The sequence below is a fragment of the Chenopodium album genome, chromosome 27 (assembly GCF_948465745.1).
Source record: "Chenopodium album chromosome 27, dcCheAlbu1.1, whole genome shotgun sequence".
In the NCBI taxonomy this organism is placed as follows: domain Eukaryota; kingdom Viridiplantae; phylum Streptophyta; class Magnoliopsida; order Caryophyllales; family Amaranthaceae; genus Chenopodium; species Chenopodium album.
Window position 1 is genome coordinate 31,086,622 of NC_137860.1, and position 69,926 is coordinate 31,156,547.

Genomic DNA, 69,926 nt, shown 5'->3' on the forward strand with positions numbered 1-69,926 from the left:
AATTTGCATGATGATCACCTTGAGTGTCTTGGATCGCTTTAATTTTTATCAGTAATTAACGGTATTAATTATTATTCTATCCCATTTTACTTGTCTCATTTAATTATTGTGTATGAGAATTTTTTTTAACCAAATAAGATTTCTAAAATAAAATAGACCGAAGAGGTTACATAATAATTATTCAAAGTTGGTTACACAATAAACCTGCACATTTCCCTATTTATGATAAGAACTTGAAAGATGATAATCTTAGAACAGTATTATATAAAAAGTCAAAATACAAAAGTAATGACTAGTAAATCATTTGAACGAATTATATTAGGTACATTAAAAGTGGTACACAAATATTCTTCTCCTTGGCATAACAATATTGACAATCTAAAAAACCCTATTTAATCCACTAACTTCTTAGACTTCTTGCCCCAACAAAAGGAAAGTGGTCTGCTATTCCCTTTAGGCTTTATTATTTTCAAAATTTTTAAACTAAAAGGCTAACAGAATATATTAAAATTAATTCTTTTGCTTCATTATTAATATTAATTAATCATTCTGTTATCTTACTTTATCTAGCTAGAAATACCACTTCAAAGTAAAGTTTATGTCTTTTGCATCATACTAACAAGAAGCCACCATTTCTTGTACTTCCCTTGAATAAAAGAAAGACCAAAATTAAAATTAGAGAATTATAGAGAGAGAGAAGGAGTTGCTTGAACATGGGTTTCTTGCCACTAAGAAAACTCACCTTTCTTTTCCTCATCATTTATGCTCTACTTATATCAACTTCATATGCAGGTAATTAATGTATGTACCATGGCATGATTTCTTCGGGTTTAGGCCGAGTTTTTCAGCCCGGAGCTGTAACCAGCCTAGTTGAAAATGAGCAAGTTTTCTTCTTTTTTAGTTTTGGCACACGGCCGTGCCAAGGTGCACGGCCGGCCATGATGATCATAAGTTATTAGTTTATGCTGAAACAAGCTAAGTGAAACTTTCATGTCATGTCATGTTCATGATTAATAGCTTAATTTAAGTTGGTTTTTAATTTGTAGGTCGTCAATCCAAGTTCTTAATCTTGACTGAAAGCTCAGCTGAGGAATTTGTTGGAGCCTATGAGGTAAACTATTCATTAGACTATTATTATAAAAAATAAAACCTCTTTATTAATCTACATTAACGTTGTGTCATGTCTAAAATGAAAAAAATAGGAATATATGACAAAAGATATATATACTTGAAGAGAAGTGATCATAGGTTGCATGCAGATAACTAGATAAGCTAAGTTGTTACGAAGTATATAATTAAGTGAGTTTTTGTTACAATATCCTAATACTATTCCTAATTAAAGACCATAATTCTTTTGAAATGATCTTGAATCAAATTAGTAAAAAATTATAAGCTCACTTTGCTTTTGATTCATAATTATCACTCGCTATTAAAAAATTTTACGGCTCCATCATCATAAGTACTTCGTAGACTTTCTTTGGTATTCTTAGCTAAAACTATGCAAGTTATAAATCATCGGGAGAAAAGTTTCAAAGTTTAACTTGCAAAATCTATAATAAAGTGGCGTATTATGAGATGACCTAAAAATTGAAAAATGACATACTAGAATACAATTAAATTAAATTAAATCTGCCTTGGTTCGTTGAAGGCCAAAATTAGTTAACTTTATTTATAGTTCGTAATCCATTCCTAATTATTATTATTATTATTTTTTTGAAAGAGTAATCCATTCCCAATTATTGATGCTTAATTATTTGCTTGAATATGCAGGAAATGCCGTTGAAGGGAGATGATAATGAAGAGAGCACCGTTATCCATGAAAGGATGTTAAGGCATATGAACACACATGATTATGGAAGATACGATCCATCGCCATCTTTTCGAAGGCCTCGTCACAAACTCATTCCTAATTAATTAATTAAGTGCTTTAATTAATTAATTAAGTAGGCCATCTAAGATATTCAGCATGCATGCTAATTATCTAAGTGGCTTAGAAGGATGTTTAATTTTGCTTTAATTAAATAAAACTATAAGCTAAGTTAGCCAGCTAGCTAAGGGACACTATATATGTTCCTACCTATAAATTCTACAAATATATGTTTGTGTATATACTATATAAGTTTTTCCCTATAGTTTATATCATATACTCCAATATGTTTTGTGACATATACATAGTGAATTTTTCGTGTTAAGCCAGTGGGTTTTTTTTTCTCCTTAAAACATCTTATATTCATTGCTCGTAGGCTCGTAGCGCTGTTTAGACTGTACTGCAGTCCAAATTAAATCGCAAATCGGATCATTTTCTAGCCAATTAAGTAGTGTGTTTTGATGCAAACCAGTTTTTGGTTTAGAATTTTATTGTTAAAGTACCTACTTAACCAAAAGCTTACGAACAAAAAAAAAATGCATTTTAATGTGGTTTATGACTCAAATTGCAAACCATATTACACCATAAACCATTTCTCTGTAATTATTTATTATTTTATTATCATTAAAAATAAATTTATAATTGTGGATCAGTTTGTCACAAAAAAAAAAAAAAGAAATGCAAAGATTGATAACCGGCCAATAATTCACATGAATCCATTACATGCAAATTAAATTGCATACTAAGTAACATTCTTCTACTTGGTACTGTAGTCTAATTTCCCTATTAAAATTCTATCCATTAACTTCATTGATCCCTAAATGTTGATTAGAAGCAATGGACACTCACTATAATTACGCTTTACGCTCAAGAAATAAAAGCACCTTTTGTATTTTAGTACGATAAATATAATTACATTCTATATATGAATGTAATGTTACAAATTAACAAATGAATAGATATCCTTCATTTCTCCTATTTATTCTCACCTTCTCATATATTGAAAACATCCTAAATTAATCTCTTGTATTGAAAACAACCTAAATTAATCTCTTATATTTACATTTTTTTTAATATCATACCATTTCTTTTGCATCCCTTGAACAAAAAGAAGAAAACTTATAAAAAAAAAAGAGACCTCACCATGGATTTCTTGCCAATTAGAAAACTCAGCCTTGTTTTACTCATCATTTCTGCATTACTTATATCAACTTCATATGCAGGTAATGTACCATTCAGCCATCCTGATTTAATTATTCGTGTTTGGACAATTGGACCGACTATTTTTTCTCATGAAAATGTGACCATCTGGGCCAAAATGAGCAGAAATTTTTTGGCCACGGCCATGCCTATACAGGCGCGGCCATGATGAATTAATTCTAAAATAACCTCATTGAGTAAACCTTGCATGTTCTTGACTAATAGCTTATAGTTGCCTTTTAATTTTGTATGTAGGTCGTTATTCCAAGTCCTTGACTAAAAGCTATGCTGAGGATTTTGTTGGAGGCCTTGGAGCCTTTGAGGTAAACTAGCCACCATACATGAAACAATTGACACATACTTACAATCGTAACATCAAATCTAAAATATCAAAACAAATATCAACTTCTATATCCAATTTAAATAATGATTTCCATTTTGCATATCAGAAACAAAACATCTTTCACATATATGTAATATTTTATTATTTAGAGATGTAGAGAGTAAACCAAATGTTAAAAACAAACTCAAGATCGTCTTATATTATCTTTAAACAATAGTATAGTATAGCGATAAGTCATAGATGGTTTTTCATAGGTCGTATATCCATTTTATGTTACTCTGTATTATTTATGTTTGGTTGGACATGTAGGAAATGCCATTGGCGGAAGACGAAAATGTAGAAGTAACCATAGTTCAAGAAAGGATGCTAAGTACCCATGACTATGGATCATTCGAGTCATCAAGTCCACCTATTACAAAGCCTGGTCACAAACTCGTTCCTAGAGCATCTAATGGATTATAATCCATAAGTATGTAGGCCATGCAACATACTAATGACCTTAGTGGCTTATAAGCAGGATGTTTTGCTTCCATAAAATAAACATTAATAAGTTAGCCAGCTAGTTAGGGCACAATTATAACATTAATGTTCTCTACCTACAAATTAAATACATGTATGTTACGTACTATGATTATTTTTTCCCAATATATAATTTTTTAACATACACTCGTACAGTCGTGCACTCGTGCTCCAATGTGTTGTGAGTTGCTTTGTGACTTGCAATGAATTTTTGTGTTACACAGCTTGCTTTTTGTTGATGCTGAGTAGAATATTTCATTATTGGATGGTCTAATAATTAGAAGGATAGTGTAATATATAATCCTTATTCCTTAAGAATGTAATTCGACAATATTCATATACTCATTTTTATACCGAGTACCTATGACAAAATAATCGTATAGACTTTATTAGAATCGTCTCGATTGATAGTTTTAAGTTTCAAGTTAACTTGCGTGTCCAGTCAAAGATTTAAATCAACAACTCCGTTCTATTGCCAAAAGATTAGCAATAATAATTAGATGGACTAATTGACAGCTAGGAAATTGGGGAAATTGTCAAAAGTCCATTAGGCCGAGGAGGATAGTTTCCTAGTTGGGCTAGTTCGTAACCTTAGCCCAAAAAATGCTTCTGTTTTCAACTAATTCGTCATTTCTTCTTGTCTTCTCCCTTTTATAATGCCAAATTGCCTAATAATGGAGTAGTATAAGTATCATTTTTACCTTGTGAAAAGAGCGTGTTCTGATTTTCGTTTTATAACCTTGATTAAAAAATAGGAAAAATAGTGTTAGTTATGTTTTTCTCTTTATCTGATCTAAATAATTATCGATTTACTACGTACAAGTAGGTAGTGTTAAAGCCATTAAGATGCATGGTGTGTCAACTAACACCCTGTTAATAAAAATCTTATTATATACTCATTACCTTTGCTAGTATTTCCACCACATGACAAAATGAGTAAATGACCATACAATATTGCCACCTTGTTTTCAAAATCTTGGTTTGGCATTGATGTGGAGTAGAAAGAAAAATTTGTTAAAAAAATAAATATATTCACATATGAATTAATGGAATTTGGGGTGTACATCCATGCTATAAAAATAAAAAGAAATTAAATGAGTAAATGTAGCCCTAATTAAGAATTAATAAATTGGTAAAGTAGAAATATCAAACATTAATACTTCGTAACATTGAATGAATAGGTATTGTATTCAACCAATTTATTCTTTTGGAATGGAATGTCTCAACTACATACTCGTAGTATTCAGCAAGTATTGCATTTACTAGTCATGTCAAGTTAGAATTTGCAACAATCCACGTTGGAGGAGATTATGGCCACATTTTTCACATACAAATCTAGTACTTATGGTCCTTATTACTAAAGCTAATTAATAATACTTGTAGGTGGAGTATACCACTAAATATAATTGTTAGTTGTACTCTCTTTTTCAACGTTAAAAATTATATTAGTCCAAACTCGGGTTTTCTCTTCATTGATGCATTAAATGTATCAATTTGACAAGGTGAGGGTCTTAAATATCTGATCTGACTGGCCTTGATTCTTTATTTTGAGCTATTACATGCATGCTTTATATAAATAATGTTTTGCTTTACTAAATACGGAGCATCAATAGTTTTAACTAGAGGTTTAAAGATCAAATCTTTGCCTCCTTTACTTTTGGTCCAACATCTACCAAGAACGCCATTTGGCTTGTTTTGCTTCCCTTGAGTCTTTGACGAGACACTTTATGGTAATCAAAATTCAACAAGAAAAGAAAGTCCACTAATATTATGGCAACTTTTCGAACTACTTTAATCCATGTCAAAATAAGGTTTTAGAATTTGATCGAACTCTTCAAGTCCTATTTTATAAATATACTTTTATACAAAAGTATGCTGTCTATATGACTATCACAAAGTCTTATATGTGGCTGGCCACACCGTGTGGCAGGGGTTACTTTATTAGTGTAATAGGGGTTACTTGATCAGTGTTAAAGGGGTTACTTCGTCAGTGCTATAGGGTTACTCATTTAGTGTTATAGGGGTTACTCAATTAGTACTATAGGGGTTACTTGGTCATTTTTATATGGGTTACTTTGTTATTTTATAAGTGGTCACACGGTGTGGCTGGCCACACACAAGACGGGCTGTATGACTATATGTATTACATAGTTATATATAGTTGGATATGGTGATTAGTAGTTAATCTGAAATTGATTGGTGTGACAAAATCCAAAATAAACAAATATATCTATAAGTGGATAAAATTCGTGTGATCACTTGATACGCTACATTAGATTAATGACCTAAAGCAAACGCACCCTTTTATAAGAGGTCCACGTTTAAATTACTATATTACCCTTTAATTTTCTATTAAACCAACAAATAAGTTAAAGGGTAAAGATGTCATTTAATATAGTTTAAGGCAACTACTTGTCAACTTCCTTTGACTTTTAACTAGGTAACAAAGCTTACATAAATGATAAATGAAGTTGAACTAACGGTACGTAGCATCAACCAAATTGTATTTTTATCATTTTATGCGGAAATTTTGATTACATGGTCACTTCAATACTTGTCATTTGTCTTTTTAAATAAATTACGTGCACAAATTGTCCTTTTGATTTATTGTTTGGTGACGCTACACAAGAGTGAACCTCAATCCACGTAATAACAAACTTGGTTGTATACTACTACAACTTTATTATTATAGATCATGTAGTGAAGTTGAAATCTTATAAAAAATAATGGTTCATGATAGTTCGGGAATAAAGATGAATATGATTGTGATTGTAACGTAGATCAACCAACTGAATCAAGTGTAAACATTTAGATAATTGAGTTGGTTTTGTTAGTTTTTTCTAGTTAAATTTCGATCTTTGAGTTATAAGTTGTTCAAATGAAGTTATTTGGTTTCATATTTTTGCTTTTAGCTATAGTTCACACGCCATGAACGATATCCCATCATTTCTAATATCATGCTAGTATATAGTCAGTCAAATATTCTAATGATTTAGACAACTTTCATAACTTTACCAATGTAAAAAAAAAATGTTGTTTATTGCAATGTCAACCACAAAGGTACAAATCCGATCAATTATTGAAAAGTATAAATAATAAGATAAAGGATAGCTATTTCTACTATTAATGGATCCTTTATTTGTCCTAAGTTGGCATATGTGTCTCAACAATTTAGGTGTTACCCTCTACAAACTAGTTTAATCACATTGATTAGTAATATTTCCTTTTCATCAATCTAGTATATTCTAACTTTTTTTTTAAGGTGATCAATGAGCTGTACTAGAGTTAACATCATATTAATATAAATTATGTTTTGAATTAAGGGCCTATTCGATTTAATTTCAGTTCAGTTCAGCTCCTAATTTCCTTCTCTCATAAAATATTCATTTTAGTTCAGTTCAGTTCAGCTCAGCTCCAATAAATTCAGTTCAGCCCAATCATTTCAGTTCACCTCAGTTTAGTAAATGTGAACATGCCCTAAGTTTGTTTACTCTATTATAACAAACAAATTAAATAAACTAGATTAATTATCAAACAACACATATTACTTTCTTGAAAGGTGAATGAAAGCATGGAATGCGTTCCATGCACTCCGCGTACCATGCAAGACAGAAATTAAGTTGCTTTTTCACTAGCCTTTCAAAAATTCCACAACCCATCCTCAACAGTACAATTCAAGAGTTATTTACAAATGTTTTTTAAATTTTTTCTAGATAAGATACTCCTAGAACGAAAAACTCATTTCGTTTAATTTGTGATAAATCGCAATCAGCTTGAAACGTATATTGATTAAGTAAAAATGTATAGTCATTGAGAACTAATGAGGAGATTCTATAATATAAAGCAAGAGTATAGTTAGTGATGATATGTATATAACTAGTAGTTTGAGACATAAAACACTAAAAAATGATGCAAGTGGGATTAGTGAGATACTCGTAGATAATTGATGTAAAAAGGAGTAGTGCAGTGAGATTGGAAAGAGAGATGTACAATATGAATTGAATACTACGTTGTTTATCAAATTCTAATTTATTAAAAACTGATTAAAATAAAATACATGTATTCTTGTATATTTAAGACAGAGGAAGTATAAGAGTGAGGGATAACTCAAGTGCGTGGTTAGAGCTTCCTTTTCGATTTCAAAAGATCCCGGGATCGATTCTTACCCCTGTCCATTCTTACCCCTGTCCTTGTGGCTCTCTAAATACCAAAAAAAAAAAAAAAAAAAAAACGGAGAAAATATGAGTTAACTCTGCCTTGAATTGTTAATTGGGCGGAATAATTTTCTACTTCAACTCACATTCCCACCTAAACTTGTAGTGAAGATTGTAGAATATATGAATATCTGATTTTTCAAAAGTTAGTCAACTCGTGCATAGCTATTGAAATTTAGCCGTGGTATTGGACCAAGCATTTATTGATTATTGAATTCCCATTTGGGATTGAAATTATAGAAAAAACAAAGGGCTACATTCCACCGGCAAAAAACTAAATACAAAATAATTCAAATCACTCGGCTACTATATATTTTGATTTATTTTTCTTTATGATAATTGATGATAAAAAAATAATTATAAATTAAATTTAAAGTAAAGTCCGATTACAAATTCTTAAATGGACCTGGTTCACACTCATTTATTGTGGACCACTAACATTAGAGAAACTATGGTTGTTTTATTAATAAAAAAAAGTCACTATAATAAAATAAAGGTCACTATGTTGAAAATAAAAGTCATTTTGGTAATATATAGGTATAAGAGGTTAATTTTTTTAATAAAATATTTTATAAGGTCAATATTAATAATAAATGTCACGATGTTAAAATAAGGGTCATAACGTTGTACTTCAAGTTCACAATAGTATTAAACATTATGCAACTTTTAATAAAGATTACTATGTTAAAAATAAGGTTACTATGTTAAAAATAAAGGTCACTATGTTCAATATAATGTCAGTTGCGTGTGTATAAACCTCGGGTCCACAATAATATTATTGTGAACCAGGTCCACGCAAGTATTTCTGAAATCCGATAGTATAGATACAACTTAAATACAACTTGATGCATCATTGGATTTTTTTAGTCTACTCTATTGTCATGCTATAAACTCCATCAATGACAATTGACGAATTGAGTTACTCTCACCCCAACACTTAATCTTAATTTATTATAGAAAAAATTTTAAATTATTTTTCTAAGCTTATAGTTTTGTTACGCTATAGATGCATGAAGCATGACAATTATTTTGTTCTTCAATTGTTTAGCATATGTTTGTTCACCTTATTTTCACTTATTTCAGGTGTAATAAGTTCATTATAAGTTCAGATCAGATTTGATAAGTTTTGATAAGGGTTATTCAAGTACAAATTACAACTAAAATAAGTTTTTAATAAGGTCTAATAAGTTCAGATCAGTGAAAATCAGGTGAATAAAACACACCCTTAATTACTATTATACCTGCGATAAAATTTGCAATGACACCCAAAATTTTATAGTACTTAGTTTATACTTAGTTTAATGGTGAAAGTTGTAGAGAGAAAAAATTTTGACTTATCAAGTAATACTTAGCTTAATGGTGAAAATTGTGAGATCAATCTCCACTAATTAATACAAGTTGGGGATTCTAGGATTGAGATTCCTTAACATACTCTTTTGGTCTACTCTCAAGAAGTTTTAAAACATGACGAGTTTACACGTGAGAAGTTCTAGTTTGATAAGGTGCATACTTCGCATATAATACAAAAGTCAATACATACATTACTTTGTATTTTCAAAATAAAAAAATAATACTAATTCCGTTTTATATTATTTGCAAGAATTTGACATAAACTAAAGAGGAAAAATGTTAAATCATTGCAATAATATGATACAGGAGTAATATGTAATCAGTATATAATTCACAAAATAAAAGACTTTTAAAAAAGCAAGTTCCACATCCGCCAAACTCACCAAAAAGAAAGGGGAATGGGTGGTCGACATATTCTTAACGACGTTACACACACCCCTCACTGTACCAACTACAATCAATCACTGAGAGTGTAAAACAAGTTAACAATAAAAAGCATCATTTTAACTCCGTTTATTTTCAACCGTTAAAAACGACCTCTCTTTCTCTTATACCCAAAAACCATAAACCAGAATCAGAATCTCTCTCTTCTTCCTTTCTCTCTCTTCTGTCGCGCCTTCTCTCAGTTGCAGTTTCTTAAGGTAATTTCTCCATTTTATAAAATTAATTTTGATATATTTTTTGTTTGATTTTATTCTTAGTTTTGACAATTTAGTGTAAGAAAATTAATTATAAAAATGATATTGTTTGATTTGATGAGCGTGATTTTTGGTAACTAAATCTTGCGATTATTTAGTTTTATTATATATTTATATTGCTGGATTTTTTATTTTAATTTCTGGGTATTTAATCATCTGAATCGTGGAATTTTGAATAGATTTTTTCCTCTTCTGACTGTTCAATTTTTTTGCTTTTATGGTTAATCGCCATTATTTTCGGATCTTCTGACCTCTGTATATTTTTTTTCTGAATTTTCATGATTTTTCCCACTACTTTTTGGGGGGTTTAATGAATATTTAATTTAATTTAATAAAACTAATTCATTATTGATACTATTTATTTCTGACTATTCTCTTCATATTCATAACAACATTTGCTTTACTTGCTGCTTCACTCTTCAAGGTTATTTTAATCATTATTTTAACTTATTTTTAGTTTATTTTAGTATTAGGTTTGAGATTGTTGTATTGAATTTGATTAAATTTTGTAATTTTTTCGAGCTTCAATTGGGCATGTTTTATGTTCTTAGGTGTTGTTTTTAATGAGAGGAAACATTTGTTGAGTGTATGATTTGTTAAAACCTTTTGGTAATGGGTAGCCAGGAAAGGCATTTAGACGGGATTTGATCGGAGGTCTTAGAAATTATCGCGCAATACTTAAACCAACTAAACAAATTAGCATTGAGTTACATTTTGGATTTTGATTTTGGGGTTCCTCCTTTTTCGTATTCTTCTCTGAATCTGAGACTTATGATTATGAATTTATGATATTGAGATTTGGTTGTTGTTTTTGATGGCTGTGTTTTTTGTGTTTTGTGATTTTATAATGTATACTCGTATGAAATGTCACTTTATTATTCAGAACTTGCACATGTTTTTGCTACTATGGGAGTATCATTCTTTCTTATTAGCCTTGTTTATCATATTCATGATCTCAGGATTGTTGTGTGTTTGAGTTCAAACCAATTTGGAGTCTTATCGTAGTTTGAAGTTTGGGTATGAGCCAATTCTGGTTCAATTGCATTGCAGCAAATGGGTATTTGAGTGAAAATTTTGGTAGATTGAGATGTATCTTAGTTGAGTTAATTTATTTTTTCAATATGCTACAGATGGTTGCTTTGTTTATTCATTAGCGTGCCCCTCTTTTTCAGAAATTTTTTGGTCTTTTGGAATATGTGATTGGTTCTGTTGGCGCTATATGTGGTCAAGGGGCAAACAACTTTGATTGCTAGCAGCTGAGAATTAGAACTGGTATATAAACAAATATGGGAGCTGCTTGTTGCGTTGCTTCTAGAGACAAAGTCATACCACCAGGATCTAGTGGTGAATTTCTGCATAGAAACTTTAGGCATTCTCCAACATGGAGCTTTCGTTGGGATAGTCGAGTTGGGGTAGCTGGTGAAGATACTTCCGTAGGCTGGTTGTCTGATGTGGCTAGTAGGAATGATGCCTTGGATGTGAAATCTGCAACTGATGTATCAGCACAGGTGTCAGATGGAGGTAGTTCATTGGAGAGTTATCGAACAGGAGCATGGCGCAAGTCTCCAGTGAACCAGGATACGACTAAGAGCCTAAAATCATCTGCCTCAGGTAAAACCCTCTTGGTTTGCCTTGCATTATAATATTTCTTATTTGATTTGACTGTTCAATATTTATCCAGACTTGGTAAGATATTGGAATATCATGGTCTGTCTTTTCATTTTCTACTTTTGATGTGCCTATGCTAAGAACAATACATTTAGAAAGCATGGTTTCTGTTGCCAATTATCAGAATTATGCTCATCAATTCGGCCCCATCTCCTTTTTCCATTATAAATACAAAATACCTGTGAAGGGTTTGGCTTTTCGCATGGTAAAAGAGGAGTGCAGGAAAAGGTTATAGAAGATAAAAGAATAGCTTGATGGATAAACAAATTGGGTTATGCTTTTCAATCTTGATTGCATTTGGATTGTATACACTTGTCCTTTTAAGCACATTATAGCTTCATCTAGGCATAAAATGATGAGCTAAAGTACTGTAGCATGGTTGTGGTCAGTTTATTGTTGTTGCTGAAAAGAGTTTTTGCTCATTGCATTTCCTTTTGAGACGCAAATACCTGATTTAAAAGTCAAATAGGGGTTGCCAATTCATGTTTTTTGAACGTGGGGTAGTTTATTGCATCTTCACTCACTATGTTCACTACTCTCTATAGTTGTGCTTCTGGATCTCACTATAGTTATGCAGTTGACCTCTTTAGTGAAATGGCTGCTGCTGGCCTTTCTATATGTTGCTCTGGATTGCCTGTCTTGAATCTCTGTAAAGCAATTTGGTTTTTGTAGTCGAGTTTGAGAAAGGTATCATTTGGTTGTTTTGATTTTCTTTCATAGAATTCTTGTCATGATACTGGTAGCTTGCTTAGAGGATCAGAAGTAAGGCTAGTGCTACTATTAAAAAATGTTAGATTCACCCTGGGAAGTTATTGAGGTTATTCTTGTTGCTTAAATGGCTGTTTATGCTCTACCAACTAAAATGTGGATTGGTAGCTGGTTTTAGTGTCCCCTGTTAAGATCTAGAATTATTACTGCACTACATTTTTCAACATATTTGTTATCTTATAACTTCATAGTTGTCAATTATACTGGTTACTTTAATAATTGAAATTGTAAATCTAAGTGGAGTTTGCTTTCATATATGGCAGGTGAATCTGCTGGAAGGAATGCCTGTACTGAGGTATATAGGGAAAGTTTGGTGGTTTCTAGCTATATGCTTTTGTTTCTCACTATGCAATGCTCTAATAATTTGTCTTTCCAATATTTCGTAATTTGATGTATTTAGGTGAAACAATCTACAGAATCTCCACCATTATTAGACCCTGCTTCTGTCAAACAATCACCTTCAATTCATACAACATCTTCTGTATGCATGTCACCAGTTTCATCCCAAAGTCATCCTCCTCCACCGTCACCAACCCCATCCAGATGTGCCCGCGGCTCGCCAGCTCATGAGCTTTCCCATCAGGCATCCGATAGCCACAGTTCTGGGAGAAACTCACCAAGTATTAACTCTGTTTCTGAAGAAGGGCAGGTACCAATTGGGAACTCTGCTGTAAGCAATGTGTCAACTCGGGGATCCTATGGAAGGTCCTCTGATGGTTGGTCAGCTCATGCCTTCTCAGAACTTATGTCAGCCTCACAGAGAGAACGTTGGTCTTTTGACAGTGATTCCTGCAGCTTTCCTCATGATAAATTGTGTAAAACTAGTGGTTGTAATTCCCGGTCAATATCTATTGATTTTCAAACATGTGGTATTTGCTCCAAGCTCTTGTCTGAGAAGTCACCTTGGAGCACCCAAAAATTTATAGCGGGTAATGAATTATCTGTTGTTGCTGTTTTAATATGTGGGCATGTATACCATGCTGAGTGCTTGGAGACCATAACGCCCGAAGTCAATAAATATGATCCTGCCTGCCCGGTTTGTACATTTGGGGAGAAGCAAACTTTGAAACTAGCTGGGAAAATGCTGAAGGTGGAAAAGGATTTGAAAGCTAGGAGTAGCAAGAAGTCAAGGAACCGGGTTGTAGATACCAATGCCTCTTTTGATTTTGATTCTTGGAAGAGAAGTGCTGGTGCACATGAAGGGAAGAGTCCCAAGCTTGGAAACAGCTCTAGCTTGAAGATTTCTGCCGCAAAGCCTTTCCTAAAGCGGCATTTCTCCTTTGGATCAAAGGGTAACAAGTCTGCTTCTGAAAGCCCATCAATAAGGAAAAAGGGATTGTTTTGGGTTAAGTCTAGCAGAGAATAAGCAGTATAGCTTGGTCTGAAAGATTGGAGGTTAGTGTTCTTATTCATAACAAGTTATGTTTGCTTAAAGATTTGCAACTATGTCGGATGTAATGATACGTACATCTCAGAGATTGATGAAAACACTCTTAAGTCAAGAAACTTTAAAACACCTCTATGCATGCCAGAATTATGTATCAAATATCCGAGGTTGTGCCCATTTTGCCCTTTTTTTGAGATCAATATAAAGTTGGTACAGTCAGGTGTATGTAAGAAATTGTAATGACCTGTGTATCACTCTTTTAGTGGTGACTTGAGCTCCTTGTTCATGTGTGATGTTTTGTGGTTTAGTCTTGGAGGCATATTTAAAGCTTACGTTTAATTCACTTCCAAAATTGATCAAACTTTCTTTTGCAGGTTCTGGGAGTTTGTTATTTGCGTAACATGATTACAAACTCGGTGACACAAAATACACAGCAGAAGCTGAATGTGGCTCGTTTTAGGTCTTGATTGATTTGATATATCTTCTCTGATATAAAGGGTTTAGTATGGTGATATGACATTGTAAAGAAGGAAATATAGGATATAAAGTATGATAGGAAGTTATAGGTAGGGAAATCAAGTTGGTAAGTGATTTATGAGGGTTTTGATCATTATTCATGTTATGTACATTTAAATTTGTTTGAAACAAGAATTCAATTATGTTTCGAAAGAAACGTTCTCTTTTTTACTCCAATCATCTGATAGACTTTGTTGTTACTTGTTATAATTCTTATAAATCCCCTCTATGTGAACAAGGGAAGGCATATTTTTTTTTTCTCTCTTCATGGTTCGTCCATAATCGTTTTTTTTTAAGGTGGTTTGAGATTATATTAGCAATTTTTTTCTTCGAAGATCAAACATAATACGATAGTGAAAATAACCAAAAGTTGAACCACAAAGTATAAAAAAAGTGCCTAAGTAATTAATTTGGGTGTTACTTGTCTTGTTATTGATGTAACCTTAACAGTTGTAGTTTAGTTGGGAGATTCTACATCGCTACTCGTATACAAATGTACAGAAATGCATAAACGTGATGTTTGTGTGGTCAAAGTATGTATACCAACCTCAGAATCCTAAAGTTGATTGTTCACCGCTTGCATTTAAATTAATTTCTACCTTTGTCGACTTTTCGTCCGCCCACTACTTATTACCTATCTTTCTTAGAAAAAATAGCATGTGTGTTTTGGTGGTGTAGTTGCATAAATCAAACAAAAGCAACAACTGTATAAATCTCCATTGTTGCAAAAGTAAAATTAACAATCTCTTACTTAATTATTTTTATTTTTATTTTTTTTTTACGGAAACTTTATTAATTATACTATATCCGATTTTTTTTAGTTGTAACTTTGAAATATTTTATATCTCTTACATAATATCTCAAAGTTGCAACTTAAAAAATCGGAAGTAATATAAAAAAAAAAGTAGTAAAAGTTAAGAAAATATCTAAAATTTTAGTATAATAACTAAAAATATTTGATCAACGACCCAAGAACCTACAACTCATAACTGAAAATACGTACAATTTCAACATTAATAAATTTTAATTTTCAAAAGGCTTAGCTTAAATGACATGTTCTTGTCGCTTGAATTTTAATTTTTTTCATCTTATTTGATCTAAATTTATTATAATTTAAAACAAATAATAAAAGTTAAAGAAAGCATATTCTTTTACGAGTGAATCTTGTACATGATACATTTAGGTGTATCTCTCCGTCCCTAAATTACATTTCTATTTCGACAGAGCATGTACTCGTATAATTTATTAATGTGAAGCGGTAGAGCTTACCCGAAAACATCCCAAGTCCAAGAGTCATCAGCCAACAGAAAACATCCGTAGCACGTGTTAACCTCGCACTAAGACACTAATCACCCATTTTATTACAAACGTGGAGGCACCTCACAATGTCTATCAAACACGTGTTTACTCTCTTCTCTAAACCATACACAAAGCTCCACTACTCTATTTGTTCCATGCAATTTGTCTATATCTCTATCACCTCTTCATCATATTGTTATCCTCTTTCTAAATTAAAATCATATCATTATCCAAAGTTGGCACCAAGTAAAAAAAAAAAAAAAAAAATTACTTGGAAGAGTAAGAAAAATAGTGTGTTTGTTAGGAAAAGATGGCATATCAACAACAACATTTAAGGGATGAGCATGGTAATCCGGTTGAGCTAACGGATGAACATGGCCATCCGGTTAAGCTGACTGATGAACATGGCCATCCCATTCATCTCACTGGCGTCGCTTATACTGATGAACATGGTAACCCCGTGGACACTCGCGGGTTGCACTCTACTGCGACTCGTGGTGGTGTAGGACATGACGGTACCATGGGTACCCACGGGGGTAATCGTGGTGGCGTGGGACATGACAATCTCATGGGAAGTCTCATGGGCGGCCACGGGGCTGCGACTCATGGTGGTGGCGTGGGACATGACTTGGGTACCCATGGGACTACACACTCTACTACGACAACTCATGGTGGCGCGAGACATGATGATCCCATGGGTATCCATGGGATGCAGTCTACTAAGACTCATGGTGGCGTGGGACATGACAATCTCATGGGCACCCACGGCGTAGGGCTTGTAGGCACCCATGGGATGCAGTCATCTACGACTCATACTGGTGTGGGACATGACAGCCACACAGGCACCCACGGGTTGACTCATGGTGGCGTGGGACACGACAGCTCTACGGGCACCCATGGGACGCACTCCTCTGCCACTCGTGATGCCGTGTTACCAAAAAATCCCTTGACCACTGGGATGCAAACCTCGACTCTAGGTGGCGCGACACATGGAACTCATGGAGGTCCCATGACTAGCGGTATGCACGGTCATAATGAGCCTGGACATCGCGGCCCTGGGACGCTAGGAGATGTTTTGGGAGGCGGGCAGCACCAGCCGAGGAGAGATCAGCCAGGAGGGACTGCTGTTGGTATTGTTACTAAAGAGATTCGACGAAGTGGCACGAGCTCCGGTGAATCGGTTAGTTTATATTCTTAGTAACTTCATGCAATCTATCGTTTCATTTGATTTCATTAGTATTGCAAGAATATTTCTCTCCATGTTGATAAATAGCTGCACATTTTGTTTAAATACAATGTGTAAACTAACTTTTTTGTAACACATTTTACAATTAGTATCCTTTAATTACACTATGTAAAAATTTGATGTATCTAAAAGTACTTATGAAGATGAATCTAGTAGGATTTATATGATGATATTTCGATGTACATGTTTATAAGTGACAATATTTAGTCAAATTAAATTTTTTTAACTTTGACCTAAAATTAAGTAACCATTTTTCTAAGGCAGATAATAGTCATAGTACATCGTATCAAATTTTGTTTGTATTTTTTTATGTCAATTATACTATGTCACTATGAGCTCTTTAAAATTTCCCGGTTACCTAACGAGGCTTTATTTTCTAATCATTTATAATCCGTAAATAAAAATTAAAAAAAAAAAAAATAATAATATGAGCTCTAAAATTCTTTATACTTTAGTTTTTATATAGTGTTATATGGAATCTTTAAGCTCAACACACATTATATGATTAAAGTCTAAAAATTGATTGTAAAATAATATTCAGTCATTTGTTGAATTTCATTTAATTAATCTCAATGCAATATATAATCCTGTTTTTAGAATTTCATTTACTTTAGTCTCAATGCAATATATAATCCTCTTTGTTAAATTTGCTGTAGTCCGAGGAAGAAGGACATACACCCACGGGTGGGAGAAGGAAAAAGAAAGGATTAGGGGAGAAAATCAAGGATAAGTTAATGCCAGGTGGGAAGCACAAGGATCAGGACGTAGACCATACCGCGACAACCACCATGGCCACAACCACCACTACCACTATCCAGCACCACGAGGACGAGCCCGCTGAGAAGAAAGGTCTAATGGACAAGATTAAGGACAAGTTGCCTGGCCACCACTAGATAGCTATAGAGTTCGGTTTTTCATTTTCGTTATAGCTTTTGCCATTTTGTACCTTTGGGTGTGAACTCATGTACAGGCCGGAGTTAAAGGCTTTGTTGTATGCTGAATAATCTATGTGCATCTCTAGTATGCCAGGGTTAGTTTGTGCTTCTAGATGTTGAGATGTAATTTTCTTTTTGTTTGCTTTTAGGGTTTTCGAATGTGTGAAACTGTCCAGGCCATTTAAAGAGTGTTTTGAACTTTCAATTGTCTTAAGATGATGAATGTAACTTTGATTTCTTAAGCTATGTTTTACCTATTTTGTTGGTGTTTTTTTTTCCCATGATCGCATTTGTGCACTATTATTCAATGATTTTAGCAATCTTTGGTGGCGAATTTAGTGATGCTGGTTGATATACAGATCTATGTGTTTTTTAAAGATTGAGTTAATTTAAGGCGAGAGTAAAATTAAATGTATAGGAAGTATCCACGAAATAGACAATAGGGATGGATAGAGTACATATATTGAATTATTGACAGTGTAAAGCCAAGCTTGCAAAAACATTTTTCAAATACATTATGATTTTTTATTTTGAGTACATACAATACTTAGCTTAATTCGCTGATAGCTTGACACAAAATTGACACCGTACTACCATCACAAACTTGCATTTACAATTTTTTTTTTTTTTTTTTTTTTTTTTTTTTTTGTACAATTTTTTTTTTTTTTTTGAACTTGCATTTACATAAAAAAAAAGTTGCATTTACATAAAACTTGATCGCCTGTAACAAGGTTCTAATCATCCAAAAACAACGTTGTCCACTAATTTTTTTTTTTTTTTTTTTTTTAAAGAAGTTTCGTCCGATAATGCAGAACCTATTAGACTCCAACTAATTCTAGTTTGAGCTAAATCAGAATTCTCAATAAAACTTACTTTGTTTTTCATCACGTTAATCAAATTACGACAACAACTCTCTTAACAGCAGATCAACCTCCACGATTAATGAAGTGCATAGTCTAAACTAGTTCTCGAGTTCTCGCCTTCTCGGGACAAATATGGGGACTATGCTACTTAACAGAACAAACCCCTTCATTTACCTACTCACCACTTCAGATTCCCGCCCCTTTTCTCTCTCCTCAGCGCAAATGTACTCCCAAACTCACCTCCTCTCTCATTCTCCCCCTTTCCTTTCTCTCTCCTCAAATTCCTCCACATTCATCCCCAATCTTCATCCATTTCAATCGCTTCACTTCTCTTCCACTTCTTCTCTCTTCTCCTCAAGTTTTTCTCTCTCTTCTCGACCTCACCTCGCTCCGATTTCAATGGCGGCGTCGAATTCGGACCTCTTTAATCATCCGATTGAGGAAGTACAACTCGGCTTCGACAATGGTGATCTTGATCGATTCGCTGATGTTGCGAATGAGCTCGCTGATGCTTCCGGCGAAGTCATCCGCGGTTTCTTCCGGAAGAAATTCGAGATTCTTGATAAAGACGACTCGAGTGAGTTTCAATTTTCACGATTTCTGCTTTGAATTTGAAGTAATTTACTATGATTTTTTGTTAATTAGGTCAAATTTTAGTTGTTTGATTGTTTCAGTGTGTTTTGATTTATATTTGGAAATTCAATTTATCATGATGATTGTTTTTAACATCAGAAATTAGTTATGTGAGAATTCAAAATTGATTGAGAAAATGCGGTAACTGATATATTTTCCTATATTACTACATAATTTCTGGCTCAATTTGTTCAATTTTCAGTTGTGTAGCATTTACTACCGTTGATTAATTTGTAGCATTTTGCCGAAAACATGCAGATTCAGTATATACATATTTTGATGACTGATATAGTTTGAAATATGCATATTTCTCAATAGATAGTGTAACTACATGATAAATTCCTAATATATACATATTTTTATCAATTTTAGTACATTAATTTGGTTGTTTGGATCATCAGTGTCTCATGATTGCTTCTGTATGTCTGTAACTCTATATAACAATGACACTAGTTAGCTATTCCATGATTCGTTCATTGAAATTCAAGTTGTTTTGCTCTTTCTCATGGCTGCATAATTTGCTACTTCTAGTCAAGCTCTCAGTTAGGTTACAGGACTGATTTTAAAAAAATTGAGCCCTAATACTGCTTTTTGTTGCTTATTCATGTGTATTCAAGCATTGCTCAATTACTGTTTCGATTATTGAGAGATTTTCTTGATTTTGATTCTAAATTAGTAGTTTCATCACTCTTGGTTCACTGATTCTCTCCGTGACTCTGTGTGTTATGGTTGTTAACTTGTTTTAGTTAGTGCTGTTATTAAGGAAACGAGTTTGAAATTGTAGCTGAGTCATGGAACCCTAGGGCTGCTGGAAACTGCATTTTTCTGATAATTTTGTTCATTTATATAACGAAAAAGCTGATTGTTGATTTAAGGATGTTTATTGTTCTTCTGATTTTGTATAAATTAGAATAATGAAAAGGAATCATATTGTTTGTTTACCAATCTTGTTTGTTCTGATCAAGACTGACTAGTCATCCAAACTTATAACTTCAATAGGTGTTGGCTGTTGAACACTGAGGCAGATCTACGCTTAGGCTGATTCACTAAGCTTAGGTTACATCATACTCCTTTTTGTTTGTGGTTTTTGAGACTGTTTTGTCACCTTTTTGTATGTTACCTAATCTAATTGCCAAAATAATGAAAATCACTTGTTATATCAACAAAGCAATCGTTTTTTTAGCACATCATAAATCAATTCTGAAAGAACTTCAAATTTTTATGACAAAATATGGCGTGATCTTTTTTTTATTTATATTTCTACAATTTTGGCAAAATGTGCTATATTTTCAGCTGTTTGGTTACTTCGGCCAGTCAGTCCAGGAAGCTTTCTATCATCAATAAATGTGTACCGTTCTAGTTTAATTGTATTGACGACTGATATAGTTTGAAATTGATTTATGAAATTTGCATGTTTCTCAATGAAAAGTATAGTTTGTAATAAAAATCCTGATACATACTTATTCTATCAGTTTTAGTATTTATAATAAAAATCCTGATACATACTTATTCTATCAGTGTCTCATGCTTGTTGTTTCTGTATGTTCTGCAATTTTGTATAACAATGGCATTAGTAAAGCTCTGTAATTCGTTCTTTGACATTGAAGTAAATTACTCTTTTCTTTATGGCTGCAGAATTTGGTACTATTAGTCAAGCTCTCAGTTATTAGGTTACATAACTGATTTGACAATAGGCAAGTAATTTTGAGTTCTAATTCACCTTTAGTTGCATATATTATGAGTATTCAAGCACTGCTCAACTTCTCTTTTGATTTCTATATCAATATTTTTATTGATTTGCTTGTAGAAATTTAATTTTATCATGTTTAGTGTACGGATTCGCTGTGTCTCATGATTGTTTTAGTAAGCTCTGTAATTGTGGAAACAAGTTTGAAATTGTTGCTGTCATAGATTTCTGGAGCTGCTGGACACTGCAATATCTAAGACTATTGTTCACATGTATTATGTTTTTGCTGGCTGACTGTTGCATTCATAAAGAGTATTCTAACGATTTTGTATGCATTGATTTTGCATTAGAATAATGCAAGACTATATTAATGAATAGAAAAAAATGCTTCAAATCATTGTTTATTCTCATAGAGAATGACTAGTCATCCAAACTTCTAACTTCAATTTGTGTTGACTTTTAAACATTGAAGTATATTTATGCTGAATTGATTAACGCATCATAAGATTTTTCCATGAATTGATGTTCACAAATCGATACTTTTTTTGGTTCTTGAGGCCAAACATTTTGTATCTTATGTTGTCTGATTACCAACATTATGATATTTACTTGTTCTTATGTTCTATTAACATATGTGTTGAGGATCACCTCTTACGTCATCATAGTTTATAGATCATTTGGCCAAGGTTTACAAATTTGGACTTTTGACTCTTTTCACTTGACTTATTCGAGACAGTATTGTGAACTCACATATGTCTGACACTGCTTCACTTAGAAACTAATCCGATCAATTCATCATTAAAATGAATGCTGCTACTTTCTATTTTTCACTTTCTGTTTTTTTTTTCCTTCACTTTTTATGCCTTTGCATGCTGCTACAAAACAGTTGGCAGCTAGAATAATTGTGCCTCAAAATGAATATGTAGTAATTATAGCAGTGATCACTGAATATGTCTTAAAACTGCCAGATATACTTGATGTTTTGGCAAGATTTTATCTTTCACCGAATAGAGCATTTTTTTTTTTTTTTTTTTTTTTGGAGAAACACTTAGAGCATTTAACTAATGTACTAATGTTTATCTGGAACCTTTGTTTAATTTGGCATCTATGTACATGTACATTAAAAATCAGTACATTAAAAAATGAACGAACCTTGTGTGTGTGTGTGTGTGTGTGTGTGTGTGTGTTGTATACACAACAGTTTCCTTATATAATCTTTCCTATGGTACTTCCAAGGGATGAATTGGTTTATGCTTATATTATTGGATTGATCTTTTGCTGAAAATTTAATGATCAACAGATACTAATTTTCTTTTTTCTTTCTCTGAATGATACTGAACTGCTCCCAAGTTTTGATGAAACTAGATCATTCCCAGATTTTGACATTTTATAATATGAACTCTAGGTCCAGTTACCATTGCTGATCGAACCGCAGAGGAATCAATGGTTACCATTATCATGAAACATTTTCCGTCTCATGCAATGTAAGTTGAAGTTGTGAGCTTGTATCATCATACTGTCATTTGATGATCATGAGTGTGACTTTCCCTTCAAGACATGGGTTAGCCTTATTGCTGAAAGGAATTAGTAGTACAATGATGTTCAAGTACTGAACTCTGACATTGTTTTTATTTGCAGTTTTGGAGAAGAAAATGGTTGGAGGTGTAAAGAAAAACATTCAGATTACGTATGGGTTTTAGATCCTATTGATGGCACGAAGAGCTTTATAACTGGTAATTCCTGTCAATTTTCTTTCATATTTAAATGAAGTTTTGGTAATTTGATGCTAAGACTCACTTTCCTTGTACATATCTCCAGGAAAACCTGTATTTGGCACTCTTATAGCTCTTTTGTACAAGGGTAAGCCGGTATGACTCAATTGTAATTTGTGTGAATCTATGTAAATGCTGTATAGATGGTTTTTGACTGACGTCTTCTTTTGAAAAGAATTTTTAAAGAGAAATTTGCTGTGCTGTTTTAATTACTACTGCCTAGCGATAATCTTTACAGGAGTTTTTACATTGCTATAACATGTCATGATTGGCAGCTATTTAGGTGCTGTAATTTCTATTGCTTCCCCTTTTATCAATGTTTTGATGTTAATGCTTGCAGATTCTTGGTGTGATTGATCAACCTATTCTCAGAGAAAGATGGGTTGGTATAAGTGGGAAGAGGACTACATTAAATGGGCAAGATGTGTCAACACGAAGTTGTACAGATCTATCACAAGCATATTTGTAAGTCTTCTTATTTCTCTTACAAACAGTATTCAGAATTATTGGCCTTCATTTTTGTTGACCTCTTTTAATGACAATATAAGTTGGATGAGCATAAGCTTCAGCTGTATTTCTGCTTGCCTTGTTAAGGTACACTACAAGTCCCCATCTTTTTGCCGAGGTTGCTGAAGATGCATTCATTCGCGTTAGGAATAAGGTATATCATATCTAATTCGCATTTGCTTCCGCGTAGCAACTACAATGTACCTTGCAAATCTAATATCAAATACTTAAATCAGGTTAAAGTGCCACTCTATGGATGTGACTGTTATGCTTATGCTCTTCTAGCTTCTGGGTTTGTAGATCTCGTAGTTGAATCTGGCTTGAAGGTGAGCTCACTAATCTTACCAAAAATCTTATATTCATCATCTTAAACCTGTAAATGTTTACTCTTTTTTCTTTCTGATTGATTTAGTTTCCTGGTTAATTTCAGCCGTATGACTTCCTTGCATTAATACCGGTTATAAAAGGGGCCGGTGGGACTATAACTGATTGGAAAGGCGAAGAATTCCACTGGGAAGCTTCACCGGAATCTAAGGCAACAGGTGCAAAAACGTGACTCTTTATCGTCTTAGTTGAGTATTGATTCTGTTCGTATATGTTTGTGCATATTTGTTTTGACTTTTTGTACTCTATGTTTAGAATTTAATGTGGTTGCCGCCGGGGATGCTAAGCTTCACCAACAAACCGTCTTATCACTGGGTTGGAAGTGAGACTATTCTGATATGAATTCAATTGAATTCTTAGTTTTGCAGCTTAAAATTTTTTACTATAGGCAAATTATCTAAAATATTGTAATTTATTCTCAATTAACTCATACATTTGTTTATTGATGTTGCTGCTGCCAGTTCTGAGCTACTGAACTTCGAGATTTATGCAAGGTTTCTAATGTTCAGCAGCTGATGATGTCAAGTTTTACCAAAAGGCTAGTAGTTCTGCTAGATTTACCTAAACTCCATTTACATCTTAAAAATTAGAACACTAATTAAATGTTAGGGGAGTTCATTAGTTTCAGATTTAAGACATGCAAAATGTAGTGTGTTTTTTTTTTTTTTTAATAACAAAATTATGGTCCAAATCTTAGTTGAATCCTGTAAAATAAAAGGGAAAGAACTTGAAGCATCAAGGCTGAAGCAAATTGAGAATTTGTTATAAATTGAAGCTAGTAATGGTTTAGGTTAAATAAACCATAGTTGCGACTTGAAAAATTCACAATAGAACAAAGAATTACAAGAAAATTTGTGAATTTTTGTACTAATCCTTTCCAAAATCTGCAGAATAGGTAGCACTCGACTCTAGCTTTTTTGCTTCGTTTAGTTTTCTCACAGCCTGTAGAGCAAAGAAACATCATAAGTAATTCAATCACATAAATAATACTATGCACCTTTATAAAATTACTTTCAAATTAATGATCAAATTGTGACATAGACTTGCTTGCAATTTTAAAAATTTTCTAACTACTAATTTGACCATTGGAGCTTAAAAATGAAATTAACTCGGGCAAGCTAATTTGCTCAAGGAAAACTTAAAAAGAGGAGCTAAAACTGATTTGAGTGTAATTTTGTCGTGTTTTTCTAAATTAATACCAAATTAAGAATACTTATTCTTAACCCTAATGGCTACATATGATATAACGATACCTTAAAGTTAAATTTAAAAAGCCTATTAAGAAATTAAGGCTCATTTACATCACAAGCTAGTAGTTAAGACATTGGGGCACAAACTAGCTACAAAAGGGTTTAACTAAAAATCTTATGTGGCATAACAAGCTGATTTGCTTACCATTGAAGATTTGGGGTTGCTCTTAGCACTAAATTTGCTTTATTCTAAACATATTAGGGAATGGCTTAGAAACTACTCGGCCAAATATGAAAACAATGAATGTGTGTAGCACTGGGAAAATTAAATGCTCCACAAGTAAAACTCATGCTCTTTAACGGTCTGATTATGACAAAAATTACCTTCATGAAGTCTTCATGAATCACATAATCTCTCTCAGCACGTATGGCTGACATACCGGCTTCAGTACAAATGTTCCGTAGATCGGCCCCATTAAATCCCTGGAAAAAGAAAAAGGCAACATATTCAACATCAACACCTTGATAAAGATGGGGTAGCAGAAAATAATAGGCAAGTAGAAGATCACCTCTGCGAGCTTGACAACTGCTTCATAGTCGATCTCACCATGTTTGGCAATCCCAGCAGCATGGATTTTGAGAATTTCCATTCTCGACTGTTCATTTGGCAATGGAATCTCAATTTTCCTATCTAGACGCCCTGGACGAAGAAGTGCAGGGTCCAGCACATCTGGTCTGTTTGTTGCCATGATCATTTTGACCTGCACTTTCAAAGTACAATGGGTCAAAGGGAAATATCAAATTATCGCAATGCAACTACAAATTTATAGCAAGATTCCTCTACAATGAGTATCATAGTCATAATACCTTGCCCAGCTGATCAAAACCATCAAGCTGATTCAGCAGTTCCATAAGAGTTCTTTGAATTTCACGGTCAGCACTTGTACCCTCACTGAATCGACGACCTCCAATAGCATCAATCTCATCCATGAAGATGATGCAAGGCTGAGAATAGAAAAATAAGTCGTAACCCACAAGAAACCATTTAAACCAGTACCCTCATATTGCGATAACTACGTTAAATGCTGTGCTATCTCACCTGGTGTTCTCTAGCGTAATTGAACATTTCACGGATCAGTCTTGCACTTTCACCAATGTACTTATCTATGATAGCACTTGATACAACCTATAACAATATAAGAAATAACAGTTATTTACATAATGTATGTTACCCTCCAAAAACAAATCTTTATAAGGATGCAACCATTTCCAAATGCATATGCTGTAATACCTTTAGGAAATTGGCATCTATATTACTGGCTATAGCTCGAGCTAACAATGTTTTGCCAGTCCCTGGAGGCCCATAGAGAAGAACACCCTGTAAAGGAAAACATAAACACAAATTTTGCTTTAGCCCAACAAATATCACCCAAAGCATAAAAGAAATCACCTAAAAAGAACAAAGAAAATACAGTACCACACAAAGTCTATACCTTTGGAGGTTTAATTCCCACACGAATGAAAAGCTCAGGATTCATCAGTGGAAGCTCAATGGATTCCCTCAGTTCTCGGATTTGATCAGACAGCCCTCCCACAGCAGAATAGCTTATATTCCCAGGATCTTCATGAAGCATATTGTATACAACTGGATCAACCTGCATATGCAATATATGAGAACATGATGCGACGTGGCAAACAGAAGCCACAGAACCATAGGCTTCAACCATGAACTAAAGCTGCAACAACAGTATAATAAATTCTCACTTTTCATGTACAAGAATTACACAACTAAATAAGTGCTTCACAAACTTAAGCACCTATTTTTTGCATCTTGGGATCACCACATTCAATTTAAAGCATGAATGAAACATTTAAATGTGGTCGCTGTAGGAAGAGGGCATCAGAAATTCTGATAAAGCTAGCCTGTGTCAAATAATCTGGATATGACTTAGTGTTCTGTGGTGAAATCTGGGTAAGAGTTATTCAACTAATATAAGCTATAGATTATTTCAATGGAAGATGTATAAACAGAAAACTTCCCTACAAGCGACCCAAATATATGGAAAAGAAGCACCCAACAGAATGAATCTATCTATGAAGAGCAAGCTTCAACAAAACATCCTGTGCGAATGAATTCATTAGAATAATGATTAGTGATGTCAGTTGAAATTCTCCATTTAACATCTTAATAAACTAGACAAAACCCTTCTTGAAAAAACCGTTTACCTTCAGATATGTTAAAATCTTTCACTACTCTTATCATTTATACTTTGAGCTAGCATAAGGCATCATGCAATGAACTAACTCCAATACTGTTTGAGGCACATTCAAACTCCAAAGCACCCATCGACAACAGTAACGATTTTTCGACATGTTTTGACATTTAAGTTCCAACATTAGCTCATGATAACACCCAGCCACCCACTGCCTAGCTCAGCTGGCAGTGACATTTAAATAAGTTTACAATTAAGAATCAACTAAGCTTCTGGTCAACCCCAATCAACCAAATGGATATCATGGCAGAAGTAAACACAAAACTCAGATGCAGGAAAAGGTAAAACAGAAAACATAAGAGGAGAAACATACTTCGCGAGGAAGAGCACGCATAATGGTGAGGGTAGTCATGTCAAGTACCACTCGAGTTCCAGAAGTGAGCTTTTCTTTGTCCACTTTGCTACGACAACCAACCACATACCTTGGTCCACTGCTAGCTTTCACAATTACTGGCACACATAAACACATAACTCAGTCATTTATATGATTGGATCTATTTGGTACTGCAGTACTAAATGACCAAGGAAAAAAGTTAAGGGAATAAGGGTTGTTCATGTTATGTGTACACGTACAAGTACTAATTACAACACTTGGATAAACAGAGTTATATCATTGATATGAAGCAAAGAGGACATTGAAATAGATAGAACAAAAGCATTTTGTATTAAAAATCTCATCATAGATAGAATAATTAGAAATAAGCCTGCAACCAAGACTTGACACACCATAGTGGAAGACCAAGCAACAAAGTTCACATAACTCTAATCCTGCTACTAATGGACGAGATTCTCAATTTTCTTTATTAACAAAAAAAAGGACAGTGGCAAAAGATCAACAAATCCTAGGTAACATAAGGTAACAAACCAGCAAAATGAATTTAGTGGTAAAATGGACAAGAAGAGATCAAGAAATCATTTACATCTCTCATTGTCAAGAGGCCTTAGGACTTCTCCAATGATCTGCCCAACACTCTGGAGAGACTTCAGATCATCCTCTGTTTTAGCGTAGTCCTTTTTGGCACTTCGCAACTCTTCCTTCACTGAAAATTTAGAAATTAGATACATTAGCAGCAGCCTTAAAAAAGGAACACACTACAACAAAAGGACAACACAAATGATCCGCTACTGGAAACAGCAAAATATCACACAATACTCTCCTCCAACCTCAATAGTGATAAACCAAAACTCATTACCACTATTCGGCATCTTCCATAACTGTCACAACTGATGAAACTAGTTGTTTTTCATATACTTGTTTAGATATTTAAAAAGCATAGTTTAAATTTCAAGGTTTCAACACAAAACCTAAGTGACAATTTTATTAGACTGAAACGACCATCACTACTCTTAAAACTAGTGGGTTTTTAACATTGCTTTCACTCACTAATGTTATTAATCTTAGGTCTGAATTTCTGTTTTTAACACAAAACTTAAAGAGCAATATTTTTAACAGTGTCAAAGGCATGCAATTTTGCGCGAAAACAGAATAATAAAAGGTAGACAGCATTGAGCACAAATTGGCCGTTCACTTGAGGCTTACTAAAGCTTCATTAATGAACAAATGTTGATTGACAAAAAATAAGTTAAATACAACTTCCAAAGTTGGATTTTGAACTGCCTCTTGTATTGAACAGGTTCATACGGAAAAATCAACTATGTGTCCACTGTCCAGTTTACAAACATTACTTAAATGGATGGAGATATATTACTCACATCACATCCTCCATACATTCTTTTCTAATGCCGAAATAAAAATTCCAAATAAAACACCTAAAGTGAGTTTCTCAAACTTTAGAATTTCAATTTACTAAAATCGCAGCTATCAGGAAAAGAAAAGCATACTGCTTCTTCAGCAGCATTAAGATCATTTACTTAAGGTTAGTTATAGTGTTGCTTGTTTATCACTACCTCAGTTAACTTGACCATAGCTTAGCTTAGAGTTGGCAACAAGTAGCCTCTCCTGTTAGCAACTCTAGACAGATTCTAATCACAAAATCGCAACACTAGTTCATAATTATTCAATAATTTGAGATAAAAACCCTAGCACAAGCTATAATTTCTTATTAAACTCAAATTTAGGTTTAACATTCTTCAAATTTACTGCTTCTATTGAGGCTACAATCATTTTCTTGAGGCTAAGTGTTGCGTGTGCATCACTGCATCTATGCAACTTAACCACAGAGTTCACAACAAGCAGTCTTCTTAACTGACAGGTTCTAATCGCAAATTCGCAGCACAAGTTCATATTAATTCTACGTTTTGATTCACAAACCCTAGCAGAAGCAAAATTTTCTCAATTATCTCAAAATTTTGGCTTAAAATTATTCGAAAACTAACGATTCCAGTAACATGCACTAGAATCTTCAGATCAGATACGAAATTACAGCCAGAAATCACAAAAACAAATAGCGAAACAAGTTTCCATAAATTTTCAAACATATAAACGAAAATCGAAAATCAAACTTAAACATATCAAATTCCACTTCGTTTACACTGGATGTTGATTTCTCACAACATCAATTAACTAATTCGACTAGGAATTCATCAAATTCGACTATCTCATAGCAAAATTAGATATAAATTCATACAAATTTGATATCGTAAACTGCTAAACAAACTAAAATCAGATTCAAAACCCTAAAATTCAATAACCTAGAAATTAATGGTGAAAAAAGGCAGAAATTAGGGATTTAGAATGAAAAACCTTTTCTGCTTCGAGATTCAAGCTCGCGATGTTGAAGGAGCTTCTTATTGTATTCGGCAACAGCGGCCTTACGCTTAACCTCTTCTTCGGTCGACATTAAGGAGAGCTCTGAAGAATAGTGCAGATGATCTCCGATGAGAGAGGAGAGAGAAAGAGAGAGAAGTTTTTGAGACTTGCACAGAGTAAGGAACAAGAGTATATAGTGTACTCCGTAATTTCTCTCAGTAATTTTTTTCTTGAAGAGCAACCCTCTCAGTAATTTAACAACCCCTGACTTTAATTTTTACTCCCTCCGTCCATAAATTACATTCATGTTTGGAAATTTACACGGGAATTAAGGAGGGAAAAATAAGACAAATAACAATAATTAGATAATACAATAGGAAGTACAAAGATAGATCAGTTATTACTCATGACATGTCATCAATCCTTTGCAAACAAAAAGATCAATCACATGCTCCTAGTTGAAACTTTTTAACCAATGATACTCATTGTAATTTGGCACAAGAATTGTGAGTGAGATTAGAAAATGATGAGTGAGAAAGCATTTAATGTAAAACAGAAAAAGAGAGCTGATTTACTTAAAAAAAAAACTTACCAAAAATAGAAAGGAGGAATTTAGTTTTGGAATACCAAAAATAGAAAGGAGGAATGTAATTTAGGGACAGGGAGAGTATTTTAATATACTGGTATATACAAAGTAATTTTTAAAAAAACTTTGTTTTTTTAATTTAGAGTAAATATTTTTTTTTTCTGAAACCAAGCTGTGAATATTTAAATCAAATCAATTTCCGCAAAGTTATCAAACTTTGGGAAAAAGGTCCAAACGATACACTCTTTACAACCACTAGTATCCCAACGTGCAACATTATGAGCTAGAGTAAATTTTATTCACCTGATTTAAACTATTAGTAGTTATTACAGTAAAACCTATTTTAGTTGTAATTTTTACATTAGACTTTAAAAAAGAATAGATTTTATTAAATGTTAATAACATAATTATAATTAGGCAAAACTAACGAGCGCCTTGAGGTGTTAGATAAAAAACTAAATGTAGATTTATTAATTTGAAATAAACATTTATTACACCGATCGGCACATGATTTTGTCATACATACATTCCCAAATTAATTTGGAGTACCATTTAATGAAATATATTTGATTATAATCTAACATCCCGGGGTGCTAGTAAGCAAGATCATATGATTATTAATTTAAAGATCAATGTTGTACCCATGCATAATAGTATTTGACAAGAATAAAAGATAAAACTAATAAACTACGAAGAAATTCACAATTTCACCCTCAATTCTCAATTTCCTCATCATGCAATTAAAGATATGTATAATCAAAGGTGTATTTTAAAAAATCTTGTAAAGCATTTGTGACAGTTTATTTAGGACAAAAGGAGTAATATTCAGCAAAAACTCTTATATAATGGAAAACTTGGTTGAATAATGCTCCAGGGAAATTGGAGTTCACATTCCAAAAAAATTCTGTCATTAAGTGCAACTTGTAGGTTTTTACTTTTTATGTTGTACTCCGTATTAGTTATTAGCCTAATTCATCATAATTGAACTCTCTAAGTATACTAAAATGGATGTTTTCCCTCACTCTCATCTTTATTAATTGCATAATTAGAAATTTTCAAATTTGTCAATGTATAGTTTTACTTGGGAATGAATACACTAATGTTACTTCTACATACACAATATACAAAGTTTATAGTACTACAACTCTGAAAGTGTTGACCAGTGCATGATCATTGCAAAATTATTTCTCAAATTTGATTTCTTACTTTTACAGCTTCATGTATGATAAACTTTATTCAAACAACACCTTGATAATTGTAGTTTTATTCTTATAACCCCCCTCTTTCCATTTGTTAATACATGCAACAAGCTGACACTATTATACACGGTAACACGGATTAAAAGTCTCGTTGCATATATTGAGTAATGGAGAAATTTTATTCCATGTTGTTAGTATGTTTAGGAGTGAAGTCATGAAACAATTAAACCAATATACACAGTACAAATAAAAAAGTTGTTTCTTGCACATTCATATATATTTTCATATTCCAAATGTAACATAGAGTAGGTTGGTACATGATACACAATTACAGAAATTGTTTGCTGAACACAATAAAACTAATAGGAAAGTATTGTGAAGTTCTAGTAATATACTACTTGTACGAAGTATGAAAGAATAGAAACTAATTTTTTACAAGGGGCAACTATGAAATTTACATACAATCTTCACTAATCTCTTGATCAATCCTTTCCAAAGTCAGCACTATAACTAGCCATTGTCTCCAATTTCTTTGCCTCACTTAATTTCCTGACAGCCTACAAAGCAAAGAAGAAGCATAAGATATTCAAGCACAAGCTGCATAACAAAGTATTCTAACCATTCCAAATTAAACTGTGATGACATTGAACAGGATCAAAATCGCTTATTTATCATTTTGAACATTAACTCTTGCAATGTGTGTATGAATGGCATAGAACCTACTGAGCCAAAAAAAAAAAACCGAAATAGTGAATGTTCTGGGCAAGGTGAGGAATGCTACAAGTAATAGTTTATTGCAGCTACAACAGTTAAGGAATATATTTAAGCGTCTGTTCTTTTTAGCTAAATTTCAGTTCAGTTTAGCTTTTGATTTCCTTCTCTTATAAACAGTTTAATTCAGCTCAGTAAATCACTAAGGGCCTGTTCTCATACGATTATTTTCAGTTCAGTTCAGCTCCTAATTTCCTTCTCTTATAAAATATTCAATTCAGTTCATTTTAGCTTAGCAATAATAAGTTAGGTTCAACTTAGCTCAGTTCAGTCAATGAGAACAGGCCCTAAATCAGAACATGCTCTACGTAACTTACTCTACATTAAGATTCAAAAATTTAATTAATTAATACTCGTACTCACTAAGTATATTGGTAAGAGATTTACATCAATCGAATAATAGGTAGATTAAGTGAAAATTAATTATAGAAATAATAAACACTCGAATGTAGCAGGGTGCATCCAAGTTATCTTGTTCATTTGATGATAAAATGAGCAATAATTATCAATATGAGCATTTGGATATATTAGGTATGTGGAACAAGAACGATTAGAATTACTCTCCTAATCCCTGATTTATGTCTTTATTTCCAATCAATTTTAAATTGTTAACAAGTTCTCTTTCAGCAAAAATATGATCTTAATTGCACCTACTTACAAGCCACACCACAACCGATTTACTGATTGTATTGTGATCATTTCCACCTCATACAATATACTCAGTAACATTCTTAACGATGGATTGCAAAGGTAATACGGAGTACTACGTAGTTTGTACTAAGATAACAGTTTATTTGCTATAATAAAGCTAAAAGAAATCAAATTTAGCAGACAAGCATATACAAGTACATAATAGCATGCAATGTAATTTTGTATTTTTTGTCTAATATGGGAATTGAATGGTGAATGAGTCATTGACTATGTCAAAGATGTTAAACTATTGATTTCAAAAAAAAAAAAAAAAATGTTAACTCTGTATTCATTGACAACCCTTAACCATCATATATTTGCTAATTAAATCCCAAACATAGTTCACAAGATTTCTATCTAAAAAAAGCCAACATCAAACCAAAAAAATTGGCTAAAATTTTGGACATTTGCCTTAGTTTACCATTACCATTCATCAAAAATACACAAAACAACAACCAACATTTCTCAAAGCAAAAAATCACCTCCGATTTTCAAGAGTGAGAAGAAAAGAAAAAAAAAACAGCAAAAATCTCCTTTTACTTTGATGTTTTTGAACAACTTTCCTTCAATTTCTCTTGCTTTTGTTCTGTTTTTTTTCCCCTAGTCTACCCCTTTACACCCTCCTGGGTTAGGAGGAATGATGTTGGACAAGAGAAAAAAACCACTTACCCTTCATTCCTCCACCCAAACATTTTTATCATCCTTACCAATCTCTTCTATGACAATATTCGCGCTCCTCCCCCTCGTTCTTCTCCTCTCCCTTCCCATCTCCACCCTCGCGGCCCCTGTAGCTACCTTCAACCCGAAAGATAACTTCTACATTGCTTGTGGAAGCAACGAAAAAATAAGCACCTCTGATGGAAAAACCTATGAATCTGACCAAGATGCTCATGGGTTCCTTTCGGCGGAGGACAAATACCTTGTGTCTGACCCTAATGCAAATGTACCTTCTAAGATATATTCTTCTGCTAGAGTTTTCTTAAAGGATGCAACCTACACATTTACATTGCAGGACTCGGGTTGGCATTGGGTTCGACTCCATTTCCTCCCAATTAAGACCGATGTTTTCAAGCTTGAGTCGGCTAGTTTCAATGTGTATACCAATGAAGTCACCCTACTTCATAGTTTTAGTGCCACCAACCTCACAATGAAGGAGTATCTCATCCATGTTAAGTCCCAAAGGTTTTCTATTAGGTTTGAGCCTCAGAAAAACTCGGCTGCTTTCATCAATGCCATTGAGGTGTCTACCGCGCCAGATGAGTTGATTGGTGATTCAGGCCAATCTTTGTCTCCCGTGGGTCAGTTTCATGGCCTGAGTCATAGCTCACTCGAAACCATGTATCGAGTCAATGTAGGTGGAAGCCTAATCACAGCTGATAATGACACCCTTGGTAGAACATGGGTCCAAGATGATGGGTTTATCAAGAACAAAAATATGGCCAAAGATGTCAATGTTCAAACCAATATCATCAAGTACCCTGACGGAGTCACCCCTTACATAGCCCCGCAAACGGTGTATGCCTCTGCAGCTGAAATGGCTGATGCTAACACCATGGAGCAAAGCTTCAACATTTCGTGGGAGTTTCCGGTTGAAAAGTCTTATGATTACTTAGTAAGACTACATTTTTGTGACATTGTTAGTACAGCCCTTAATGACTTGTATTTCAATGTGTACATTAATGGTAAAACTGCAATTTCTGCGTTGGATTTATCTTCAATTACGGGTAAATTAGCCACCCCGAACTTCCAAGACATTGTTATTGATTCTTCTTTGGTAGATCAAGATAAAGTCTCGGTCCAAATTGGACCGTCCACACTTGATTCCGGTGCTAAAAACGCTATTCTCAATGGGGTCGAGGTGTTCAAGATGAACAACACGGTAAGTAGTTTGGATGGAGAGTTTGGTCCGGATGGAAAAGCTGCTTTTGCAGGCAAACATAAGAAAACAGTCGCAGCAGTCGGGTTTGCTATGATGTTTGGAGCCTTTGTCGGGTTGGGAGCGATGGTGATCAAGTGGCATAAGAGGCCTCAGGATTGGCAAAGGAGAAACAGCTTCTCCTCCTGGTTACTTCCTCTTCATGCAGGGGACTCAACTGTCTTTGGTAAGAGTAATTATGGGTCTAATAAAAGTAGTATCTTCACCACTGGTGGCCTTGGCCGTAGGTTCACCTTCGACGAGATCAAGGAATCAACCAAAAACTTTGAAGCCAGTGGTGTCATTGGTGTTGGAGGATTTGGCAATGTTTACATTGGAACATTGGATGGCACTCAGGTTAATCGCTTTAAAATGCTAGCACCAGTATTAAATTTTTTGTTACAGTGTTTTTTAAAGTAACTTTGAATGAACTATTCAATACTGCACTGATTAAATTGATACAAACCAAACAGATTTTACTAAACATAAACTTAATTTTATAAGTCAGACTAACATTTATAAGGATGACGAGAAAATACCTTAATATCAGTGTTTGGACATTGACATTGATCTCTCAATTATGAACAGGTAGCAGTCAAGCGAGGCAACCCTCATTCAGAGCAGGGTATCAACGAATTCATGACCGAAATACAGATGCTGTCCAAGCTTCGCCACAAGCACTTGGTGTCTTTGATAGGGTATTGTGACGAGAATAGTGAGATGATCCTGGTGTACGAGTACATGTCCAATGGACCTTTACGCGACCACCTCTATGGAAAGAACATGCCTCCATTATCTTGGAAGCAAAGACTCGAGATCAGCATTGGAGCAGCTCGTGGACTTCACTACCTCCACACAGGGTCTGCCCAAGGGATCATCCACCGAGATGTCAAGACAACAAACATTCTCCTTGACGAAAACTTTGTCGCAAAGATGGCAGACTTTGGACTATCCAAGGATGGTCCAGGCCAACAAGCAGACCATGTCAGCACAGCAGTAAAGGGTAGTTTTGGGTATCTTGATCCAGAGTATTTCAGGAAACAACAGCTTACTGACAAGTCAGATGTGTACTCATTCGGAGTAGTCTTGCTTGAGGTTTTATGTGCTCGCCCTGCCATCAACCCGGCCCTATCTAGAGAACAAGTGAACCTTGCAGAATGGGCAATGAATTGCAAGAGGAAGGGAATGCTGGAAAAAATCCTTGATCCAGTCTTAGTTGGATCGATAAACCCAGAATCGATGAAGAAATTTGCTGAGGCAGCTGAGAAATGTTTGGCTGAGTATGGGTGTGACAGGCCTACAATGGGTGATGTGCTATGGAACCTGGAGTATGCCTTGCAAATTCAAGAGGCATCGGCGCAAGGAAAGACAGAAGATGCTTCTACAAACCTAAATTCTACTGCAGCTTCTGCACCTGTGGCAGTGGAACCAAACGCTATCATTCCTGAGCAGACACAAGCCATCGATGAACGATCCGGAACTGCTCTACTTGCCCAATTTAGCAACCTCAGTGGAAGATAAAAAAAAAAAAATAAGAAAAAAATCTATTAATTTTTGGAAAATTGCAAATCAATGCTCATGTACAGATGATTTTTCGATGGTGATGATGGAGGTGGCTTTGTTTTTTTCGCTGTGTTTTCTCGTATGTCAAAACAATTCAATGGTGTTATTTAGTGATGTTATAGCTTGTTCTTGTCTAGAATGATTATTTCTCTCAAGCTCTGGTGACTGGCGCGCAGTGTAAACTTACTTGCAGATAATAACTTATTAATGTTTGTGTTGTCTTCATGGATTCATGTATATATGTCAGAGATGAGAGGCAGTAGAAATTTTTTTGCTTAGAAAATTTCCATGTAAACTATTGATAACATGTTTTCAGCTGAATTAACTTTTTAATTTCTTATCACTTCAGATAGATTAAATCAGTACTGCAACTCTAATAATCCTACCCATATTGCAAAAAATCAATTGAAATTCAAAGATCACACATTCTCCACTTTATTGAAAAGATACACAATAATACATACTTCGTATGAACTATGAAGTACAAACTACAAAGTATAACACTATACCATCGTTTGATCTATCAGTCCAATATCAGTTTATACTTTGTAGTCATACTTCAAGAACAAGATCTAAAACTTTGAGGCATTTTGATCTACTCGTACAATATCATTGTAAAGTCAGTAAGTCACACTAGCTATAACTTATAATTTACATGTATAAACTCGCATACATACTAACTGAAGATTTCTTACTTACCGGCCAATATAGTTAATTGGATGTGGATGTGTGTGTATTGCTCTAAGACATGAACTATGGATGCCGAGGCTAATGACTTTGTGGCACGATAGCTTGGTATTCCATGACCATCTAAGATTCTAAGCTAATAAGGAAGATGAGCAACTAGTAGTATTTTGCCTCTCACGAAGTACATATATATAACGTAATGGTGGATTGGTGATAAACGGAAAAGATCATGTTAGATACAACAATTTTTTTATTTTTTAATTTTTGCGGCAAAAATTAGACAGGTATTTATTATAAAATCTCGATCACCATGTCCTTTTAATCAAATACAGAGCCACATTATTCAATGGCTAGTAGTCGTCATTAGTTTACTTCCAATGTGTCGAAACTCTCAATCATTAAGGGCATTTATCCGTCGGGACTCAGGAGAAGGAGGGGGCTGGGGTTGCTATTTTTCCTATTCCTTATTGCCTTAACCAAAAATAGGAATTAAGGATACATACATCAGATACATTGATGCGTATTCGATTGCATCAATATAGTTTATTATTTGCATCATACATGGACACATGGTGCCTCTAAAAAGAGGTATGCTTAAAAACAGCTAAAGATAGAACAAAGAGCCATATACGTCTAAAGATATATCAATGGCTAAGTCATACACAACTTCCGCCATCTGAAAATAAGGTGAATGCACATGCACATATTCAGAGGCTTAAAAACACAATCCACTAAATTTAATTTTTCTTTGATGTTATCCAATTTAATTATCCACTAATTTTATTTTTTTTTCCTTTTACTTTTTCCAATCTAATTATATTCCCCACACGATTGATTATTGAGCAACTTCAATTTATGACGTCTAAAATAAAATATTCTTCTAAGTTCCAAACTCTTTTTCTCATCCACCAGCTTATATAGTATATTCATGCATCTCATCCATATACTTATATAAATAGGTAGCAGCACTAGAGAAGGCTTTCCCCATCACCCCAACCCCAAAATCCTTCAATTGCAAAATAATGGAGAATAAAACAAGGAATGAAGATGTTTTTGACATGGATGTTCTGGAGATGAATCTTCCACAAAAGTAAGTAAAATCATTTATGGGTAGAGGTGATTTAAGTGATAAATTAGGTTCGGGTTGATTGGGAACGGGTAAGATTTTATCATTGAGATCATTATGTTTTATTCAATTCAATCGATTATAGTCGTATGAATTTACAAAAATATATGGATCATTTGATTTCACATATTGTTTTTTCACACTTACTCATGTCTTTAGTTTAATATATACTTTCCCACTGTTTGAAAATAAATTCATTCGTTTTTTGCTAAAATATTTAGTTATGTACATCATATGTATATAAATTATGAAATGCTAATACTTTGAAAATACTGAGATTTCAAATCGATGCCAATTCATGGTCAAGGTTTATGAAGACAAACCTTAGGAGGGAAAAAAAAATGTTGCTTTTTTACTTAAAAAATATGCAAGTATACAATAAAAGGATTCAAGCTTCTAATCTTTGAATTGTTTCTTGATTTGGTTAGTAGGAGAGGGTTATCCCGATACTACTCGGAAAAATCAAGATCATTTGCATGTTTGGCGGATGTCCATACATTGGACGATTTGAAGAAACAAGATAGGAAGCCAAAGAAGCAGAAGAACTACAAAGATGAAGAGACCATGAAGGCTCCTCCATTACAGTGCAGGCAAATATCAAGCAAAACACAGCCTCCTATGCCTTGCATAGGCGTTTAAATAGGCGTTTAAAAGCCATTCCAAATGAAAGTACGGTTTAGAATGTCACAAAAGATGAGACATTCTATTCCTTTTTTTTAGGGATTAGAACAATCAATATATGTTGGTCTTTGGTGAAAAAATTTTGTAAATACTGATTAGGGATTAGAACAATCAGAAAAGGCAGTTTTTCCTACTGTAATAAATAAGCTAAGCAATGAATTGATATACGGAGTATTCTATTCTTGATTATGAAACATCCCTGAATGGCTGTACACCCTCACTCTAATCTATCTCGCAACTTCAAATTAACTGGCATTATGATAGTCACATACCTCCACACAATAGCATCCACCACAGTGGCACAACATAAAACTGGGGGCAAGAGAGAGAGAAATAAAAGCAAAACCAAACATTGCAACAAGAATTAACCTGACTCCATGGACAGGTCTGATCTTGGAAGTGATGATATCTGATTCCATGCACCAGAGATTGACGCAGCAACTGGTAGCTGAACACCTACAGATGCACGGCGTCTAAGTTCCAGAAGAAGGTAAGCGAAGAAAGTCATTTCATGAGCTATTCTTAAAAGCAAAGTGCAGAACGCTATCTGTATAGAATCTGAGTTTCTAGCATCACATTAAAAAAAAATACATGTAATTGCATAAACAGGTCAGTCTTTACATCAAACATGTTGAATGAGATTAAGAGACAGCCAACAAGAAACAGGAAATCCTGAGAAGAGTACATTAATATCCAAAATAGCTTGATAATCAACATAATAGCAAAAATTCAAGCGTCAGTTCATACAAGATTCCAATAGGTTCAGACAGTAGCAATGTGCATCAGTCGATAATTTACAAAGAGACAAACCGCTAAATCCATTCTATACTACTAACCTTCAAAGACAATGAGACAAAAGTAGACGGTTAAGAGTCAAAAGCTTGCAAGGCTAGACCTAACTCATAGTCAAATGCTAGGCGAATCTAATAGATCTCTAATGCAGTAAACTAGGATAAAATAGTTTTGGACAAAATGTCCAAAGCAATTTATACTAGCCTTTTCTTCTTAACCATTTCAGAATTCAAATGGTCAAGTATGATAAGATCATCACCACCATCTTCCAAAAGTACCTCTTTATTCTTACTTTTTGTATCATTTCCACATGCAGGATGAGAAACAGAGGAATTTGAAAGCTCAGAAAAGTTTCTTTTCTTGGATACTGCATTGACTTCAGTTTCCCCAATTTCTGCAATCTCTGAAGGCACCGCTTGATCAGTACCTGTACCTGATGTGCTCTCACCATTCTGAGCAGAAGTTTTAGTTTCTGTATCAGTTGGAACTTGCAACCAGCCAATGAGAACCATACCATCAGGCTCTTTTTCCTCATCAAAATCCTCCCTGCACAAAATGTAAAAAAAAAAAATGAATGGCATTACAGGCAATTTAGGAATACTTGGCTCCAGAAATTATCACATGGAAATATCCATCTTATTTTTATACAGTGAAGACGTTTCTAATGGAAACAGCTCAAACTTCAAAATGATATTAAAATCTGAAAGGAACTCATAGAGAAATCAAACATGATCCTCAGTTAACAACGAGAAATAGATGTATCGGTGACATAATAAGGAAACCAGCTTGCTGAGGAGAAAGTAAGCATGATAATTCGTTTACTACAGCAGGAAACAGAAGAGGTGAAGGAGAAAAAGACGTCATCCCAAACCCCAAATTCACAAGTTCCAATTGTCACTTTTCCATCACAAACACAAGTATCATAATTTTAGCTAAGCACCATTATAAGCATTACCACCATATATATCAAGCCCTCAGGCCCCACACTCTCACCTAACAGAGACATACTCCCACAGTCCCACTGGCTATGAATACTGATAACATCAGGATAAGTAATATAGAAGAGAGCAATATATTAACACGTGTTTCATTACAAGGCTAGTACTTATCACTAACACAAACATCGTCTATACATATCATGAAGCACACTTATCTGGGAAAATAAATTATTTATAGCTATCATGTTACTGAGATATATATTAAAAAATAAACAGAATCGCAAGTTCAGATGTGTAGATCACCAATACATGAGGAGAAAAGGCAAATTTTATAAGATAACCTATAGATTCAGCAGACCAAAAAATATTAAATTCATACAGCAAACCAGTGACTTAAAGCATTACACCTCATTGAACCATTTTCGGGCATTGACAAGTTTACCCTTTTTTAAATCATAATCTATTGCAGATACCCCGCCCTCTCTATCCCTCCCATATGGTTGTATCTACTTATCTGTAAAGGACTTGAACCTAAAGTGCGCCAGAAAAACCATTTTTAACACTCCACCCCCCCCCCCCCCCCTCTCTCACACACACAAAAAAAAAAAGGAATTAAAAAAAAAAAGACAAACACACATATCCCCCATGTTTCCAGAAATTGAGCTGTTTTCTCAGTTTGGGTTAGCCTTTGGGAGTAAAACAAGCCAACCAAAAGCCCGTGCATATCCTTAATTCAGTTAATCAATCTTCATTACCATCTTTCTGTTCTTAATCGACATCATTAAATTTGTCCACACTATCTCAACCACAAAAGCTTTCCAAGTGCAATTACATATAATTGTAAATGTTGGACATAAAGAATAAAACCAAATGAAAACCTTTGCTTTATGTTGATTTCACAGGACAATTGCTGGTGAAAATCCTCTACTGTGAGAAGTGTACCACCAATGACTGGAGATGGAAGCTTGGAAAGCACCTGGAGGCAGCCTAAGTATGAGTCTCAAACACCACAATATACATGTTGATAAAGATCAAACAGATAAGAGGAGCAACCACCTTCTCAAGATTTGCTTCATAATTCCGTATCTCGTCTTCATCAAGATCGTCACCAACCTCATATAACAAGGAAGCACCTTGCATTACTATAGGCAGGTTCATGCCCAACTTTGCTCGGACAATTTTCTCAATAAAATCCCGAAACTTTGTGCGTGAAGCATTAACCTCAAGTGTCAATGGGGTCTACAGAAATAGCATTATGACAAAGAGAGAAAAGTCATTAAAGGAGCACCAACAGCAGATCAAGTGAAGTAGACAAGGGCCAAAACCATTACCGTAGAACAGACAAAGCATGATTTGTTAGGCTCAAATGGCTCAACAGGCATAAGAAGCATCTTTCTTTTTGGATGCTCATTACAGAAAGTCATCCTGGGTTTAAATTTCAGGAAAACAAATAAATAAACAATAAAAACCAAGATCACAACTAGAAACAGAATCCATCACTGAAGTAAGCTATATTTAATTTAAATAAATCACAGCAAATAAAACTAAAAGTGGCAACTACAATAAACAGGCGTCCATCTCAAAGCTCAAGCACTTTATAGATTTACTTTAAGAAGATAAAAAATGAGGGATTTTGTTTAAAAAAAACCACAATAATCTGATAAATTATGGAAGAGATAGGCACACAATGAAAGTGAAGATAAAAGCAATGAAAGTGAAGAGGGGATGAAGAGAGATAAGGAGAAAATAATAAAGCTCCACTGAAATAAAACATGAAATTTGTTGTGGAATTTCACATATCACGTAATAGGAAAGTGTTATCCAAATTCTGATTTTCAACCTTCTAATATAAAACAGAAAGTTTTAATGAAATTAAAACACAATAGATACCAAAGAATTCAGGACCGACCTCACATTTTCCAAGTCCTTATTAAGCAGCTTAATGGCCTCAATAACAATCAACCCAGCAACTACAGCATTTGTTGTAGCCACTGCATGTACAATATTGCCAGCAATGCCTTTCGCTTCAAAGAGGCTATGCATAGGAATACCAAAAGAGGCAGCCCGGATATTAGCAGCAGCAGTGACAAACTCGACAGCTAACTGATCATCTTTATCAAAAGCCAAGCTCCCAATTTCCTGTTTAGAGCAATAACAGTAAATTAATACCCCAAAGCCAATCAGAATCGTAGGCTGATCAAAATGGCAGCTAGGGAGGGAGCAAAACCTTCTCTCTTTTTGAGAAAAATAATTTTAGAGCTTCCAAAAAAACATTAGAGTTCTCTGCCAGGTTCCACACGTCTTGCGGATTCTTCAGCCCAAGTGTTGCCATTGCTGAGACTGAAGCTAGATCACCACTGGAACAACTTTGATCCAAGTTTCCATTTTGCTGGTTATCAGATAGAACATCTCTAGAATATATTGGCTTAGGCCTGGTGCGATTTTTCCAAGTCTCATCATTAGACAAAGCTAATTCAATGTTGTAGCCAAAAACATGATCATATATTCTCCTTCCATAGCAATCAGTATCTTCATCATTCCTACGCTCGAATATGTCATCGGTATGTTCTGAGGAGCTTGCACCATCACTTGAACGTACATTGAGATCATTATCCTGATTTTTATCACCAAACAACTTGGCGAAGAGCAAATCCTTGGCCCAAACAATACAGTGAACAAACTGCAAGCCAAAGTACAAAATAATATCACCAATACAAAGTCGAGTGAGGTGAAGGCAATGCAAAAGCACCAAATGGTTGTTAAGAAGCATATAACTACCTTTGATGGTGTATTAGTAATAGTACAAACAGGATATGATTTCGGAGCAGGCTTAGGATAGCATTCATAGCATTCAGTTCTGTCCTTCACATGCACAGCTACCTGATTTTCCAACCACACAAAATAAATAAATAAATAAATAAATTTAAAGAAAATATTCGAATAATGCATGTACATAAGCCGTTGCACTAACATAAAATAATATTTACAGAGGATAATAGTAGAAGAAAATTGTAGTTTTGTGGAAAGGAATCAAGATAACCATATTAGCTCTACGACATACGTCTTTGCATTAAGGTAGCTCCTGTCAGCAGTCTAATTTAAAAACTATAATCACTATTCAAAACCTCAACCAGGCAGTGAGGGAAGCTACTATGCAGTACAAATTTCTGACGAAGGTCATGCTTTCCGTTTTCAAAACTCAAAAACCAAACTCAAGGGGCAACTTTTTCTACAACCACCTTTTTCCCCTCGTAAGGATCTTATATGTCAAACATTATCTTTCCTTTCTAAAATCTCTTTGACTAAATCTATCCACCTTTCATACCCTTTTTTAGTTGTTAATAACAAAACAGCCTTAGATTTCTAAGTAAATTAAGTGACCTATTGTTTAAGATTTATAGTTTCCATATTGTAATTTGTTATAAGTTTCCAACTCCCTTCATGTCTTTGTTTAAATTGTTTCTACAATTCCTATTTCCATGCGCATAAGCTACTCATTTACCAAGGCAAGGCTGTTAGCGGTGAACTCTCATGCCAAGTTAAGCCTGATTACCAAGACTGAGGTCAGTGATGTAGCCATTCTACAAAAGCAGGCTGTAAGCATTGAGAGGAGGGTAATAACAACAATAATTTTTTAAAAAAAATAAATAAATAAATAAACATAAAAAGGGATGCCAACCTTATTTTCATTTACTTATTACAATTTTATTAGGCAGAGAAATAATTACCTGTCCCAAGAACCCAGTAGTCCCACTCTCTACCAGTGGGACACCAGCTGCCAAGCGGATGCGGTTTACATGTCGCCTAGCATCCAGATTATCAAGACCATTCAAAATGACATCAAACTGCTTAAAAAAGTCCACATTAAATTCAGAGCTCTTAATATTAGCATGGTGGGCAGTAATACTTATATGAGGCCTGAACTTCAATACAGCATCTCGAGCAACCTGGCAGAATTTTAGTAAGATAGATTAATTAGCCAGCCAGTCATCCATAAACCACTATGCCAGAGCTAAGGTACATACCTTTGCCTTTGATTGTCCCACATGGGACTGTCGAAACAAAAACTGCCTGTTCAAATTGCTAACTTCTATTGTGTCCATATCAATCTGCGAATGGAAATGAGAATATAATGAAATCTCTAGCCACAGAATAAGTTTTAACATTAAAAGAACACAGATATATATATAAAAATAAATAAATAAAATAAAAAGAGGAAGTTGTAGCCAAAAGCAAGTATAGTAAAAGCGGTTAATATCTCTATGATAAATTATACCGTCACACAACGCAGTTCAAGTTCAAGAAGTGTTGCCTATACTGAGTTTAAGATTAGGAAATCCAAACCAAAGACAGGTACAGCCATACAAGACAGATATGCCCTAGAAATCTAGCAAATTCAATTGCCTGCAACACATGGCATAACAACCTGTAAATTACTAAGATAAACCTCAAACAATGTGCTGTTATGCACATGACCCCTCACGTATGTCACATAGGAAACCATCACCAAAGTACCATCTTCGGTCCTATAACTCTCAAGTGCACATGAAATTTGGGATCTCCAAATTAGATGAAACCACAAATGTATTCTTAAAAATGACCTAATCTTAATATCAGAACACTTGGGTGCACATTCAAGCAACAACACAGCCAGCCAAGTACTTTACAGCAAAACACCTCCTGACACTAAGCATCACAGTTGAAAATCAAGTGAACTACTCTAATGTCACTGGATTGACACTATTGTCTATGATACTTCTGAAAGCAACACAGACGCAGTCTCCATCCCGAAAAAGGCAAAAATGTCTCAAGTTCAACTTACCTACTCAAAACTCAAACTTTAACAGCCAATTTAGAAAGAAAATCACTTGATTAATACGTTGTTCGGCTATATTTATTACATGCAGATCAGAAATTTGTTAAGCCTTAGAAGGCTTAAATTTGGTTAATTCTTCCCCCAAATTTGACCAATTAGCCAAACATAATGCGCCCATCCGAACAGAAACAATTATAAACCATTTTTCGCGCAAAATTAACTTAATTTAACCTACTACAACAATTAAACTTCACACAACCTAAAACCCTTAAAACTTCAACACTAAATTAAACCCTAGGTACCAGAAAATAACAATACTTTCAAAAAAATTAAAAAATTGAAGAGAATGATGAAGAAATCTCACAATATGTATGTCTTGGAAGCCAGAAAGAGCAAGGGTTTTGAGCAGTTCACAGCCAATACCACCAGCACCAACCATAAGAACTTTCGCACCCTAATTTTCCACCAAAAAATCAAAATCAAAATCAAATTCAAATTCAATGATGTACATCACAGCAAAATCAATCGAAACAGCAAACCCTTAAATTCCATAAAAAACAAAAAAAATTAGGGCATGCCATGCAAAAAGCAAAAAATGCAGAGATTTACCTTAATGGCCTCCAACTGTTGCTGAGAAGCCATTGGAAGAGAGAGAAAGATGAGAAATTGAAGTGAAAATGAAGTAAAATTAGGGATTTCAGATTTCTGGGGATTGAATTGAGAGCGAAAATTGAGGGTTTAGTGAAAAATTTTGGGGGGAATCTAAATAGGTTGATTATGCGAGATTTTGCCCCAAAAAACACACTCACTCTCTCTCTCTCTTAAGCTTTCTCTCTCTTGAGTAAACGAGGGAGTGGCGGGCGCCAAGATGGCCAGAATTAAGAGAGTATTTTTTCACAAAGTGAGTAAAGAAGTCAAAGCGACAGAAGAAAGGCTATTTATTCATCTAGATCTCGCAACTATTCCAAAAGCAAAAAAAAAAAAATTTAAGATTCGTTGATGGGATGGTTTTAAAATAAAACTAATGAGTGGTTCGAGTGTTCATTGGGTTGCTACCATTGTAGATTTACAATTGATAAATTTTTTTTAACGGCATTTTTAAACTACAATTGTTATTGTCAAACCAAAGTTGAATTGTTCTTTGAGTATTTTTTTAAAAAAATTAAATTTTGTGGTTTGCACTTAGGGCCTATTCATATTTACTGAACTGATTGAAGCTGAACTTAACTTAACTGAACTGATTGGAATTGAACTGAACTGAATTGAGCTGAAATTAATATTTTATGTGAGAGGAAAATTAAGAGCTGAACTGAACTGAACTGATTGGAGCTGAACTGAACTGAACTGAAATTAAGTAAATGTGAACAAGCCCTTAGAGATGTTGTCAAATTCGGGTGTCCAATTTAGCAATTACCACCTTCTTTTTTTTTTTTTTAAATTACCACCTTCTATTTTCAAAAACATCAAAAGCTACCATATTCTTGCCTCCCAACTACCACATAACGTCATTTTGGGCTCATTTTTTCCCTTTCCTCCTTATTTCCCTCACATTTGTCATTTCTAACTCGATTCTCATCCCCCTTTTCACTTTTTTCCCCCAAACAATCAAAAACACTTCAATTCACTCCTCCAAATCAAAATTGACGAACAATTATTGGTGGTTTGGGGGGAAAAAGTGAAAGGGGAGATGAGAATCCAAATAAGAATGAGAAATGCGAGGGAAATAAGGAAGAAAGGAAAAGAATGGGCCCAAAATAACGTCATGTGGTAGCTGGGGGGCAAGAAGGTGGTAACTTTTGATGTTTTTGAAAATAGAAGGTGGTAATTTTCAAAAAAAAAAAATAGAAGGTGCTAATTGCTAAAATGGACATAACAGAAAGTGGTAATTGTCAAAATTTCCTTTAAAAATTATTATCATATAATACTACACAAAATTACAATTTTTTAAAACCATAATCTAAATTAATTATCTAAGCCTTCATACCCTATAAATCAGATCAATCTTAATTAGGGTTGTACAAAATCCAAACCGCACTGGGGTTTAGTGCGGTTTGTGGTTTGAAAACTGCGGTGCGATTTTTGAATATGACCAAACCGCAAAGGTTACCAAATTGCACCTGAATGCGGTGTTCGATTTTAGGTGCGATTTGTTGTTTTTATACTATATTTTCATTTTAAAAAAATATAAAAGAACTAATTTATATGAGCTAATCTTTGATTATTAGCTAATTAAAGGTTAAAAAAAATTTAATATTTGAATAATAAATTTAATAATTACAAAATAAAATAAAAGTTTAGTTTAAAAATAATAATTATACTCGTAATTTTCTACAAATATGGTTAACCGCAATCGCACCGCAAAATGCAGTTTGGTGCGGTTTGAAAAAAAACAAAATACAAACTGCACTGCGTCCATAAAAGAAAAACTAAAAATCAGTAATTTAAAAAAAAAAATAAATAAATAAAACCCCCCTCCCCACAAACCACCAGTTCCCCACCTAAACCACCCCATCCCCACCCTTTCCTCCAGCCCCCACCCCCGAAAATACCCCCTCCCCCTCACCCGTAAAACCCCCTTCCCCTCACCCGTAAAACCCCCTCCCACTCACCCCGTTAAACCCCCTCCCCCTCACCCTGTTAGATCTACAAATACTAAAAAAATAAAAAATAAAAAATAAAAAAATAGAGTGCGGCACTTACCTGAGAGGTGTGCGCCGACGGTGGAAGTCCGGGGGAATTCCAGGGCGGTGGTGGTGGAGGTGGCTGGACATAGCTAGTGTTAGGGTTCCTCGAACATTAAAAAAAAAAAAGAAAAAAAAAAAACAAAGAATGGCACTTACCTGAGGACCACACCGACGGTGGATGAACGGGAGAAAGGTGGCCGGTGTTGCGGCGGTCTTCCCCTTTCTTTCTCCCTCTTCCCCTTTCTTTCTCCCTCTTCCCCTTTCTTTCTTTCTCAGGCTTTGTGTCTGTTCTATTTTCGTTAAGGGTCTTTTTGAGTTAAAAACTTTCCGACGGAATATAATTTCCTCGGAAAATTTGAATTGCGACGGAAATTTCCGTCGGAAATTGGTTTCCGACGGAAATTTCCGTCGCAATTAATATTTTCCGAGGAAATTTAAATCCGTCGGAAATGTTACGACGAATTTTCCGTCGGAGAATCTATTTTACGACGAAATAATACGAGGGCCAGAATTCCGTCGTATATTTCGAACTTTCCGACGGAATTTAAGGTCCGTCGGAGAGATTCCGTCGGAAATAACGTGTTTTCTAGTAGTGGTACACCCCTAATCTCAATTCATCTCCTCGTTATCTTCATCTCTTCTCCTTCATCTCTAATTTCATCTTCGTCATCTCTCATCCAATTCCAAACCATCTTTTTAGTGAGTTCCTGATGTGGTTGTTCGTTGGTGGTTTGCTTGATTCGTGGTTGGATTTGGTGATTTGTGGGTGGGTTTCCAAGTTTGTGGGGGTGGTTCGTGGTTAAATCTGTGGTGAGAGGGATTTGGTGGTTTGTCGTTATTTGTCAAAGGTTTTCGGTGGGGTGGTACTGGTTTTGGTGGTTCGTTAAAGGGTTTCGGTGGTTTGTCGGTAGTTTTGTTGGGTTCGTGGTTGGGTTTTGGTGCTTTTGGTGGTGGTTTTTGGTTTTAGGTTTCGGTGGGTTTGGTGGTTCTTGTGGTTTTCGGTGGTGATTATAGGGCTTGGTGGTTATTCTTTCAAAAGTTAAAACAAAAGAATAATATATAAGGGGTACGAGTTAAAAAAAGAGTAAGCATCTAACAAATTCTTATATGCTATGATTATTATTATATTTTTTTCCCGCCCACCTTTAATGACGTGATAATCTAAACTGAATCCCATATTTAAATGAATTCGTTTCATAAAAGGCAACAAAGTAAGCGCAAAATAAGGCATGTTAATCGTATAATTTAATTTTTTCCCCGGTATGTTATATTCTAACATTCAAAGTATTTATTTAATGTTATAATACATACTTTATACTCCGTAATAAATTTTTATTTATCAATCCTTACCCAACCGAGTCATTTATAGTTCCCACACACCTAGATTACATTTATCTTCACTTGAACTTATTGAACTTGATTGTTCCTAACCAACCTTAGATTGAGTAATTTCATTAAATTTTTACGTGAGTGAACTTGATCAATCATAAATAGTCCATACTTGTATAATTCCTACTTCCTCTTTAACATTTTTATAGTTTCATTTGCTTTTCTATGTAGTTATTAAGAAAAAAACTATGGGAAGATGTGAAATGAGAATATTTGTATAGGGAGTTGCTATGGAAATATGTAAATATTTTAGTAAATGAAAATAATTACATTGAAAGTTGGTCATATGAAGGTAAGTATACTAGGAATATGAAAATGTAGGGGTATATATGTTAAATTAGTGCTATTTTAGAAAAGTCTATGAATGTACCAATAGAAAGGATAAATTCAAAATAGAATATGTAACCATAGAAAAGTGAACAAAAAAGTAACACCAACAATTTTGCTAAAACAATATCGAAGGATTACATTTCTAACAGGTTGGTAAATATTACTCATTTACTCCGTTTTATTATTATTATTATTATTATTTTAGATATTATATGTGAGACATAAAATATTCTTTTGTGGTAAATACGAAGTACAAAATACGTAGTATGAAATAATAAGAAATAGAGGTAATAAAATAAACAAATGACCAATGGGATTGAACCACGTGTCAAAAAGCCACATCAGCATACATCATTTTCCAATCCATTCCATAGTCCCTATTTATCTCTCTCTTTCACTACCCACACTTTTTACCTCTCTTGTTTTATTCTCTCTTCACGCAGTCCCAAAGTCACTCCTCAGCTCTTCACCTTCCACCACCCTTTCACCACCCCTTCAAACCACCGCGTTTCGATCACGAAACACCACCTGCGACGTCGTTTCTCCAATGTGAGTTCTCTATTTTCTCTCTTCTCCTCTTTTATGGCTTCTGATTTCCGATTCTAGGGTTTTCAATTTTTCAAAATTTCCCCTCTTTTTATTGATCATCTGGAAATCAAACTAATTTTGCTAATGCTGTCATTTTTTTTTTGGCAATAATTTTCATTTTACAACATTAATTTGTGATTGTTTCCCTTTATTTTTTTTGTAGAGGATTGAAACATGAAGCGTGGAGCTGCTGAAGTCTGTACAGGTTATTTCATTCCCATTTTTCGCATGTTTTTTTTTTTTGTTAAATTTATAGTCCTCAATTTGTGTCGATTCTCCCCCCACTTTTTTTTTTTTTTTTTTTTTTTTTTTTTCCTGGGTTTTCCATGAAATAATTATCTGTTAAATTTTTCTGGGTTTTCATGAAACATCTATCTGTTAAATTTATCTGGGTTTTCATGAAGTAATTATAATGGAGGAAGTGGCCAAGTGGGTAATTCCTGAAAAATTGAAAATTCTTTTATTGTTTACTCTTATGTTTTATTTTTTATTTTTAGCATAACATTTTTCGGGGTTTTAGGAATTGACAAGATTCCACAGATCATTAGATCACCAGTCAAAGCTTTCTAAATAGTAATTTTGTTGAAATTTCATGAATATGTTTCATGTTTTTGTGTTGTTTTTTAGAAATAGAGTATATACAAATATACATGAGTTTGATGATTATTAAGGCTATATACATTGGTTAGTCTGCATACAATTTTCTTAACCGATTTTGCGGACATAAAGAGATTTTAGCACATCGTGCAAGTTCTTGTATTGATAATGATTTATTAAACTAAGGAAATTTTTTGGGAGATTTGGTTGATTTATTGTGATGAATGTAAAAACATATTTTCTCAAAAAGGTATAAATCTCCATTCTAATTAGACTCAAAAAGTGTTATTTATTCGTAGAACCCCATATTATTATTTTTAAACAAATAGCTGATTTGATATAATGGATCATTTGAGCGTTTATGAGATTTGTCTGTGTATTTTCCTAGTTTTGTAATTTATGAGCTGATATGTTTACGCTTGTCTTTCATTATTTATGAAACTTCCAGCTTGTATTGTTAGTGCTTCTATAAGTTAATGGATATTCCTTGGATGAAACAGATAACTATGCTGCGAGTAGTAAGAAACCGAAGTTTTCTCATGGAGGAGGAGAAAAACCCACACTCTTTGATTATTCTGATCCATTCTCAATTCCAGAACTACTAGATAGCATCAGCTGGGGTAAATATGGAAGTGTTACGAAAGATGTTGAAGCATTGGTTGCGCGAAAGGTTCAGGTTTTTAATTCTCTGTTTACAACGAATCCCGAACTCGAATTCTCATCACTGGATGCAAAATACAACGTAAATGGAGAAGTGGTTACGGATATTGTTGATTTGGATAGTCTTGAGACAAAATGCATCACTCCAATATCTGAACCCGTGTTGCTAATTGAGTCAGATGACGAGGAAGATGTTGACCGTAAAAACTTCCATCACTTTCAAGAGATTGCCTTACCCAGGCCTCCACCTACTAATATTGAACTCCATGCAGAGACCTTGCGGGTAGTTTTTCTTTATCTCTCTTTGTCCAAGGGTCATATCAAATCAAAATAATGTCTTCTCTTAATTTGCAATATATTTATTGAATTACCCTTTGTATCACTTATTGCTGATTGTTTGTTCTGCCAGGTCTTTTTTATTTTATTTTTTTTATTTTGGGATTTCTTCGGTTCTTCCCATGTCAAACCAATTCTTTTTCCTTAAATCTTAAGTTTGCCATATTTTTTTTTCCACTTGTGCGCTGTTTTGTATATTGCTTATAAATTGTTTTCAGTCCTTCATATTGTCAATTGAGATTGTCCTGTCAAATGTTATAGTAACAGTCTTTTGAATTGCAATTGTGACTTTGGTGAAAAAAATGCTTCTTTAAACTGGTAAGATTGCATCGTGTTTGCTGTGTGGTCAATGAGGCTGTGTTTTGTGTGAATCAAACTAATAAATGTAAAATTTAATAAAATAGGCTGTTTTTCATTTATGTTCTGCACTTTCAAAGGAAACCCAGGGGTCTAAGCTTTGGTGAAAGTCCTTAGCTAAGAATTAACCGCCTTATCATCATTACATATCCTTGTCTGGCATGCTGAGTATTAATAAGCAGTAAAGCCACCCCTTCATAAGAAATCAAGGCCATAGTTGTACCTTCTGAATGTTGGCATGCTAAATGACTTGCATCAAAACTCAAGAGCCTCATGAATTCGTTGACTTTTGTTTTTCTAAGTCAATCAGGTTCATATTTTGGCCTGGTTTGTGCTGCTGTACCTTTCTTCTGAATCAACCACCATTATTCAATGTTGTATTCTAAAGGTTTAATATTAAGAATAATTTAAGCTTCTATAGAGCTTTGATGTCAAAACCTGTCCTCCTCATTCCTAATGTGTCTTGAGTCACTGACCACAGCCTTTTTTTTTTTTTTTTTTCCCTTGTGAAGACTTAGGTTTGCTCACTGATGAGTGCTGACTGATGCTGCTTGTTATGATTCAATCCTAGCCATTGTGTTTCCTGGTTATTGTTTAATTATCAAATCTGTTTCCCTTGTTTTGATGGGAACTATTGTAATAGCAGGTTGACAATTACGTGGATGTTAAACCTGCCAAAACAACTAAAGTAGAAGAGAAAAAAATAGACAAGGTAAAAGACAAAGGTGTATATGTGGGTATTGAAGATGAGTTAAATGACGAATTAAATGAAGCCGAAGATGAAGAGTTGTCAGACATGTGGAAGGAGATGAATTTTGCATTAGAGTCTTCGAAGGTATACTGCTGGCTGTATCTGTGGTTGCTTTAAGGGATCTACTGCTGGCAATTTTCTGTGATTTTCTCTCCTTTTCTTTTATATGTGTTTCTTTACTTCTTATTTTTACTTTTTATTTTCTAAATTTTTTTTGTAAAATATTTTTTTTACATTTGACGCTCTGTTTCTGTGAGTCAGTCATTTTTAGATTACAGTGCGTCAAATGTTTGTAATCTGCTTTGATGCCATTTATTTTTTAAAAATTGATTTATCAATGTTTAAATGAGCAATGCTCATATCCCATTAACTTTTATAGCGTGAACTGTGTGCATATGATGGGAATGGAAAATGTTTGGATGACAGAAAGTATCTTTTGTGTATGTACTTAATATTCTAAACTACTGTAGGATAAGGTTGCACACTTGTGTGAGATGCATTTGTAGTATCATGTGAATATGCAAATGGGTGTATGTCTATATATCTTGTTTTATTTGTTAAATCTCATATATATTTCAACTTCTTGTGTTGTTATGATCTTATGCCACCCTGCTAAGATCCGTTGGCTTGTAACTGTATGCTGCAAGCTTTTCACGAGTTAAAGAATATGACTATTTAATTGTTATGAGAGAATGATGCTCACTTTTCCATTTCTTTATAGAAGATAATTGTACACGTAACTCTCTATGGAGAAATCTTTAATGAACTGTTCAGAGCAGGCTGAAATAGAAAACAACACTGTTAATTACTTTGATTTATAAAATCCATGTTAAGCTTTTGCCTTAGGTTGCAAATAAAACGATTTTTGTTATTTCTGGTTTGTGTGAGTGGTTGGCTGATCTTTTCACATGTTTCAGCATGTTAGTATGCTCCTTGTTGCATTCATCATCATTTAGACCTTTCCTTCCATTTGTGCTTTTTATTTACTTTTGTACAGCATGATGACTATTGCTGTTTAGTATATCAAACCTCAAATTGTAATCCACTTTAATGGATTTCTGATCCCTATTTAGTCTTATCATCGAGGAATTTGGTGAAACTTTCTTTTCTTTTTAGAGGACCATTTAATTTGTTATTTATGTCACTTTGTAGGATGTTCCAGCTGATCAATCAGGAGACGAGCAATCGGTGGAAGAAGATGAGGGCTGTGATCATTCATATGTCCTCAAAGATGATATTGGCTATGTGTGCCGAGTATGTGGAGTCATTCAGAGGGCTATCGAGACTATATTTGATTTCCAGTACATAAAGGTTTCAAAAGTTCTTTTATGTTTTTTCATTTCTAATTACATATATATCTATACGAAGCTATATCGTTTCTATTTATTTTTTGATGTATGGATATGGCTATGAGTCTGATTTTATACTTGATTTACTGAAGCTGTTACTTCTCACTGGACACTTTTGTGGTTGTTTGAACTCCACGTATAAAATGTTGATTTGTGCTATATTTTTCTGCATTCCTTAGTTGGGAATTTGGGATTTATTCAATATAAGGTTGCCAATAGGAGATTTTATATGGTAAAGAAGATTAAATTTAGTTTGTTGGGCAATCAACAAGAACTTTGATTTTGATGATCTAGTCCATTAAATATATGTGTCTATAATTCAAATATTACCTGCTTTTGATACAGATCTCTAGTTAAAACGACAAATGAGTTAAAGGAAGAGACTGTTGTGTCTGTAATTTGTTTATCTATAGTTTTAGGGATGTAGCCTAGTAAGATTAGTTAGCCAAAAAATCTTTTGGAGTATCTCATTAGTCCCTTGGGGAAATCCCTGAGAGATAATTTTGTAATTTCTTGGTCAGATAGGTTGGTGGTTGTGTATTGACTAAAAGCACTTTCAATTCTTAAGTTTAAGTGTATTTAGCAGTATTCAATCAATTTTATAATTGGTCAACTGGTAAAACAGAACGTTAAGTCATCCTAAAATTCTACAAAATCTTGTTTTGGCTGAAGATATGTGATTGTTAGAATCCACAGTCAGACCGTGACACATATACTAATAATCATGGTATCTATCTGCACATCTGCAGTCTTAAAGTTTACTTGATCGTTTTGTGGTCCTAATATTCGAATTATTCTGTGCGGATGTTACTTGGATGGTTTAAGTATCCGTGGTTGTCAACTGTATATGACATTTTTACATAGGCTTATAGGCACTTATTTTGTATCCTTCAGTTTATGCTAATGCAAAACCTGACGCCTGGAGTCCTGGACACATACCTGTGCCAGACAAAATTTATCTGTGATAACTGATTAATACCTTTTTTGATTTTATAATACTAGTAATTTTTGTTACAGCCCTGTGGTGTCTGTCAGTATCAATGTCATCATATTTGCTTCTGTTGTCTGGATTGGTGTTCTGCTAGAAGTTCTTATGGCTTGTACTTATGAATTGATGCCATATGCTTTTCATGACACTCATCTAAACTTGTCTTTACATCAGGCTGCTCGTGTGAGAAGTTACAGGTCTGATTCTCGTTCTAACAGAGAGAATGATGACACTGACTACCATCTGGATGGGATTAACCTGCCTGGGCATGATTTGGCTGTGACTGAAATCTCTGCTCATCCTAGGCATAAAAAGCAAATGAAGCCTCACCAGTCAGAGGGATTTAACTTCTTATTGAGCAACTTAATTACTGAAAATCCTGGTGGTTGCATCTTGGCTCACGCTCCTGGCTCTGGAAAGACTTTTATGATCATCAGTTTCATGCAAAGTTTTCTGGCCCAATATCCAGATGCTAGGCCATTGGTGGTGCTTCCCAAGGGAATTCTTCCTACTTGGAAAAAGGAGTTTCAAAGATGGCAAGTAGAGGACATTCCTCTACTTGATTTCTACTCCATGAAAGCTGAAAATAGGTTTCAACAGAAGGAAGTTCTTAGACAGTGGGTAGAGCAGAGGAGCATCCTATTTCTGGGTTATAAGCAGTTCTCGACTATTGTTACTGGTGACAGCTCATGCAAGGCAACTGCTTATTGCCAAGAGGTACTGCTGAAGCGCCCTAGCATCCTTATCTTGGATGAAGGTCATACTCCTAGGAATGAGAACACTGACGTGCTGCATTCACTTGCCAAAGTCCAAACTCCTAGGAAGGTAGTGCTATCTGGCACACTTTACCAAAATCATGTCAAAGAGGTTTTCACCATTTTAAACCTCGTCCGCCCAAAATTTTTGAAGCTTGATGATTCCAGGAGCATAAAGAAACGTATCTTGAGTAGAGTGCAATTTCATGGGTTTAAAAAGCAGTTGAAAGGAGGGAATGTTGAAAGCAATTTTTTTGATCTTGTTGAATACACCCTTCAGCAGGATGAAGACTGGAAAAGAAAGGAGGCTGTAATCAAAGATCTGAGGGAGATGACAAGCAAGGTATTGCACTACTACAGGGGTGACTTCTTGGATGATCTTCCTGGACTTGTAGACTTTACTGTTCTTCTCAGTCTGAGCCCTCAACAGAAAATTGAAGTTGATAAGCTGAATAAGAGGGAAAAAACAAAATTCAGGAAAACCTCATTGGGTTGTGCAGTCTACACTCACCCAAAGCTCAAGCTTTTTTCAGACAATAATCCTGGTTCTGAAAAACGTTCATTGCAATATGATGCCAAGATTGATGAGCTGGTTGAAAGGATAGACATTAGAGAAGGAGTCAAGGCTAAATTTTTTTTGAATATGCTGGGTTTGTGTGAAAGTAATGGAGAAAAGTTACTGGTGTTTAGCCAGTATTTGCTGCCTTTAAATTTTCTGGAACGGTTAGCTGTCCATAGGATGGGGTGGTCTGTTGGTAAAGAGATATTCATGATTTGTGGCGATACATCTACTGATCTGCGGGAATCACATATGGAACAGTTCAATAACTCCCCTGATGCACGGGTCTTCTTCGGATCAATCAAAGCTTGTGGAGAAGGAATATCTCTTGTGGGCGCCTCCCGGATTATAGTCCTGGATGTCCATTTGAATCCGTCGGTGTCGCGCCAAGCAATAGGACGTGCATTTCGTCCTGGTCAGGAGAAAAAAGTTTATGTTTACCGACTGATTGCTGCTGACTCCCCTGAAGAGGAAGATCATCTTACGTGTTTCAAGAAGGAACAAATTGCAAAAAGGTGGTTTGAGTGGAATGAATACCGTGGAACGCAAGATTTTAATATAGAGCCAGTTGATCTAAAGGACTGTGGTGATTTATTCTTGGAGAGTCCGGCGCTAGCTGAGGATGTTAAGGCTCTGCACCGAAGGTTAGTTCGACTTTCTGTTCTCATTCCTTCTTTATTTACTACTATGTCACTTCTGATTTACACGGTTATCCCATTTGTCCCTTTATATTTTATACTTTCATTAAATGGATGCCCTAAATTGTTTCTCACACTTCTTTTTTGGATAGTAAAACATCTAAATATAATCTTGTTTTCCCTCTTTCTTTTCTTTTTTTTTTTTTTAATCTCTTCCTAAATAGGTCACTTGTTTTTATTCAATTTTTAACATTTTAACTGTTTCATTCTAGAGTATGTCCCGTTTGTATGTTATATTTTATAGCATTAATATTTGAGCCAAATCCAAAATTCAGGAAGGGAGTAATTGTATATATCTGCGAACTTATGCAATTTAACTTTGCGTGTTGTAGGTAAATTGTCAGTGGTTGTGGAAGGAGATGCCTGAAGATGCTTAACCTTTGCTAACTGCACAGTTAAAGTTTCTAAGCAATACAAGTCTGTACACAGGGAGAATGAGCTTTTGTAGTTGGAACTATGATTTTGGTGACTCTGTATATATTTATGACAGTTGTTGGAAAAAGGTTAGGTATTATAGTTACTGCAGTGCTGAAGTTTGTTGTAATGCAAACTAGCATTTTGGTGTATGCACCTTCTGAATGTTGACCTGTATAATTTTAGATGAACCTGTTTCTAAGCTTCAGTTTGCAGCATTGATTTTCTTTGAAATGCCATCCGCCATTTGCAGAGTCAAATTCAAGCATACACCAATTGGATAAACTACAAGAAAAATAAAATGACTACCCTCTTGAAATTTTTTTTTTGAAGCATAGAACTTAACTGTGTGGTTGGTTGGGATGAAAATTATTCCAAAGATTTCATTTATCTGTATTCGGTTTATTCAGGTAAGGGTACTTTTGTTGAATGTGTTATATTACTTGTTTGTAGATTTTTCACACATTAATGAGCCTGTTGAGCAGAAAATGAAACAAGAATAAGTCACAGGCAGTGAACAAAGCCTTAGTTTTTTAGGCATAATTGTCCAAAAGTATCTGATTTTGCTCAAATTTGTAAGCTAGTCTTTCCATTTTTTAAAAGGCACACTTGAGTCGATAATTTAAGTAACACCCAGCCAATGTTATCTCCTCCCTCCCTCGCCTCACCTTACAACATCAAAACAACTAACCATTGTTAGCCTGCAGTTCCTTTGCTTCCCCTCTCCACCACCGCATCATTCCTGCTAAATATAAAAGAAAACACACCCTCAATTTCCATCAACAATTTTCCCCCTCAACAAACATAAAAGTAGTTGCACCCTCAATTTCTAGCCGCCAATATTGGCCACCTCACAACAATCCAAAGTCGCAAGTAGTAGATGCAAAAACATTGAACGAAGTTCAATTTTCTGTTTTCTTATACTTACATATGCTAACACGTGTCAATTGTCAAAGTAAACCGTTATTACAGGTTGAGAATAGATTGAACTTGTTAAAATAAATCACACCCAAATTAGAATTGCTGTATAATAAATAGAAAGTTGAGATAATTAAAAAAAAAAAAAAATCAAATTGGAGTTATTATTACATAGTACTGTACTAGTTTTTCTTTTATTAAAAACCTCTTTACCAAATTTTCTGGTCACATAATATAGAGAGAAGTATATAAAAAATAAAAAAATGATGCGCCTTATCGGCTTTTCCCCTCTCAAACAAATACTGTTACCATTTCCCTTCACTAAAACCCTAAATTCCCCTAACCCCTCCAGAGTTGAAATTACAAATTACAAATTTTAGCTTGTAGTAATCGTCTTCAAAATTCAGATGATGCCGACCCAGAAGAAGACGAAATCATCGTTCCGTCAAAAGAGAAGAAAATTGAAGACGAAATCACCATCATTGAACGAAGACCTCGACAACATCAACAATGGCGATCTTGAAGATAGAATAAGCTCTCTCCCAGATAACCTCCTTATCACTATACTCAATCTCCTCCCCATCAATTCCGCCGCCGCTACCTCCGTCTTATCCAAGTAGATGATCCAAGTAGTGTGTATCCCTCTTTTATGGTCCCTTGGATTACTCGCATCTGTCTTCGGAATCCGGAGGTAATCGTCATCAGCTTCAGCCCTTCATTATCTGAATTGCCCGTTTGTCTTTTCACAACTCAATCACTTACTTTACTTCGAATTTCATTTACATGGAAGTTTCCCGATGATTATAGAGATGAGATATTGTCTATTAATCTTCCTAATTTGAAGGAACTTGAATTGTTTCTTTGTGATTCAAATCATGCTTTGATGCGTACTCTTTTTAAGTCTTGCCCGCTTTTGGAACGATTATCTCTGACTGTGTTAATAGATAGAGAGGATCACTTTGTTGATATTGTTGCCCCTAATCTCAATAGTTTGGAAATATTTCTAATAGCTTACACTAAATTAGGGTCGTTAGGGAGCTACTGCAACTGGAATATTTCTATTGATGCCCCTAACCTGGGTCATTTTACGACTAATGCTCCGTTGCCCTTTTATAACTTTGTGAATAAACCTAGGGTGCTACAAGAAGCCATTCTTACTATACCTAACTATTATAGCAATGAACGAGATGCTTATCTTAGCCGGATAGTACCACTTTTCCAAGGGATATCTTGTGCTAGATACCTTATCTTCGAAGACACATTTCCGGGTCTTTATCTGATGGGTGTTGCCCTGCCAATCTTCCATAATCTCACCAATTTAACGATATCATTTGGGGTTTTGGAATCATATAGTCAAGCTCCAAGGAATTTGCTAATTAATCTCCGGACACTAAAGATACAGGATATGGAGCTAAATGACAAAGGGATCAAGTTTCTGGAAGATATTCTAAGTAATGCAACTGTTTTGGAGCAGCTTGATATTTTTTCAGATAATGATGATTATCAGGATGATGTTGAATATGGAGTTGTATTGATGGAATACAAGTTTTGTATGAAGCTTTTCATGCTTCTAAGGATTTCATCAAACTGTTTAATCAACTTCTCAGGTTTTATATTCTCTACATCAAGTAATGCAATCAGGAAAGGCAGGCTTGTTTGCAAAATTACAAATTGCATTTATGAGTGACACTGCTAAATGTCAGAAATGCAGGTCAGCTACACATTTGCCATTTCGCAAATACTTTTGTTCATTGCCTCACATGCATTTGCCCAGGTTTATGCCCTTGTGATAAGTATTTGTATTTCATTTTGATGGAAATAATCTGCAATCTTCTGCATAGTTCTGTGGTGTACTTGTATGATTGTATCATGGTTTCCCATGCTTATCTTTACATTACCCGAACCGTGAATGAAGAGAGGTTTGAGCAGGTATATCTATTTTACAATTGAGACAGATTTATAATTAAGGGGTTACCAGTATTGCACATTTGCACCCTCTTGGCTTGAGTATTGTACCATAAATTACCATTGTAACTAGACTGAAAGATATTTTTATAACTCATACTTGGAGATCTGAATCCTCTTTGCTTACCTCTGTACTTTTTTGCACATTTACATTCTGTTCGTTTGCTAGAGCTTGTACTTTGTGTGCTGTGTATATTGGTTGTAATGTGTATTAACACGAAGCTTATGAGTTATTTCTTTGCTTCACTTGTGGTCACATTTATTTTCCTATGTCATGGATTCTCTGTTTTCTTATGCTTTCCTTTCCACTCCTCTCCTTTTCTGGTGTGTGTGTGTTCATTGTCCTTTCATGCATGTTTTGATTTACATGGTCACACTATTTGTCTTTTTATATTTTATATATACTTTCACAATACGGATGCCCTTAATTGTTTCCCACACTTCTAATTTGGATAATAAAACATCTATTTGTGCCACTTGTTCCTATTCAATTTTAGATATTCTAATTGTTGCATACTAGAGTTTGCCTCATCTATATGATAAATTTATAGCAATAATATTTGTGCCAAACCCAAACATTCAGGTACAAAGAGAGTTATTATATCTCAGTGAACTTATGCATATTGAACTTGTGTGATGTAGGTAAATTGTCAGTGGTTGTGGAAGGAGATGCCTGAAGATGCCTTAACCTTTGCTAACTGCCAGTTTTAGTTATTAAGCAATACAAGTCTGTACACAGGGAGAATGAGCTTTTGAAGTTGGAACTATGATTTTGGTGATGCTGTATGTATCTATGACCGTTGTTGGAGAAAGATTAGGTGTTATAGTTACTACAGTGCTGAAGTTTGTTCTAATGCAATCCAGCATGCATCTTGGTGTATGCACTTTCTGAATGTTGATCTGTATATTTTTTAGATCAACCTGTTTCTAAGCTTCACTTTGAAGCATTCATCCTCTTTAATTTGATTTTTAGTAAGAATATTTACAGACCTACAACAATAAACACAGGCAACATACTATGAATTGTACATAACAGAGCTGATAAGGTATTTTTACATTGGTTGTTAAAGTTGAGCTCCAGGGGATCTATTCGTCTGCTGGTGGTAGTGATGGTGGAATGTCGTCATCTGTTGGTGATTGAACGTCAGTATCTGAGGTTTCAGGTGGTGTTGTAGGAGGGTTAAACATAGGAGATGGATTGAAAGCAGGCTTAGGTTCCATTGGGGAATTGACTCCTAATGGTGGTGAAGGTTGGGACTTGGGAGTCATCTGTGGGTGCTTCAGGCAGGCGCGGAGATGGTTGTTGAGTGTCAGCAGGCATAGGTTCTGATGGTGGTTCTGCCACCTCTAAAGGTGGAGGAGTGGAATCATCATCTGAAGGTGGAGGTGGCTGAAAAGATGGTGGTGGATTGGGAATGATCACAGGTGTTCGCGGTGGAGGCAACACCGGCCTTGGAGGGGGCACCGTGGTTGGAGTTGATGGTGGAGGTGATGTCCTTGGGGTTTGTGGTAAACCTGCTTGGAAAATATTTTTAAAAAGTAAAGCCAGACTAAACACCTTAGCAGGTGGCAAAGCTGGGGCTGGCCCAGGCGCTGGTGTGTCAGCATGGCCGTTTGAGGTTGTGTTTTGTTAGTGAAAGCCATAGTTCGTTGCCAACATCACCGTTAATAGTGAACTCATCACCATACTAATATGATAGTCTGCCTTATAAATTTTTAATTTGATTCCATGAAATTTGTGTCTGAACATTTACAACTCTTGGGAAAAATTTAAAAGTATCGGAATTGCCTTAAATTACATGATTATAAGAATGTGTAAAAACATATATCATAGACATCACCATTTCATTCATTTGGTTTCGAACTGCATAGTGTTACGTACGTGTCTGTCCAATCAAGAAGAAGCGAATATAACAGAACTAGCCTTAAAACTCATTACTTACAGATTTTGTTGCTCTCTATTTTCTTTATTTCTTTTTATTTTCTCCAGTCTCAGAATAATATTACATCGATTAAATTGTTTAATGGTTCATATTTCAGAGGGTTTAAAATTTCTATACTCCCTGCATTAAACTATAAGATAAGATGATGAATAAGCCCTTTTTTTTTGACAAGAATGAATAAGCATTAATAAACCTTTAGAATTTGATTTGACTAATATATTTCTTTAAGCTCGTGTCATTTTCTTTTACTCACCTTGCTAAATGAAACAGCTAGCAACACAAGTTGCTGAGTAGTACATTGCCATAATTTTGTAACTTGTTAGATAGCCGGACACGTGATTTTTAACTCATGTTATTACAATCTGACTTGGTATTGATGTGTGTTGGATTAAAGAGAGAAAAACCATGCTTTTTGATTGTTAATCAGTTCACTCCACAAGAAGGTTGTGGCTTACAATGTACGTTTGCCCACAAGTGGGTTGTGGAGTAGGTTTTTTTATGTCTTCTTTATAAGAAAATCAGCCTACTCCACAAGCGGGTTATGGCCAACAACGATTGACCACAAGTGGGTTGTGGAGTGGTCTTTTTGATGTCTACATTCATTCATCTTTTGACATTCTTCTTTCATCTATTGGATTCCCTTGTAAGTTGTAACCTCCCATTAAAGTGGTTGTTTATGGTGATTTAATCAGCTTCTTTATGATTCAATCATCCCTTTGATGTCTAGATTCATCCTCTCGAAGCTCTATCCTTGCCTATAAGATTAGCTTGGTTATTCTTTATTGTTATTATACATCATACAAAAATTAGCTAAACACTTACTCTATATTGAGCATAAGTTACTTGGATCCAACCTTCCACCCAAAAGTGCCTTTATGTGGAAGTGGTGTGTTAACCTTAGGGAACGTGCCGGCGAATACAATTGTGCACCTCGGTTGCGCCGAAATTTCGTTTTCAAGTCAGTGATTTGCATCACGACACACCGTACTCTTTCACTGTCATAAGATCATCTTTTCGATCTTATTGTTTACTTATTATTATAGCCTATGAATTGAAAATACCCTTAATTTACAACAATGTGAATAAAATGGATTGTTTGCATTGGTTCAATTTTTATCCTATGCATGCATTTTATTTGTTCCTCTATGTTTTTCATTAGAAAATGTATAAGTAATATGGAGCATATATAACCACAATACCAAAATGTAATTAAAACTTAATCAATTTCCAAATTGTTTATCAGAATTATTCAAACCAATGTATCATCTGTTCATTGGTACATTACTTTCATTTCAAGTTCATCATCTTCGCAAACATAAATTCCTTCCATAAACCATTACTCGATTTTTAATTTGGCCTAATCTCAATTCCTTCAACAATTAAACTACCTCTAGCAAACCCATTCTCAATCTCCGTTAGCGAAAATGTCACTTCTTCATCTTCTTCCCTAGTATAAAACTCCCCAATTTCGACCTCATCCAACCCATCTATCCTCTTCTTCGAAAGCTTAACATTCTCTTCTAGCCCCTCACCACCTTCACGACGACATGGGTCTAAACAGGCCATCCCGGTCACCACTTCGCCTCTTGAAGTTTCGACAGTAACCTCTATGGGAAAATCATAAAAATCCCATATGCTACGATTTGTAGCCTCAAACACAAGGTATGCAGCATACCTGGTGTTTGGAGATAGCAACGACGTTGTGATTCCACCTTTTATTTCAAACCTGTTGACATAAAAATAAATAAGGCAACATTTAGTTTGAAGGAGAACAAGATGGAATGTAACATTAACAATTAAAAGAGATCGAATACAAGTGAAACGAACCTCGTTCTAGACACGGCGTGCCGCACAAGCAAATGCCAGTAACTTGGTCTATCACCCCATGTTATGTCTAGCTTCCATTCCAAAAGTGTGCAACACATTTTGCCAGTTGCTTTTTCCAGCGAAAATCTCTGATGAAGAGTTTAGATTTTTGGTTGTTACATTAGTCACAACAAAAACGCATCAAACAATCAAATTTAACGAGCAACGATGAACTGTATAAGCTAATATTGGTGTGATATCAGTGCAAGAGAATGTGTCACATAAAACTCTTAAGTCTTATACTTCCTTTGTTTCTCAATACATGCAACATGTAGTAAAAAAAACATTAGGAATCTCAAACACGATTCTTTGTTATTAGGAATTCGATATAGACAATAGGCTGGAAATCTAATTCTTTCACAATTACTAAGGAAATTTAATGGGGATTCTAAAATTATTTTGCTAATGTAGAAGCCATGCATAGATTGAGTGCATAAATATAAGTAAATATAACTTGACGGGGAGTTTAGATTATTAAAAGACTAATTAATTGACAACACAATGACACGTACATAGTACATCACATTTATCTTATACGAAGTATATTTTTTTTGTTTTAGAAATAATGGTGGAACATGTGACACATAAGCCCTTTACTAGATAGTGAATTTTATTTTTTTCGACAAGAACATATATACGTTATAATAAAGTGTAATATACATAGTTTTTTGTACAATCCTAGGGTATCATGCTTTGAATTACGTAAGCAACCAACATTACCATTCTTGTCTATGCATAAAAATATGGTATTAATTATTACACTTCAATTCACATTAATATCATTTAATAACATATTATAATACTATTTTTTTAACTCGAAAGTTATAGTCAAAATTCGTATATGAAATTGGAAAAAAAAAAGTTCAAATTTATAGAACGGTGGGACTGTAGGAGTATATGAAATTGAAAAAAAAAAAAAAAAAAAAATCAAATTTTAACATACGATCGTGATTAAAATTATTACGGATTATCTATTTTATTTAGTTATAGAGTATCCAAGTATCATATCCTTTGTTAAAAAAAAAAAAAAAAAGAAAAGTATCATATCCAATTGCTTTTATGTTTTTTTTTAAAATTTTTTTTTTTTACAATCCATGAAAGCCAAATCACCATTTCTACATCAATACGAGTAAAATGAACCAATTATTTTGGCATGAAAGAATTATATACAAAACCTGCTAAAAATTATACCACTAATAATTCAATGTAAAAGAAATCAGGAAACAAAACTCAAATTAAATTCATATGACCGAAAAATTAATTAATTACCATCAATCCTTCGTCAATGAGAAGAAAATTATCAGCGAGATACATATAAAGGTCCTTCTTCGGGAGAGTATCCAACAAATGAACATGATCAACGTTGGATGCACGTAAGATAATTTCACGATAATTGGGCGGCAGAAAACGATCCCAGACAATGTTGGAGTTACCAACAACGTCGTTGAAGGTCGTAGAGAGCGTCGCGATACGACAAGCATCACGAGGGGTGGTGAATGAAATTACGGTTGCTATGGATTCATACGGAAGGTTGTTAATAGTAGTTTCAACGATGAAAGATTTTTTTTCTCTTTGGAATTCTTGTTCTACCATTTCTCTTGCCATTTTCAATGATATTAGTGTTTGTTTAAGGATTATTATTAGCTTAGGAATTTGGTGTGAAAGTATATTATTAGTGGTGTATGTTATGTATAGTATAAGGTGGGAACTTAAACTTAGAGTTTAAGTTTTTGTAATATTGAACCCTAATAAATGGCAATAAACTCATTTTGATTTTCTTTTAATTTCTTTTGATTTGGATTGGATTGGATGAGATATCAGTATATCACTGATTCACTGCCAAGTGCCAACCTCTAATTGTTACTCCCACTGATGTGATCTAATCCGTTTTAAAAATATAAATGCTTTATTTTGAGTTTTGCATTATTTACGAATAATATTTTGACTTTCATTGGTGTTTCATTTATACATAAAGCAAAAAATAGTTATGTGGGTACTTCCGCACTTGTTAGAATATCAACTTTTTACTGAGTATAGTTTATATTCATTGATGATTGCAGTTATTATTGGTCAATATTCAGCAGAGACACATTTATTTTGAAACGTAAAGAGTAGAAGTGTAGAACTATGTATATTATGATTCGAAGATGTATGTACTAGTTAGGGATAACATTTAATTCTTTAGCGCGTATTATGGTTTTCTTACGAATCAATATATATACGGATTAATAAATACAATGTGCCATGTAAGTAGCTTTATAGCTTATTATTACTTATTACGTCCTTCTAAAATGTATAGATACGGCATGATCTAAACTACATTGAAACTTAGGATTTAATTTTTTTGCTTTGAACCCTGATAATGGTAACAAACTTGGTCATTTTGATTTGACCAATATATACCAACCTTTACCATAGCAATTACTTTACAGATAAAGATAAATTACGGAGTATTTAATTTCATGGATCCCTCGAACATTAGGGTGGCTATGAATACTTATTAAACTAACTCGTATCCGCTTTTAAAAATTAACATACGACGTAACAAAAAAACTATTAAACCCACTCATTTATATAGTGCGGAGTACTTTTTATGTTATCACAATTCTCCTAATTTGAATTAATCTGAATTAAATTGATACCATATGATCTAACCCATATTAAACTGGCCCAAAACAACTTTTCAGCAATGTAATAACTGGACTAGGATTTGGTGAGAAGGGTCAATCACGTACTGGACCATTTTCACTCCATAAACAAAGTAATTACTTTGGTTGGGCCTGTTTAATGGAGGTTCAGATCAAAGTTCAAACCATTACTCCGTATTTTAGTTTTCATTTCATTTTTCCCTCAAATAAAAAATTTAAAAAAAAAAAAATGCAAATAATTTTACCGGGAAATGATTTTGGCACACCCCCGATTGATTTTGGCACACCCTTGAGTGAGAACATAGTTTTCTATGCTATTCTAACACAGGGGTATGCCAAAATCAATTTTTAATTTTACCACACATACTGTACGTCTGTACATAAGTACATTACTTCAATTCCCCTTTTTTATCAACTCCCTCAAACAAACAGAGTCACTTTCCCTTTTAATTAAACCCTAAATAGTAAATTCCCTTCAAAGTTGAAACCCCATCCAAGAAACTATTACAAATTTTAGTCTATAATCGTCTTCAAATTCAGATGACTCCAACCCAGAAGAAGCCGAAATTATCCGGAAACATCAACAGTGGCGGCGGCAGCAGCAGTAGCAGTGAATATGGTGTTATTGAAGAAGAAATTGAAGAGCACAACAACATCAACAATGGCGGCGATGACGAGGAAGAAGATAGATTAAGCTCGCTACCAGATAATCTCCTTATCACCATTCTCTCTCTCCTCTCCTCTCCATCGAATCCGCCGCTGCTACCTCCGTCTTATGCAGCTTGATGTGTCTGTTTATTCGTATAGTGATAAATATGGGGTTTTAAAAAATAAAGTATGGATGGAATACAAGTTCTGTATGAAGCTTTTCACGCTTCCAAGGAGTTCATCAAACTGTTTAATTAACTTCTCCGGTAGTGTAATCACTGCATCAAGTGATGATTTCAAATATGGTAGACTTGCTTGCAAAATTACAGATCTCATCGAAGTTGAATCACAAGATGTAATTAAAGTCGGGAAAATGCAGGTCAGCTGCACATATGTTCATCATTGTGGTAACCTGTGCTTTTCATTTTGCAAATACTAATTTTTCTATTGCTCAACATTAATCACTTGTGCGTTCGCCCAGATTTGAGCCGTGTGATAATTTTTTATATTTATTGATGGAATCAATCTGCATTATATCTGCATATTTCTGCGGTGCTGTAAATCCTTGTATCATGTCTTCCATGCTTATAAGTATCCAACACTTACCGTGAATGAAACGAGGCTTGAGTTGGTATATCAGTTTTGGTATTTACATACATTCATATAGAAGGTATATCAGTATTGCACCCCCAACATATCTTGAATATTGTAGCATGATGATCCATTGTAACTAGACTGAAAAGATGTGTTTTGTATGTAACTCCTACTTGGAGAAACTAATCCTTTAGCTAAATTCTACTTTTTGCTCACTTGCACTCTGTTCTATGGTGAGGGCAAGTTTTAGCTTTGCATTTACATTCTATTTGCTTTAACTCTGTGATTGTGTGTATGTTGCTTGTAATGTGTGATGGGTGTTGACACAAAACATAGAGGATGCCCCAATTTCTCATGAAATTCGTTTCTCATGGTGGCATTTTTGTGAATAAATCAACAACTTTTTCAACTTTATTTAACTGTGGAGCCCACAATATTGAAAAAGTTGTTGATTTATTCACGAAAATGCCCCCATGAGAAACAAATTTCGTTTCTCACCATGAGAAACAGGGAATTTCCCCAAAACATATATCTTTGCTTTACTCATTTGGGTTTGAGTATAGTTTTAGAGAATTTTGTTTTTTTTTTGTTTTTTGTTTTTTATTATCTTGTGATCATACTAAATATTTCTATATTTTGGGATCTTAATTTGCTTTCCCATTCCAGTCCTCTGCTTCTTCTGGTGTGTGTGTGTTTATAGTCCATTTTATGTTCCATAAGAGTATAAGACCATGATCCCCAGTAATGGTAATTTAACGGAATGTCATGATCCGATGTATGCATATTTTGTTAGTATTTATATGGAAATGATAGTTTCATGTTATTCTAACTTTTCCGAATTTGCAGTCTGTGTTTGTAGTATTTTTGTAACATATTATATTCTCTCTTTGGCTAATACAGACAAGCTTACTTTGATTAGTCAAATGACAAAATTGACTGATGGAGCCATGGAGGAAAAGGTCGAAGAGATCAACTGAAGTAATAACTCTAATAAGGAATCGTGACAAAGGGAGTGCAGAGGTACATTTATTTAATTCATCATTCACTAGGTATCTTAGTCTTGGATGTTTAAACCCTTTGATAGCAACTGCACAAT

At 34.4% G+C, this 69,926-nt stretch overlaps 9 protein-coding genes across 12 annotated transcripts; 7 read left to right on the top strand and 2 right to left on the bottom strand.

Annotated features, from left to right (window-relative positions):
* Nucleotides 1-442: 442 nt before the first annotated feature.
* On the top strand, nt 443-2,192 carry LOC145621525 (protein CASPARIAN STRIP INTEGRITY FACTOR 1-like). The gene is made up of 3 exons (XM_081676256.1): nt 443-792; nt 1,047-1,111; nt 1,771-2,192. The coding sequence occupies exons 1-3, from the start codon at nt 714-716 to the stop codon at nt 1,912-1,914; spliced, it is 288 nt and encodes a 95-aa protein (XP_081532382.1). The 5' UTR covers nt 443-713; the 3' UTR covers nt 1,915-2,192.
* Nucleotides 2,193-10,005: 7,813 nt separating this feature from the next.
* LOC145621166 (uncharacterized) lies at nt 10,006-14,710 on the top strand. 3 transcript variants are annotated; one of them, XM_081675902.1, is made up of 6 exons: nt 10,049-10,134; nt 11,151-11,268; nt 11,364-11,802; nt 12,891-12,922; nt 13,028-14,022; nt 14,389-14,710. In XM_081675902.1, exons 3-5 carry the CDS (start codon nt 11,478-11,480, stop codon nt 13,991-13,993), a joined length of 1,323 nt encoding a protein of 440 aa, XP_081532028.1. In that variant the 5' UTR covers nt 10,049-10,134; nt 11,151-11,268; nt 11,364-11,477; the 3' UTR covers nt 13,994-14,022; nt 14,389-14,710. The 3 variants fall into 3 exon arrangements, with proteins under 3 accessions (XP_081532027.1, XP_081532028.1, XP_081532029.1); XM_081675903.1 differs by having other exon boundaries at nt 11,151-11,248; XM_081675901.1 differs by lacking the exon at nt 11,151-11,268 and having other exon boundaries at nt 10,006-10,134.
* A 1,429-nt stretch (nt 14,711-16,139) lies between these two features.
* LOC145620042 (uncharacterized) lies at nt 16,140-18,030 on the top strand. Its single transcript, XM_081674696.1, has 2 exons — nt 16,140-17,009; nt 17,732-18,030. Exons 1-2 carry the CDS (start codon nt 16,140-16,142, stop codon nt 17,966-17,968), a joined length of 1,107 nt encoding a protein of 368 aa, XP_081530822.1. The 3' UTR covers nt 17,969-18,030.
* A 993-nt stretch (nt 18,031-19,023) lies between these two features.
* LOC145621586 (bifunctional phosphatase IMPL2, chloroplastic-like) lies at nt 19,024-24,548 on the top strand. The gene is made up of 9 exons (XM_081676309.1): nt 19,024-19,450; nt 22,599-22,677; nt 22,832-22,926; nt 23,012-23,061; nt 23,306-23,430; nt 23,560-23,626; nt 23,709-23,798; nt 23,903-24,014; nt 24,112-24,548. The coding sequence occupies exons 1-9, from the start codon at nt 19,096-19,098 to the stop codon at nt 24,180-24,182; spliced, it is 1,044 nt and encodes a 347-aa protein (XP_081532435.1). The 5' UTR covers nt 19,024-19,095; the 3' UTR covers nt 24,183-24,548.
* A 50-nt stretch (nt 24,549-24,598) lies between these two features.
* LOC145621585 (26S proteasome regulatory subunit 10B homolog A-like) lies at nt 24,599-30,230 on the bottom strand. Its single transcript, XM_081676308.1, has 10 exons — nt 30,024-30,230; nt 28,240-28,359; nt 27,633-27,769; nt 26,540-26,701; nt 26,338-26,424; nt 26,146-26,232; nt 25,914-26,051; nt 25,616-25,807; nt 25,431-25,529; nt 24,599-24,798 (listed from the first exon to the last, which is right to left on the bottom strand). The coding sequence occupies exons 1-10, from the start codon at nt 30,118-30,120 to the stop codon at nt 24,724-24,726; spliced, it is 1,194 nt and encodes a 397-aa protein (XP_081532434.1). The 5' UTR covers nt 30,121-30,230; the 3' UTR covers nt 24,599-24,723.
* Nucleotides 30,231-33,912: 3,682 nt separating this feature from the next.
* On the top strand, nt 33,913-37,133 carry LOC145620253 (putative receptor-like protein kinase At4g39110). The gene is made up of 2 exons (XM_081674892.1): nt 33,913-35,547; nt 35,779-37,133. Exons 1-2 carry the CDS (start codon nt 33,913-33,915, stop codon nt 36,709-36,711), a joined length of 2,568 nt encoding a protein of 855 aa, XP_081531018.1. The 3' UTR covers nt 36,712-37,133.
* A 2,800-nt stretch (nt 37,134-39,933) lies between these two features.
* Nucleotides 39,934-46,626, bottom strand: LOC145619286 (SUMO-activating enzyme subunit 2-like). The gene is made up of 11 exons (XM_081673952.1): nt 46,403-46,626; nt 46,158-46,247; nt 45,003-45,086; nt 44,706-44,924; nt 43,756-43,857; nt 43,205-43,657; nt 42,887-43,116; nt 42,309-42,402; nt 42,034-42,216; nt 41,856-41,953; nt 39,934-40,585 (listed from the first exon to the last, which is right to left on the bottom strand). Exons 1-11 carry the CDS (start codon nt 46,433-46,435, stop codon nt 40,234-40,236), a joined length of 1,938 nt encoding a protein of 645 aa, XP_081530078.1. The 5' UTR covers nt 46,436-46,626; the 3' UTR covers nt 39,934-40,233.
* Nucleotides 46,627-50,821: 4,195 nt separating this feature from the next.
* LOC145619428 (protein CHROMATIN REMODELING 35-like) lies at nt 50,822-58,487 on the top strand. Of its 2 annotated transcripts, none has more exons than XM_081674111.1 (6): nt 50,822-50,989; nt 51,882-52,324; nt 53,378-53,569; nt 54,638-54,796; nt 55,997-57,780; nt 58,167-58,487. In XM_081674111.1, the coding sequence occupies exons 1-6, from the start codon at nt 50,959-50,961 to the stop codon at nt 58,168-58,170; spliced, it is 2,613 nt and encodes an 870-aa protein (XP_081530237.1). In that variant the 5' UTR covers nt 50,822-50,958; the 3' UTR covers nt 58,171-58,487. The 2 variants fall into 2 exon arrangements, with proteins under 2 accessions (XP_081530237.1, XP_081530238.1); XM_081674112.1 differs by having other exon boundaries at nt 50,826-50,989; nt 51,978-52,324.
* Nucleotides 58,488-59,357: 870 nt separating this feature from the next.
* Nucleotides 59,358-62,200, top strand: LOC145621140 (uncharacterized). The gene is made up of 2 exons (XM_081675870.1): nt 59,358-60,877; nt 61,774-62,200. Exon 1 carries the CDS (start codon nt 59,816-59,818, stop codon nt 60,851-60,853), a length of 1,038 nt encoding a protein of 345 aa, XP_081531996.1. The 5' UTR covers nt 59,358-59,815; the 3' UTR covers nt 60,854-60,877; nt 61,774-62,200.
* The last annotated feature ends 7,726 nt before the right edge of the window (nt 62,201-69,926 follow it).

Excerpts from the sequence above, each read along its gene's own strand:
- LOC145621525 (XM_081676256.1), top strand. The coding sequence starts at position 714 with ATGGGTTTCTTGCCACTAAGAAAACTCACCTTTCTTTTCCTCATCATT. Across the intron at positions 793-1,046 it reads TATATCAACTTCATATGCAG|GTCGTCAATCCAAGTTCTTA; the intron begins GTAATTAATGTA and ends TTTAATTTGTAG. Across the intron at positions 1,112-1,770 it reads AATTTGTTGGAGCCTATGAG|GAAATGCCGTTGAAGGGAGA; the intron begins GTAAACTATTCA and ends TTGAATATGCAG.
- LOC145621166 (XM_081675901.1), top strand. The coding sequence starts at position 11,478 with ATGGGAGCTGCTTGTTGCGTTGCTTCTAGAGACAAAGTCATACCACCA. Across the intron at positions 11,803-12,890 it reads CCTAAAATCATCTGCCTCAG|GTGAATCTGCTGGAAGGAAT; the intron begins GTAAAACCCTCT and ends CATATATGGCAG. Across the intron at positions 12,923-13,027 it reads GAAGGAATGCCTGTACTGAG|GTGAAACAATCTACAGAATC; the intron begins GTATATAGGGAA and ends TGATGTATTTAG.
- LOC145620042 (XM_081674696.1), top strand. The coding sequence starts at position 16,140 with ATGGCATATCAACAACAACATTTAAGGGATGAGCATGGTAATCCGGTT. Across the intron at positions 17,010-17,731 it reads GCACGAGCTCCGGTGAATCG|TCCGAGGAAGAAGGACATAC; the intron begins GTTAGTTTATAT and ends AATTTGCTGTAG.
- LOC145621586 (XM_081676309.1), top strand. The coding sequence starts at position 19,096 with ATGTACTCCCAAACTCACCTCCTCTCTCATTCTCCCCCTTTCCTTTCT. Across the intron at positions 22,678-22,831 it reads CATTTTCCGTCTCATGCAAT|TTTTGGAGAAGAAAATGGTT; the intron begins GTAAGTTGAAGT and ends TTTTATTTGCAG. Across the intron at positions 23,431-23,559 it reads GATCTATCACAAGCATATTT|GTACACTACAAGTCCCCATC; the intron begins GTAAGTCTTCTT and ends TGCCTTGTTAAG.
- LOC145621585 (XM_081676308.1), bottom strand. The coding sequence starts at position 30,120 with ATGTCGACCGAAGAAGAGGTTAAGCGTAAGGCCGCTGTTGCCGAATAC. Across the intron at positions 27,770-28,239 it reads GCCTCTTGACAATGAGAGAT|TAATTGTGAAAGCTAGCAGT; the intron begins GTAAATGATTTC and ends TATGTGTGCCAG. Across the intron at positions 26,425-26,539 it reads TGGGAATTAAACCTCCAAAG|GGTGTTCTTCTCTATGGGCC; the intron begins GTATAGACTTTG and ends TTTCCTTTACAG.
- LOC145620253 (XM_081674892.1), top strand. The coding sequence starts at position 33,913 with ATGATGTTGGACAAGAGAAAAAAACCACTTACCCTTCATTCCTCCACC. Across the intron at positions 35,548-35,778 it reads GAACATTGGATGGCACTCAG|GTAGCAGTCAAGCGAGGCAA; the intron begins GTTAATCGCTTT and ends AATTATGAACAG.
- LOC145619286 (XM_081673952.1), bottom strand. The coding sequence starts at position 46,435 with ATGGCTTCTCAGCAACAGTTGGAGGCCATTAAG. Across the intron at positions 45,087-46,157 it reads GCTTCCAAGACATACATATT|ATTGATATGGACACAATAGA; the intron begins GTGAGATTTCTT and ends TTCCATTCGCAG. Across the intron at positions 42,217-42,308 it reads CATGCTTTGTCTGTTCTACG|ACCCCATTGACACTTGAGGT; the intron begins GTAATGGTTTTG and ends CTATTTCTGTAG.
- LOC145619428 (XM_081674111.1), top strand. The coding sequence starts at position 50,959 with ATGAAGCGTGGAGCTGCTGAAGTCTGTACAG. Across the intron at positions 53,570-54,637 it reads TTGCATTAGAGTCTTCGAAG|GATGTTCCAGCTGATCAATC; the intron begins GTATACTGCTGG and ends GTCACTTTGTAG. Across the intron at positions 54,797-55,996 it reads TTGATTTCCAGTACATAAAG|GCTGCTCGTGTGAGAAGTTA; the intron begins GTTTCAAAAGTT and ends TCTTTACATCAG.
- LOC145621140 (XM_081675870.1), top strand. The coding sequence starts at position 59,816 with ATGGTCCCTTGGATTACTCGCATCTGTCTTCGGAATCCGGAGGTAATC.